This window comes from Apium graveolens, chromosome 10 (genome assembly GCF_009905375.1).
Source record: "Apium graveolens cultivar Ventura chromosome 10, ASM990537v1, whole genome shotgun sequence".
In the NCBI taxonomy this organism is placed as follows: domain Eukaryota; kingdom Viridiplantae; phylum Streptophyta; class Magnoliopsida; order Apiales; family Apiaceae; genus Apium; species Apium graveolens.
In genome coordinates, this window is record NC_133656.1 from 174,013,992 (window position 1) to 174,086,080 (window position 72,089).

The 72,089-nt window shown below is 33.5% G+C and overlaps 5 protein-coding genes and 1 long non-coding RNA gene across 14 annotated transcripts in view; 3 read left to right on the top strand and 3 right to left on the bottom strand.

The window, feature by feature from the left end:
• The window catches only part of LOC141689954 (uncharacterized), a 6,545-nt gene extending 1,381 nt beyond the window's left edge, over positions 1 to 5,164 (top strand). The window contains exons 2-10 of one of the 8 annotated variants that reach the window (XM_074494498.1): positions 428 to 765; positions 1,361 to 1,678; positions 1,784 to 1,927; positions 2,600 to 2,739; positions 2,888 to 2,957; positions 3,040 to 3,133; positions 3,199 to 4,052; positions 4,296 to 4,354; positions 4,870 to 5,164. In XM_074494498.1, the coding sequence (XP_074350599.1) occupies positions 435 to 765; positions 1,361 to 1,678; positions 1,784 to 1,927; positions 2,600 to 2,739; positions 2,888 to 2,923 (969 nt within the window). In that variant the 5' untranslated portion in view covers positions 428 to 434 and the 3' untranslated portion in view covers positions 2,924 to 2,957; positions 3,040 to 3,133; positions 3,199 to 4,052; positions 4,296 to 4,354; positions 4,870 to 5,164. Of the gene's footprint in view, positions 1 to 427; positions 766 to 1,360; positions 1,679 to 1,783; positions 1,928 to 2,599; positions 2,958 to 3,039; positions 3,134 to 3,198; positions 4,053 to 4,295; positions 4,355 to 4,869 lie in introns of all 8 variants that reach the window. The other 7 variants (XM_074494501.1, XM_074494502.1, XM_074494499.1 and 4 more) reach the window with 7 other exon arrangements.
• Positions 5,165 to 7,035: 1,871 nt separating this feature from the next.
• On the top strand, positions 7,036 to 10,419 carry LOC141689002 (uncharacterized). Of its 2 annotated transcripts, none has more exons than XR_012562214.1 (4): positions 7,036 to 7,199; positions 9,501 to 9,728; positions 9,807 to 9,993; positions 10,093 to 10,419. It is a non-coding gene; the product is annotated as an uncharacterized LOC141689002 (long non-coding RNA). The 2 variants fall into 2 exon arrangements; XR_012562215.1 differs by lacking the exon at positions 7,036 to 7,199 and adding an exon at positions 7,218 to 8,167.
• A 16,585-nt stretch (positions 10,420 to 27,004) lies between these two features.
• LOC141692435 (trihelix transcription factor ENAP2) lies at positions 27,005 to 32,850 on the top strand. Its single transcript, XM_074497276.1, has 2 exons — positions 27,005 to 27,937; positions 32,562 to 32,850. Exons 1-2 carry the CDS (start codon positions 27,178 to 27,180, stop codon positions 32,573 to 32,575), a joined length of 774 nt encoding a protein of 257 aa, XP_074353377.1. The 5' UTR covers positions 27,005 to 27,177; the 3' UTR covers positions 32,576 to 32,850.
• Positions 32,851 to 33,127: 277 nt separating this feature from the next.
• Positions 33,128 to 34,047, bottom strand: LOC141692436 (LOB domain-containing protein 21-like). Its single transcript, XM_074497277.1, has one exon. The coding sequence runs from the start codon at positions 33,867 to 33,869 to the stop codon at positions 33,363 to 33,365; it is 507 nt and encodes a 168-aa protein (XP_074353378.1). The 5' UTR covers positions 33,870 to 34,047; the 3' UTR covers positions 33,128 to 33,362.
• A 12,959-nt stretch (positions 34,048 to 47,006) lies between these two features.
• LOC141691322 (uncharacterized) lies at positions 47,007 to 47,543 on the bottom strand. Its single transcript, XM_074496055.1, has one exon. The coding sequence runs from the start codon at positions 47,541 to 47,543 to the stop codon at positions 47,007 to 47,009; it is 537 nt and encodes a 178-aa protein (XP_074352156.1).
• A 2,742-nt stretch (positions 47,544 to 50,285) lies between these two features.
• LOC141692877 (uncharacterized) lies at positions 50,286 to 52,549 on the bottom strand. Its single transcript, XM_074497827.1, has 5 exons — positions 52,114 to 52,549; positions 51,774 to 51,850; positions 51,599 to 51,635; positions 51,304 to 51,415; positions 50,286 to 51,196 (listed from the first exon to the last, which is right to left on the bottom strand). The coding sequence occupies exons 1-5, from the start codon at positions 52,400 to 52,402 to the stop codon at positions 50,617 to 50,619; spliced, it is 1,095 nt and encodes a 364-aa protein (XP_074353928.1). The 5' UTR covers positions 52,403 to 52,549; the 3' UTR covers positions 50,286 to 50,616.
• Between the last annotated feature and the right edge of the window lie 19,540 nt (positions 52,550 to 72,089).

Here is a 72,089-nt window from a genome sequence, read left to right on the forward strand (position 1 = left end):
TTATTCCACAATCATATTAATATAGCCTCCATGCATATCCCTTACATACCTTTTTATAGAAGCTTTGTATCAAGCCAAATTCAGCATTTTTTGTTGCATCTCTTTAAAAATAACTTTTAAAAAAATTTGTTTCACTGTAAAAAAGACAAAATAGTAAGTTTTTTGAGTGAAAAAGTTTAAAGAGATCATAAATTAAGTATATACAGAAAAAATATTTTAAAAAAGGAAATAAACAGGGATAACTACTGTCCAAATTTAAATTTAGGGGCGTCAAACCTTTTTTTTATAGAAGATCAGATTTGATTAACATGTTGTTGTGGTATTTTTTATTGACAAAACATAATTTTGTTTTATTGCACCCTGATTTTGGCACAACTTATTTTGCTTGTATATTTTTTTTAACCTTTTCTGGTTCAAATTTTTGTAGGAGGGATATGGATCGCTCATGGATTAATGTACCAAATAAGTTGTCACCGGAATATGCAGATGGTATTGATGAATTTATAAAGGTCGCAAGCAAGCAAAAAAACTCCACAGGGATGGTGCTATGTCCTTGTTGTCGATGTGTGAATAAGCTATTACAAAATCTCAAAGTGATTAGGTTACACTTGCTTACACATGGCTTTCTTAGTACTTATAAGATATGGTATTGTCATGGTGAACAGGTAGATGATGTAGAAGATGAAGTAACCTTAAATAGTCAATATGAGGATATAAAAGATGATCATGATGTTTTGGATGTAGGTCTTGAGGATGTCATCAATAGTAAGTATTTTAACATTGGTCCAAGTATTGATTTTCTTAGTGATTCTTCGGTTAATGTGGGTGACAACTATGATGCTTTATTTGAATCTCTTCACAAGCCTTTGTATGATAATTGTAAAGATTTTTCAGTCCTAAATGCAGTGGTTAGGTTAATGAGTATCAAGGTGGTTAATAAATTAACTAGAAAAAGCATTTGAGGATATTTTAAGGTGTTTTAAAGAGATGTTGCTTGAAGGAAATAAAATTCCGGAGAATTATTACCAAACAAGGAAGCTTCTTTGTGAAGTAGGTTTGGGATATGAGCAAATTGATGTATGTAGGTATGATTGTTCTATATTTTATGGTGAGAATACAAATGCTTTATCATGTCCAGTGTGTCAATGTAGTCGTTATATACGAAATAAGATCCCGCATAAACGACTTAGATGGTTTCCTCTAAAAGATCGATTAAAGCGTTTGTTTAGTTCAAAACATACTTCAAAATACTTGTGATGGAATAAAGAAGTATGTAAATCGGAACCTGGTATATTACGTCATCCGGCTGATGGGATGGCATGGAAGCATTTCGATAATACATACCTTGATTTTTCTGCAGATTCTAGGAGTGTGAGAATGGGATTGGCATCAGATGGGTTCAACCCTTTTTCAAACTTAACATCAACTTATAGTTTGTGTCCTGTGATATTAATTCCTTACAATATGCCACCTTGGGCTTCACCAAACGGTACAAATTATCTCACGTCTCTATTAATTCCAGGAACAAAATCACCCGGAAAAGACTATGATGTGTTCTTAAAACCACTAATTGAAGGGCTCAAAGAGTTATGGGATGGAGTGGATGTATATAATTCATATGGTGGGTGTATATTCAAACTTAGGGCAGCGGTACTGTGGATAATCAGTGATTTTCCAGGTTATGCATACTTGTCTGGATGGAGCACTGCTGGAAAATTAGCATGTCCCGTGTGTTTGGAAGATACAAGATCTAGAAGAATAACTGACAAATAATGTTTCACAGGGCATCAATGTTATTTAAATGCAAACCATTCTTGGAGAAAGAGCAGAGAATATGATGGATCCAGTGAGTTACGAGGTACTCCGAGAACTTTTACAGGCGAAGATATTTTAAAACAACTGGAGGAAGTCCCGGTACGTACAAATGGTAAAGCACTAATTAGTTCTTCTAAAAAACGTAAACGTGGAGCCAATGAGTTAAATTGGAGTAAAAGGAGTGTTCTCTTTGACTTACCATATTGGTCAAAACTTTTACTCCGTCATAATCTTAATGTGATACACATAGAAAAAAATGTATGTGATAACATTAAAGGTACCCTTCTAGATATTGAAGGTAAATCTAAAGATAATCTAAAAGCTCGTAAAGATTTACAAGACTTAAATATTCGTGAAGAGCTTTGGTTGAAAAAGACCGCTAATAATAAATTTGAAAAACCCCATGCTAGTTATACTTTTACAAAAGAAGAGGGTAAAAGTTTTTGCCAATTTATTCAGAGTGTCAGAGTACCAGATGGGTATGCTTCAAATATAAGCCGTTATGTTACTGATAGTAATAAGCTCAAGGGAATGAAAACTCATGATTGTCATGTTTTACTTCATAAGATTCTACCAATTGCATTACTACCTTACTTGACGAAGAACATTCGTGGAACTTTGATTGAGTTATGTCAGTTTTTTCAAAACATTTGTGCAAAAACAATTCGAATATCTGATATTGAAGAATTAAAGGATGGAATTGTCATAATTTTATGTAAGTTGGAGAAGATATTTCCCCCGACATTTTTAACTATAATGGTCCATCTTTGTGTACATTTACCAGAACAAGTGTTGCAAGGTGGTCCCGTGCACTCGAGATGGATGTTTGAGACAGAACGACATATGGGATTGTACAAGCGTTATGTTAGAAATATGGCACGACCAGATAGTTCTATTGCTGAAGCTTATATTGTGGACGAAGCTGTAAGTTTTTGGTCTAGATATGTTTCAAACATAGAGACAAGATACACTAGACCAGAATGAAATTGGGATTTACCTTTTCCAAAATATTAAATGGGCATTTTCAAGTCTAATGTCCATCCATTGGGGGTATCTTCTATCCAATTGTTAGGAAATTGGAAAAAGTCTATTCAATGGTATATCTTAAACAATTCTGAAGATGACATCCAAGAATATCTCGAGTAAGTAAAAATATTTTTTAATGTTATTGCATCAACGTATTTTATATAAGTTATTGATATTTGATACATACTTTTTATGTAGTGAACACAGGAACATTTTGCAAGAGAGAGGCCTTCAGAATTCAGATATTGAAATTAAACAAAGAGAGGAATTTCCATTATGGTTCCAGAAGAAGGTTAGAGACGATTTTAATGATTTTTTAATTTAACTTTATAGTTTTTGATATTTATTTTTTTGTAGGTGTCAAAAATGCAAGTGGAAATATCAAGGATTGTTAGTGATGATTTGTACTCTTTATCTCAAGGCCCATTGGAACGATATAATAGTTACCAAAGTTATATCGTCAACGGTGTTAGATTTCGCTGCAGAGCATATGATGATACCCTTCAGACACGATGTTCTGGAGTTTGCACTGAGGGTGATCATGATAGTGATGACGTTGTGTACTATGAAACCTTAACAGAGATTTTGCAGCTGTCATACCAATTCAATCGAAAAGTTTTTTTATTTCGAGGCAAGTGGTATAACTCCAATACAAAAGGTAGATCAATCTATGTGGATAACAATATGACATCCGTGAATACATTAACAGATTGGTATCCTACCGAGCCTTTTATTTTGGCAACTCAAGCTCAACAAGTTTTTTTATCTTCGTGATATGAAGCGTGGTTTAGACTGGAGGTTTGTCCAGAAAGTAAATCATAGGAATGTGTACGACATTCCTGAATTATGTGAAGTGTTAAATTATCAACCAAATAATGATGTGTTCCAAGAAGAAGAATCAATTCAATTGCCACCTTTAAACCAATTGAAGATTTGATTGAAAGTTCATCGTTAGTTCGAAAAGATGTTGCATCTCTAAGTGTTTCAGGTGAACTTGTCGATAAATTATTCGTCAACAATGAAAAATAACTACTTGTGAAGAAGATGATTTAGAGGAAACTGAACCAAGTGAAGGTTATGATGATGGAGATATTTTCTTGAATGATAATGAAATTCTTTGTTCGAGTGACGATGACAGTGACGAAACGTTGGACACAGAGTCAGATGCATGATGATTTTCCCCAGAATTTTGTATATTTCCTTTATTTACCGTAAGTACCTGATCCATGTACATGTTTTCATGGTTTCTTAGAATTCTGTATAATTCCTTTTCCGTTAGTAAATTATAGTTTGTTCATTAATCTCGTGGACTCGTGCGAAATGTTTGGTGTGTAATTAATTATATTTTTGCGAATGTGTGAAACTCTGTCTTAGATCATCATTAAAATTGACCAGATGATCACTTGGATGTTCTTAAGCTTCTTTAATTGTTGTACTTGTCGTAAAATGTGCAGACCTGGTGCAGGCTTATTGTTCCAGTCTTCTCCACGATCTATATAACCTTTTATTTACTGTAAGTACCTGTGTTATCTATGTACTTGTTTTCGCAGTTTCTTGGATTTCTTAATGTTGTTTTCATGTTTTACTACTTTTGCTATGATGCACAGGTATGACTAACTTGAAAAAATGCATATAACTGTTGGTTCTTTAGTGGTATGGAAATATAAACAGCCTTGTGGCTTTCTCTGAGTAGGAAAATGCAATTCACTTGTAGTGTCACCTGTCTCTCACAGTTCTAAAAAAATGTGACCTGTATGGCTGTATTGCTACTAGCCTACTAAGGTGTGCAAATAGCCAAATAATATGTAAAAGCTATAATTGACTTACTTATGTAGCTGAGATTCCTTGTGCACTTGTGAAAAATCTAAACTAAGCTGTTCTTCTAAGAATCCTATAGTAAATTCTAACATCTTTGTTGCTTATTTTTTTTTAATTTTTTTAATCTGTGGGACTCCAGGAATGCTCTGCAAAATATTTGGTGCCTGATCAAATATAATATGTTAATAGGTGAAATTTTGTCATTGTCAGGTGTTTGAGTACTTTGCATCATTTAAAGCCCCAGGAGAAGTTTTTATGAACATGCAACCTGTCCAGTTCCAAAGCAAGTGTTTTCAAGAGAGATCAAATGTTGGCATCACCATGATTTTTGTCTTTAAATTTATATATTATATTTCGTGCTATCATGGAGCTTTTTCCCAGAGAAGAAGTGGCACCGACAAATTATGCAGATTACTCCAGTGATAAATTATTTTCTTGGATAAATATAGAAGAATTTTTCTGATATGCAATGTTTGTTTATAAATTTATTTGTTAGTTTGTTGCATTTATTAGAAAATCCCTTTTGAGCAACCATTCATTTATTAAAAAATTCATTATGTAGCAAAACTTTAAAATTTAATGACCTAATTAGTTTTTGTAGTTATTTTCCCATTAAAATTATGTATAGATATGCACGGAACCGAAATATATTTAACACTTTTAAAAACATTTAAAATAATTTAAACACAAGTATATTATTTATTTTGATAATCTTGTATACTTAATAATATTTTTTAGATAATTCATATGAAAGTCACTTTTTTTTAGACTTATTCTCTGCTCTACACTTCTATATAACTGTGACAATTCATGTCACTTGATCCGATTAAATCTATTTTTAAAATGGATTAAATATATATTCTAATAAAATAGTTTTTTTTTTATAATTTTCTTAATTCTACAACATATGTATTAGCAGTAAGAATTTAGTACATGATACATAATATGAGATTGAGAGAGTAAATAACACATTTTTAATCATACATAAAATATTTTTTTGTAAGAGTTTAAAATCAAAATTTTATTTTTAAAATAATAAATAAGAAAATCCAAACCGACACTTATATTAAAATTCTGATAACAGCTCTCATATTTTAATTTACATTTGAGTTCATACATTTTCTTCCTTATTTAATTTGAAATGACAAGATGTTCTGTTTCAAGTCATTGTCGATTTAGATAATTTTTCAATTTTCATTGTTCATAGTTATTTTTTTTTTCAATCAAGTTTCTAGGAATTTTCATTTTGTTAATTTTTGGATTAGATTAAAGTGATTTTTTGGATCATTTTAAGAATATTAATTCTGATGTAAATTTGAATTATTATTTTTAATACCAAACACATACATATATATATATGTGTGTGTGTGAGGGGGGCTTGACAGATTAAGGCTTCTGTTTAGGATTACGGTTAAAAATTACTGTGCTGTTAGAAAAAGTACTGTTGAAAAAAGTATGGTTGTAAAAATCAGATAACTGTTTGGTAATTTTTTTGATATGTATATGTTTTGATGCAACAAATTAAAAATAATAATGTTTCTGGTAAGATTTGATGGTAAAATCAGCATGTTTCCGCAAAAGCTGAAAAACATTTTTTTCTAAAAGCATGGGGGACTTACTTTCACTAACAGCAGCTTAACATTTAGGCCAAAAACACTTTCCGAAAAGTAGCTTTTGAATTTTACCAAATAGTTTTTAACTGCTTTTCAGCTGTTGTTGCTAAACCAAACACACCCTAAGACTTTCTTATTAGCAACTTTTGATTTTTCTTAAAATATGGTTAGTGAAATGTTAGAATAATAAAATATAATAAAAATTGAAATGAAAATAATAAATTTCATTTTAATGATATAGAGTTAAGATTAGTGATAAGTGACCTTATCTTTTTTGTGTGTTTTAAAAATCATAATTTTATATTATAAATTAGTTTAAAAATATTTTTCATTGACCTATTTTTTAGAAAAATCATTAATTAAACAAAAGATGTAGTTCTAGTCAAAATATAGTCATATTCGGACTTAAAGAGCATTTGTGATTATGTGTATATCACAAGTTGAGACAAAGAAAAAAACGAGTTGAATTTGAAATTTTTAATATATTTGATATTAATAAAATTATATTATTTTTTCGACTAATTTATGTAAAATTAACTCTTTAGTAAATCATTAATTATTTTGAAAAAATAATAATACATAATAATTTATAAGATAAATAAGCCTAATTATTTTAAAAAAGATCTAGCTAAATTTGATAGCTAAAATATTATTATATATTTCATAAAGGCAAAATTTAAGTATTGCGATATTCATGTTTCATGTAATGTGAAATTTTTGGTTCTGGCGTTTTACATTCCCCCCATTTTTTATTAATTTTAAATATTTTATCTACCTAGATGCATAAGATTAGGTATAATTGTGAAAATTTATCCCTCATTCCATCCAAAATTGGGTAATCTATCATCCACCTCTCTATCATCCACCTCTCAAACAACCGCCTCCCAAGTTTAGCCAACGCTAAGGGTGCTGCTTATTCTCTAATCGGTAATCAATCTTCGGTTTCTTTACTTATTTTTCTCTCATCGCTAATCAATCTCTCAATTTCTTTATTTCTGTGTGATTAAACAAATAAGTTATATACGCATGGATCATCAATATGTATTAGTGTATGTATTTGGGTATATAGATGATAGGTATGACTATATGTGTATTATAATCTAATATATTTAGTATACGGTTACTGTGTGCAATGGGCTATTTGATTTGATATTAATATGCATCTAACTACTAAACAGGGATTTGACATTATGTTCTATAAAATTAAAACTACCCTTGGTTTTAAGACCAAAAACTGGTCATGACATGGATGAATTTTTTTATAAAATGAACTCAGAAGTTATTACTTCCTCTTGAATATTAATGATGTAGCTAGTACTAAAAAATGGCTTTGTTCGTAAACTATATTTCTTTTAAGTAATCTTAAAATTTTGTAATCAATTGGACATGACTGCATATCATGTCGCCTGGACGCCGCACCACTCGGTCTATTGACGTAATCAAAAAGAGATACCAACAAAAGATACAAATGTCCGTACAAGTGAATCAAAAAGGGACACTCTTACTGATGCTAAGACTATAGAACCTAGTGCAACAACTCCGTTAACAGGTGAAAATGACAACAAAATAAGAGCAGGTAGTTTGTAATTTACTTTGTGTCCCTTTATTATTTTGGTATATTGCATTGTGATTTTTTTGTTGAGATAGATGTAGAACGAAAAGTTAACCCACGTAAAGCAACTCGTGGAATGGGGACTTCAAAAATTGCTAAGGCAGCCGCAACAGGAAAGCTATCAGTTGTTTTTGATGTAAATTGTCGTCAACCAAAATATAATAATGCAGAGAAATTTAATAATGAGATTAGATTTATTGTTCGTAATCATGGTACATTTTCTTATAAAGATTGGAGACTCGTTCCTGAGGAGGTCAGAGCACCACTACGTAATTATCTTTTGGTTATTTTTCTTACATTGTTATGTATTTATGTTAATATATATCCTATCTCAAGTTTCTATAAATTTGATAAGATGTTTTTATATAATTTAAAGTACTGGCATATGATACTAATCAATGATTTTAAAACTACAATAGTTTGTGTTTCATTAACATATAATGTTAGTCGATGTTATTTTTTATTTAATATTATTCGATGTAATATAATCTACCAGGATACTCCTAATTACTCTGCCAGATCTTATATGATAAAGTTATCTTCATGTATGCAAGCTTAGTTGACTATAGATAAGAAATATATAACATAATAAATTAAGTAATCATTACCAGCAGTGTTTAAATAGCACCTAATTTGCACACACAGTACTTTTATATATATAGGATTATCAGGTTTAACATTGTGAAGATACAAAACTCTTTGGCCCAAAGTTAAAAGCTGCATAATTATGTGATAAAAAAATTCATAAACACTGATTAACAATGTGTAATATCTTCTGCTTATATTCTTTAATTATAAATAATGAACTCATATAAGTAACTAAAGTAAAAAATACCATTACTACAGTGACTCCTATCACCTAGCAACACATGTTCCTGTGATTGAACTTCTTGTCAAAAGACTTTCACTGCCGCTGTAATGTAAAAATGGAAATCAAGAGAATTTAATAATAATAAGAGATAATTAATATATATAATAACTATGATTTTAAATATGAAAATAGCATAACAAAATAAAATTACTGGTAGATATAAAATGAGATTTTAAATGAAGTTTTAGTGAAAAGATAAAGATATAATATAATTGTGCATGTACATGCAATTATAGCTAATTTTGTTCTATCTGGTGCCAATATTCATCTGGGCATTTTAATATGAAAGTACTTGTAGTGAGACCAGAAAACGTAAATATAACTATGCTGGAAAAGAAACAGGTTAATGATTTAGAAATGAGGTTAATGATTTAGAAATGATTTAGAGTTTAATTTATGAGCATGTCTATTATATTTTTAACCAATATAATTGGTAAATGATCAAAATCACCACTACATCTTTATTTTGTCCTTGTATATATAGATTATAATATCATATAAATCACTTGTACATGGAGGAAGCTAAAATGTAAAATGGTATCCCTTATCTAGAAGGATATTAAGAAAATGAGTGTTTATAAAGTGTTTATCATGAAGTTTCATGCAGTATAAGGTATCACTTAGATTATTTGTCAGATCCTATTTTCATTTATTTATTCTTTCGATTTATATCCTGTTTTCATTCATTTATTCTTTTGAGTTCCATATATACCCGTTTATGATATATTTTATTTTATCTACGCAGGAAAATTTTGACATTGACTTGCAGGATAAAACTACTATATTGTGCATTGATGATCAAATGAGAAAAGCATGGAAAACGCACAAGTATAAGTTGCATATGTATTTTAAATGCATTGGAGGTATAAAAAATGTTGAGATGGCGAAGAAAAAATGACACCCAGACCTAAATGAGGACCGACAAGAAGATTGGGAGATCTTATGTGATCGATAGTCCACTGATGATTTTAAGGTAATTTGATTTTTTTGATCACATTTGTTATTTTCTTAATAATTTATTAATTTACTCTATTTTATTTTCTTGGGAAAGAGCTGTTAAAAATACCATCAATCGATCTAAAAGACCATGGGAGTCTAAAAATGGATCAGTGTCAACAACACGCCATCATATTCGATGTGGAATGGAATTAACTTCTTTAACAGGACAAATTGAAACATGGCATCTAAATCATTTTGATAAAAATGGATGGACTGGTCCAGGCCTTCAAGAGCTATATGTGAGTTAATTTATCTTTGTTTTTTACCTGCTACACATTTAGTTACTTTGTTTTGCTCTGCTTTGAGGTACTGACTTAAAATAATGTGTAATTAACCAGGATAAAATGATAGATATTAGAGAAAGTTATTCTCCAGAAGAAATGTCAGATAAAGAAATCATGAAAGCAGTACTTGGTCGTGATTCTGTACATTTACGAGGATGGGGAGATCTGGTGGAAAAACTAACAAAAGAGCATGTGGTACTACTACCGAGTCTAATCAATCGAGTTATCAAGAGTTAGTTCAACATCTTAATGAGGCAAATAATCGTCTTGACGAAGTTGTTAATGTGCTACGCCAAACAACCTTATGGCACAACCAAAGACATCTCCCATAAATGATGATTTGGATGCAAATTTAAATGATTTATATTAAACTTTCTTTAATGATTGTTGGAACTTTAAATTCTATGTAACTTATTAGACATTTTTCGTTTTGTAGGTTATTATGCATTAAATAAAAGAATTATGTAATTATGGATTGTTTCTTTAATTCAAAAAAATTGTTTGAGAGAAATTGTATTTGTATCATGATAAAATAATACGTTACCATTAAAAAATTGACAAATGTCACATTTCTGAAACACGACATGTCACAATTATAAATGAGGTGGTAATGGCTAAGAGCTAACACGTGGCGCATTAACGAGACATGTGGCTCATCAATGAGGTGCCACGTGGCACATCAAGGAAGTGCCACATGGCACGCCATGGAGGCGCCACATGCTATGTCCATGAGGTGCCATGTGGCATGTCAAGGGGGGAGGTGCCATGTGGCATGTCGTGGATGTGCCATGTGGCATATCCATAAGGTGCCACGTGTAATTATACTAGATGACATGGTGGCATGCCACATAAGCGACACATAAGCTGTGGTGACCATGTAAATTAGTGACACATCATCTGATGACTAGCTATTATTGCGGGGTCCACAAATTATATTACCTACCAATATATAAATGTGTAGATAATGAGTCTTTCTCCACCAACTTTTACCTACCAGTCTTGACCAATACTTTATTGGTATGTATTTCTATTTACCTACAAATATCATACTTTTACCTACTTATACAATTGGTATGTAAAAGTCAATTTTCTTGTAGTGCCAATAGTTTTGAAATGAGTTTTGATTGGTAGCTTAAATGAAGGTAGGTTTGAGATTTTCTTTAGGGTGGTTTGACTAGAAGTGATTGGTATTTTAAGTAAGGTTTTTGTAGTTGGTTTGTATAAAAGTTTAGGCTTAGAGGTTAAGGGTAGTTGAGTGTTTGAGCTTACAGGCTTAGTGGTTTGAGTTTATGATATTTGAGTTTGTTGGACATTTTTCTTTGTTCCCTCACCATCTTCCCTCTTCTTCCTTCTCTTTTATCTTCTTCTCATCCCTTTTCTTATCTTCTAATTTGCTGCCAGCTACCTTAGTAGATTGACTTGTATTTGAGCCAGAAGGTTTTTCATCATCTTTCTTCTTCTCATCATCATCCAAGTCATCCTTAGTATTGATTTGTGTTTTGGGCAATTTGGTTTCAGCATTTTTTAAATATCTCCCCAAAATCTTGATCATGTCTTCATCTTCAACAGTCTTGTATTGCTTTGTCTTAAAATCTATTTCCAGAGTCATTATCAGCTTCTTGTTTGCCATGACACATTGCTTTGGGATTTGAAAATGTTTGTAATGTTTGGTGGTTGGACAGATGTATGTCACTCCCTTGCTTGATTATAGGTATGCTTCTGGAATAGCAGCTGCTTGAGCCTTCTTTAATTCATTGAGCAAGTGAGTGTCTTAATGAATCACTCTGTTGACTTTATTGATCAGAATGTCCAATTCAGATGCCCTTCTTGTTATGAGATAATTAAGGGACACCTGCATACACCTATCCACACCAGAGTCATTTATGCTGACAATAATTCTTCTCTCTTGAAAGCCATCCACAGTTACCATGATCACCCTTAAGAAATTTACCGTCTTGTCAAAGGCCTTTTTGTATGTGAAGAAGTTGTTATTTAGAGAAGCCCTGAGAGCCTTTAGCAATTCATCAAATTCTCTGCTTAGACTAGGTCCCTTAGCTGATTTTAGTAGCCTCTCTATCCCAACATCAACTTGCTATTCAGTTTCCTTGGATTTGTCTTTTTGAGCTTAGACAGATGATTTTAGCAACCTAGCCTCTATCTCCCCCTTAGGCTTGTTAGCAGGCAAGATGAGAGTTGTAGGGATTTCAGGCCTAACAGCTTCTGGTAGTGCAGAAAATGGAATATTTAGAGCACCCATGATAGCTCTCAAGGATACCAAATTTTGTATTTGAAGATGCTTATAGGAGTCCACCAAAGTCTTGATGTCAGCCTGTTGACTTTGTACCAGAGCTGTGAGTTGAGAGACTTGAATTGTTAATGAATCATTTGATGACTGTAGAGTGGAGACTTGAGTTTGAAGAGCTTGGATTTGCAAGTTGGTTGATGTTGATATTGGTTGTTGAGATCCTGAAGAGAGAGAAGTACCAAATGTAGCCTGAACTGATTCCTTGATGCCTTCCATCAACATAGCAGATGGTTCATATCTAGCTTGTTGAAGTTGATCCAGTTTGACCCTTGTGTCATTGTTACTGGTGAAATTATTCTGGACAACTTCATGGAGAGCCACAAAGGACTGTTTGAGATTCTTGATGCTTTACTCCATGCTAGTCATATCAAACCTTTCCATTTGATTAGTAAATATTTGGAATTTATTCTTGATCTCTACTTGAGTTGGCACAGGGTCATCAAGCTTGTCTTTCACCAACCTTCTTATCTTGTCTTGATGGCTGTCCAGAGTCTGTTGGAGTGCTTTACTCATAAGATGAAAAGCTTTTAGTTGAGCTTTGTAGACTTCTGTCACAACATCATAGACTTCCTGTGGACTGAGTGCTTTGACATTGCTTCCCAATATTGTGATATATTCTCCTTTAAATCTTTCCAAGAATCCATCTATGCTCAGGCTAAAATCCTTGTCTAACCAAGTATTCACATTGCCATCTTTTTCAACTTCATTGAAAATTTTCTGCTGTTGGTCTTCAACATTTGTTTTGTAAGACAACAAGATTGCTTGATAGTCCTGATTGGACATGTCTGTTGTAAGAAGTTGTTGTGTGATGTTGGCAAGTCTAGATAGTTGATCTACTAGAAGGTCATTCATGGCGATTGGTTGAGCCTGAGCATCCTGTAGCCATGAATACTTGCTTACAATTGCCTATTTGTGTTCTATCTATACCATTAAGTAAATGAATGTCTTGAACTTTATGGTTTAAAGTAAACATTATAAACCTAGGAAATAAAATTTCCTTACCTCTTGCAGTTGAAGGCATTTTGAGCCTTGTGCTTAGTTCCTGTAGAATCAGAAGCCCCACATTTAAGTGTCTGTTGTAATCCATGGAGAATACCATCTTCTGTATCACACTTAAAATGTTATCATACCCTGTCATCCTACATGTGAAAGCTCTCACAATAAAGTCAAACAGGAATGACCATTCCTTCCTCAAATTCTTCTTGTTCAGGATGGCTAATTTGATCCTTTCACTGTAATTGATGAAGTCCATGAATTCAATTAGCTCATCTTGAGTTGGGACCCCCACATTGACACACTCTCAGAAAACTCTATTTGTTGTCCTTGAATGGAGCAATTAACCACCATGGAAATAGCTTGGTTCTCGTGCACCACTGTCCTCACCAAAACTGTGTTCCGGAAATCCCTAAGAACATCTAAGTACAGTACTGGATTTGCAGTTAAAGCACTTGCAAAGTATGTTTAGAAAGAAACTTCACAAAACTCTTGAAATTATCAAGAGCTTGGTTTGCATCTGTAAATGCAAGATAGTTGATTCCTTCCTTTAGGATAAAAGGTCTAACTATGTTTGATGCCATTTGAAGTGTTTGAATTTGAGTGGTTAAGAAAAATTAGAGATAAAAAGCTTGAAATGAGAGAAAACGGGTTGAATTTGGAGAAATTAGGTCACTTGGAGATCTCGAAGGCGTAAAGAGGTGTATGTCGAGATGTACGGGTATTTATAGTAAAAGGTAAATGACTTGTCGAGAAGTAAAAATAAATGTTTAGAATTTGCTTATCGAGAAGTCATATTGAGAGAATGGATACATATCGATATGTCATTTTCCTGACTCTTGTCGAGAACTAGAAACTGACTTATCGAGATATCAAATAAATACCCAGTTTGTCTTGAATGGAATGGATTTTTTCAATTTTTATTTGGATAAATCAAAATAAAATCAGAATGACTTTATCAAAAGTACTTTACCAAAATAATTTATTAAATTAAATTATTTCAGTTCTAAGTTTTTGATAAGTCTAACATTCATACTTGTAGAGAACTTTGTGAATTATCACTTATCGAGATCTCTACAATGACTTATTGAGAAGTTATAATAATGCTTGTCGATAAATCCTTCGAAAAGTCAGAAAAATGACTTATCGAGAACTCACTCGAGAAGTCTCAAAATGACTTGTCGAGAAGTCAGTTAGACTTATCGAGAACCCAGTTCTCTATATACTTTTGTTCAATTTGATTCCACCTTATGGTAATTTCACATATTGAAAATGTAAATTAACATTTAAACGGTTTTCTCAGAACTGAAAAATTCCAAGCTAAAATTTTGAATTTTAAAAAATAAATATACATAGATTTCTGAAATATTTATGACTCATATTCCATTTAATTTCCAATTAAATCAGATTAATTTTGATTTATTAAAAATCAATCTGCTGCACAACATTAACTGAGTTATTGCCTTTAGGATGAAAAATTTAGCATTCCAATTTCACCTACAAGTCTAGTGAAAGTAGCTTCATCTTTAGTAAAAATATCAGCTAATTATTTTTCTGTTGGAACAAAAATGAGCTCAATGGTACCATTTTCAACATGTTCTCTAATAAAATGGTACCTTACATCAATGTGCTTTGTTCTAGAATGATTAACGAGATTAGCCACAATAGATATATCACTAGTATTGTCACACATAATTATAATTTTGTGTAACACTAGGCCATAGTCCGTTAGCTGATTTCTAATCCAGAGCACTTGAGCACATCAATTCCCAGCAGCTATGTATTCAACCTCAGCTGTGGAAGTTGACACAAATTATTTTTTCTTGCTATACCAGGATACACGTCTTTGTCCAACAAATTGACAGCTTCCACTAGTTCTCTTTCTGTCAACCCTGCATCCAGCAAAATCTGCATCTATGTATCCAACAACTTCAAATCCTGTTCCCTTAGGATACCATAATCCCAAGTTTGGATTCCCCTTTAAGTATCTGAAAATTCTCTTCACAAACATCAAATGTGATTCTTTTGGATTGACTTGAAATCTTGCACACAAACATATCACAAACATAATGTATGGGCTGCTAGCAGTCAAATACAGCAAAGATCCAATCATTCCTCTATAACCTGAAATGTCTATACTTTTTACTTTCTTATCTTCATCCAAATTTCTAGTTTTACATAGGTGTTGATGCAGGTGAAAATTCAACCATACCAAACTTCTTCAATAAATATTTATCATACTTGGTTTGGCTGATGAAGATTCCATCACTTTTTTGACTGACTTGAAGTCCAAGAAAGTAACTTAACTCTCACATCATACTCATTTCATATTCAATCTACATGAGTTTTGAGAATCTTTGACATAGCTTCTCATTAGTAGAACCAAAAATGATATCATCCACATAGATCTGAACTAGGATTATATCACCATCATGCTGCTTGTAGAAGAGAGTCTTATCAATGGTTCCTCTAGTGAATCCATGTTTAAGCAAGAATTCTTACAGTGTGTCATACCATGCTCTAGGTGCTTGTTTTAATCCATAGAGAGCCTTTAGAAGTTGGTAGAAAAAATCTGGAAATTCAGGATCTTCAAAGCCAGGTGGCTGTTGCACATAAACTTCTTCTTCTAACTCACCATTTAGGAATGCACTCTTTACATCCATTTAATACACCTTAAAGTTTGAGTGTGCAGAAAATGCAAGAAAGATTCTTATTACTTCAAGTCTTGAAATTGGAGCAAAAGTTTCATCATAATCAATTCCTTCTTCCCGTGAGTAGCCTTTTGCAACCAACCTTGCTTTGTTTCTCGTGACAATCCCATTTCCATCCATTTTGTTCCTGAACACCCACTTTTTTCCAATTACACTTCTGTTCTTTGGTGCAGGAACAACTTCCAAACTTTGGTTCTTTCAAACTGATTTAGCTCCTCTTACATAGTAGATATCCAATCAGGATCAAGTACAACTTCGTCAATTTCTTAGACTCAATAGTGAAAGAAAGCATACATGTAAACATTCATTAGAAGTTGCACTTCTAGTCCTCACTCAAGCATTTGGATCACCAATAGTTGTTTCTCTTGTGTGACTCCTATCCCGTTTCCTGGTGTAAGTTTGTTGACTTGAATTTTCTAAATCTTCTTCATCATTGACATGACTTGCAGAACTTTCTCCTCTTTCTCCCCCTGAGTTTGTGCTATCAAATTTAGGTGGTTGAGATGAACTTCCACTCTCATGATTCACTTATTCAGTTGACTCTTCATCCATTCTGTTGCTTGTATTGACTTCAGCTTCATCTTCAGAATCACTATCAATATTGAGATTTTCAAATTTAAGGGCCTCAGCTTCATTATCATCAAGGCATTCCAAGCATGGACACTTGTCATCATCAAAAGTCACATCTGTGCTTTCCATAATTTTCTTTTTTTCAAGCACATAGACTTTGTAGACAGTTCTCTCCACTGAATATCCCAGAAAAATTGTTTCAAAAACCTTAGAGTCAAATTTTCCCACATATTCAGAGTTTTCTTTTAAGACATAACAATTGCTTCCAAACACATGAAGATGCTTCATAGTAGGCTTCCTTTTAGATAAGATTGAGTAGGGTGATTTTCCAAGATTCTTATTAATGAGATATCTGTTTTGAGTATAGCATGCAATGTTAATAGCTTCTTCCCAAAAATGTTGGCAATTTGGTATCCTGCAGCATTGTTCTAGCAACCTCTACTAGTGTTCTATTATTTCTCTCAGCTACCCCATTTTAATGAGGTGTTCTAGCAGCTGAGAATTCTTGAACAATGCCCTTGTCTTTACAGAATTCAGTTAAAGTTGCATTTTTGAATTCTGTGCCATTGTCACTCCTCAATCTCTTCACACAATTCTGATCTTCAGCCTGCTTCTCAATCTTCTTGATGTGTTCAATTATGATGTATGGAGTTTCGTCCCTAGAATGCATAAATTCTACCCATGTGTACCTTGAGTAGTCATCCACCATCACAAGTGCATATTTCTTCCTTGAAATTGATAAGACATTAACTGGTCCAAATAACTCCATGTGGATAAGTTACAAATGTGCACTTATAGAATTCATAGTTTTACCCTTGTGACTTGACTTCTTCATTTTGCCTTTTTGACAATTCTCACAAACTTCATTTTGAGAAAACTCCAGATTTGACATGTCTCTCACTAACTCCTTTTTCACCAGGGTGTTGATTGCATTGTAATTCAGGTGAGAGAGCTTTTTATGCCATACCTTGCTTTACTCTAGAGATGCCTTGGTATAGAAGCGACATAATCCTTCCTTATTTACTGAGTGTAAATCTGCAACAAACATGCTTCATTTTCTTGCTTCTTTCAAAGCAACTTCACTAGTCTTTTTGCTTATGATTGAGCATTCTCCTTTGTCGAATGAAACATTGAATCCTCTATCTGTGAATTGACTGACACTAAGGAGATTCACTTCTAAATCAGCTACTAGTGCTACATCTTCAATGATAAAATTTCCATAAATTAACTTGCCACATCCCATTGTAAAACCTTTGATGTTGTCTCCAAAAGTCACTAATGGGCCAGCCATCTCCTCAAACTATGATAGCAGTGCCTCATCATCTGTTATATGTCTTGAGCATCCACTGTCTATGATCCATATGAATCTCTTCATTTTGCCCTGCACATAATGAGGATTAAGTGTGTTTAGCTACCCAAGCAGTATTCAGTACTTTCTTCTTGCTGAAAGAATTTGCAGAATTAAAATGTGTTGATTCAGAAGGAACAGTATGAACAAATTATTTTACATTTTCCTTTTTATTTGTAGATTCAAAATTAACATATTTCATATCTACTCTCAATTTATGACAACTTGTCATCACTTTCATGTTGCAAAGTATGCAGTCAAATTTATCACAAAAGGAGTAAGGATCTTTTACATTTGCTTCATTATACTTGCAGGCTCTCACTTTTGGCTTGCTAACCTCCTTTTTACAAAGGTGAGTTAGATGATTTGTTGAGCCACATTTCTATTACTTTCTGGGGGTATCTGCAACAAATGCAAAGTTGTTGCTTTTATTTACTCCTATCTTGCCATTCCTGTTCTTTTTCTTCCTTCATGTATTCTCAGTTTTGACTTTCTTGACAAGTGTCTTAGGGGCTTGGTTAACCATGGGCTTCTTCTTTCTTTCAGTAGCAGGAATGGTTTCTTCAATTTTCATTTCTTTATCTTCATCTGCAAGTTCTTGCTTGATGACCAATTCCTCTTCACTGAAATTGACTTTACATGCCTTGAATAAAGGTGAGTCAATCTTTCTCAGCATAGTCGGGATATTTTCATTTACAGTTGCTTTGCTCTTGTCACCTTTATTCTTCTTGTTGTTGTTCAAGGCATCATAGTCAAGGCCAATGACTATATTAGCATATGGCTTATTCTTCTCATGGTACTGACCAACTAACTGAGAAGCAATCTGGAAGGACTTCAACTTTACTTCACTCTTTTCTATCTTTCCCCTCAACACAACTTCTATTTCACTAGCACACTTCAGCTTGTTCTTTAGATATTCATTTTCCTGCTTGACAGTTTCAAGCTCAACAAGCTGCAATTCCAAATTTTGCTTCTCAATCTCAAGCTTCTCAATCTCAAGCTTCTTATTAGCTTTTGACAGCCTACTAACCTCCTCAGTAGCTTCCACTATGCTAGTATGGATGTGAAACATCTCTATGCTCATCTTTTCAACAATATCTTTATATTGACTTATATTTAAATCAATAGTAGTAAGATGTGGTACCTCTATTTTTGATGAGGATGACTCTCCTTGCTCCAAGGCCATGAGTGCATAATTTCCAACCTCCTCATCTTCATCATTATCAGAATCATCCCAACTCTTTCCTTCTGCAATGTAAGATTTACCCTGTTGTTTCTTCAAGAGAGCTTCATACTTTGCCTCCAACTCAAGATAGTCTTTATCTTTCTTCACCTTTTTAGGCTTCCTGCATTCAGTAACAAAATGGCCCAATTCATCACAATTTAAGCACCTTATTTTTGATCTGTCAACAGATCCAGTCTTGTTGCCACTTTTGTCACCAGGAGTGTACTGTCCCTTTCCTTTCCAGTTGTTGTCCTTGTTAAATGTCTGTCCTTTACTCTTGGAGAACTTTGGCTTTTTCACTCTAATGTTAGAGAATTTTCTAGCTAGATAAGTCATGGATTAATCTAACTCATCCAGTTCATCCAATGTATAGAACTCATCTTCTTAAAGCTCTTTTGCTCAATGCTTGAGACAGCGGGAGTCTGGATTTCTAGTTCATCATCAGATGTCTTGCTATCATTAACAACTAGTGCACTTGTTTCATCAACAATGTGCCCTTAACCAGTTCTTCAGGATTTTCTTTGAATCATTTCCAATTCATATGTTTTCAAAATCCCATATACAACCTCCAGTGTTAACCTGCTCAAGTCTCTCCCTTCTCTTAAGGCTGATATTTTATGTTCAAGATTATCAGGAAGGGTGAGCAAAAACTTCAAGTTAACCTCCTCAACTTCATAGTACTTGTCATGAAGCTGCAAGTCATTAATCGGCTTATTGAATCTTTCAAACACATCAGTAACACTGTCCTTTGATTTTGCCATAAAACCCTCATACTGATACACCTATATTCTCCTATGATTTGAATTAACTTCCTCTGTACCTTCACACAGTATCTCAATCTTCTCTTAGATTTGCTTGGTTGTGTCATATTTGACAATATTGTTGTACATAATATTGTCAAGTGACTCTATCAGAATTAATTGCAGGCCACTGTCTAGACATACTTTTTCTTTCTTAAATTCTGTGTATTTTGAAGGATCTTTAGGACCATTATGAGCTGGGATGACCATGTCTCCATCTGTAGATTCTTCAATCCTTTCCATAGGAGTAAAAGGTTCATTTTTTAGAATCTGGATGTACAATGGATTGGCCATCCTTAGAAACAACATCATCTTTTTCTTCCATAATGTGTAGTTAATTTTATCAAAGGATGGTATCTTTATACTGCTTATCTTTTATGTTCATTCTTCCAAGATCTTGATCTGTTCACTTTCAGATTTTGCTCTGATACCACTGGTTAGATATTGAATACAACACTGGGGTGGGGGGGGTGAATGTGTTTTAGATATTTTTAGCCTTTTTCAAACTTTTATGGATGTGTGAACAAAGCATATAAGAAATGCAGTTATATTAAGTTAGTAGAAATAAAACAACCAACACAATATTTTAAAACTCACTTAATTTTGTATTAAAATCAATTTGTGTCTAGCTACAAATTCTGGGTTCTTTGTAAGTAAAGAACTCAGCTTTTATCTTGAGAGAGTACTAAAAAATTTAGATTTGTTTTTTTTACACTTTAAAACAAAGGACCAGTGTTCAATTTATTGATTAGTAAACACAGATTTACACAACATGCAATAAGATGTACTAAACCCTACTTAAAGTTATCTCTAAAACTTTTCATTTATGGCTTAGTGAATCCTTGCACATCTTGTAGGTCTTTGACCTTCCTTTGTCAGTTAATCTTGGCCTTTGATCTTGCACTCTTCAAACTGCTTTTGTAGACTTTTCAATCTAAGTGATTAGATCATTTGTTAATTGATAATCTTGAATCTTTAACTTGTCTGCATTCTGTACTTGAGGTTCATATCGAGATCTCCAGTTTGTTGTATAGAGAATTGTCATCTCGATAAGTATAATGGCTTATCGAGATCTCTTAGTTCTCTATAACTGTCTTTGACTTGTCGAGTTCTCTGAGTTCTCTATAAGTGAACTTGGCTTGTCGAGGTCTCCAAAACTCTGCATGTAGAAATGATTTGTCGATATCTCTGAGATCTCTATATGCATTTTAACTTGTCGATATCTCTGAGTTCTCTAATGAGAAATTGACTTGTCGATATCTCCAATCCTCATATCTTCATTTTTACTTGACGATATATCTGAATTCTCTATAAACGGAAATGGCTTGTCGATATCTCAGAGTTCTCTATATACATTTTTACTTGTAGATATCTCTGAGATCTCTAATGATAATTTGATTTGTCAATATCTCCAATCTTCACATTTTCATTTGACTTGTCGATATCTCTGAGACTTCTCTATAAGCCATTTTGGACTTCTCGATAGGTCATTCTGAAGTTCTCGAATGACTTCTCTATATGACTTGATTTGCGACTTGTAGATATCTTGACTTAGAACATTTTTCCTAAAATAGATTTATTCAACTTCAAGTTTCTTCACCTTTTCTCTGAGGCATGATCTTGTTGATCTTATTCCAGAGTTTATTCTTAGGCTAGAGACTGTTCACTAGAAAAATACTACAATCTGATCTTTAATATTTTTACCTTCTCAAGTAATACAATATAAAATATAGATTTAGACTATCATATAACTAAATCTTAGGGTTGTCAATGTGTAATATCCGGGATATATCGTGTAATTATTTTTGCTAATAGATAATTATAATGTATGTTCAGTACTATTTTGTGAATTATTTGTTAAGTGTTATATGTGTCTGGATGTTTAAAAAAATAATATTAATTGATTATTTTAATTTTTATATGTCTAAAATAAAATATAGATAATTGTCATATCTTCCTAATTATTTTTATGTTGATTTATGATTTTGTAGGAAATATATGGATTTTATAAAATCTTTTTCCAAGTATTTAAAAACTATTTTATACAATCGGGAACCAACTGACGTCATCTGTTTTTACGTTTTTATAACCCGTAACTCTTCTGAGAACTCCTTCCTAACCTAATTGCAATATTCCGAGCATTTTCCATGTTTCGACTTTTTCGATCCGGCGTACGGTTTGTCCTGTGCGGGTCCCGACGCAACATTTTCGATACATTATTCGTTTCGGTAAATCAATAAAACTCGTATTTTCGATAAACGGGATCTTTTTATTAAACTAACACAATTATCACCTCTTAATACGTGTAACCAGGCGTTGAGACCAAGACCGCAATACAAATTGTACTGGTTTGGATAATTATCCCAAAAACCGGTACCGTTTGGATCAGTTTTTATAAATAAATGTACCATTTTATATCCGGAATGATCCAACGGGATACTAATTTTCCGTAATTATAAATAGCCTTTACCGTATTTTATTTCGTACCAAAAATCATTTGCAGACAGTAATTACATAATTTTCCAGAGAAAAATTATATATTCATAAACCTTTCTGAAAATCAAACCAACAATCGGAGGTGTTACTGGAATCCGTTTGGAAAGCTCGAGTACTCAAAACGAAGGTCTTGAGGTGTACTATCGGAATATGTGTTCCATATCACTGTAGAATCAAAGGTTTATTTTCGGGAAATTTATTTTTTTTCGAATTATTTTGATTAAAAATAGAGAGAATTGCAGAATGCACCTTTAACTTTGGCCAAAATTCAAAGTTGTATACCTATTTTAAACAATTGCAGATTGCATCTCGTTACTTCCAAACCCGTTTCAAGTTGCACCCCTTTTATAATTTTCCGTTAAATATGATTGTTAACGTTAAGTGTTTGAAGGGTAAAGTTGGTATATTAGTATTTGAATGGTAATTGCAGCTTGCAACCCCTAACTTTCAGTTCGTATGCAAAATGCACCCCTTTGACAATTACAACTAAAATAATAAGGGTAAATAGGAATTTCAATATAAAATTTAAATAAATTTTTTAGTTATAATTCGAAAAAGGCTAAAAATATTTAAAATAATGAATTATTCCCCTACACTAAAAAAATAATAACGTCACATTATTTAAAAAAATTGATGCAACTAATTTAATATTAAAATTTAATATACATGTAATTTAAATTAATTTTAGTGGATTATAAATTTTTGGAATTAACAGCATGTAATAAAAATTAATTTGAAACTACGACTCAAAAGCTGAAAAATATAAAATATATGTAAAATTCAATTTTTAACACAATTTAGAACTAATAAATATTTGTTAATTAATTTCAAGCTGAAATTCCTATTTTGCCTCTACCCAATAAAGGAAATTAGGCAAAAGGGGTGCTTTTTGTACCGAGTTTCAAAGAAAAGGGATGAAAACTGCAATTTCTAAAAATAGGTGTATAATATTGATTTTGGACCAAAACTAAGGGATGCAAAATACAATTCTCTAAAAGATGTAAGTATGTTTTAGTTATGAAAGTACTAAATTATCCCCGTTGACTAAAGTTAACGGTCATATTTGACGAAAAATTACAAAACAGGGGCAATGCGAAACGAGTTTTAAAGTAATGGGATGCAATCTGCAATTATTCAAAACAGGTATACAACTTTAAATTTCGGCCAAAGTTAAGGGGTGCATTCTGCAATTCTCTCTTAAAAATATGAATTTTTGTTCGGATGATTTGATACTTGCATGTTGTAGAGCTTGTTTTCCTGATGATTTTCATATGTCATATGACTGATTTGGAGTTCAATAACATGTTCAAAATTGAGTTTAATCTTCGAATTTTAAAATTAGGGTTTATAACCCGTATGAATATTTTTAATTGAATTTGGGGGTTTCTTATTTCGGGATATATAGATGTTGTGGTATAGTGGGTTGTGTTCCTTGTGAAATTTGCAATCTATTAGTACAAGTTTTGCAAATCGACGAGGTCTGTAGCGAAGGGAGTTGTATTTTAAAGTTTTCGTCGAAGTCGCCGGAAACCGGCGAGTTTCTTGAACATTTTACGGCCAACTCCGAGATGATTAGAAAGAATTGATGGCATGGTTGTGTTCCTTGTGAAGTGTAGATGTGATCTGGAGGTTGTGAAGGTGTGACGGTGCCGGAGACGAGTTCTCCGGCGAACCCGTCGTTTTCCGGCGGGGTGAACTGCAAAATTGCAGTTTAGCCCCTGTATTTTTGTAGGTGATGAAGTTTAGTCCCCCAGGTTTCCATAATTTGCATATTTTGGATTCCTGTTTTAAAATTATTTAAAATCATATTTTCTATTTATTTTAATTATAAAAATCCGTTTTTAATTTCTGAAAATTCCAAAAATTATTATTTTAATTCCAAAAATTATTTTTAATTCAAAAATAAATATGAATTATTTAGTTAATTAATTTCAGTTAATATTTAATTGATTAATTGGTCAATTAATTCGAAAATTAATTGATTAATTGATTTAATTAATTATTAATTGATTTTAATTAATTATTTAATTAGATTTAATTATTTAAAAATGATTTAAAAATTCCGAAAAATAGTTTCGAGCTTTAAAATATTATTTTAAATTGTTTTCAAGGCTCGATAATTATTATAAAATTGTTTTGAAGCCAGATTTGGCCAACTGAACCCTGTTTATTACTCTGAAATTGATCCAACGACCCATTTTAATTCCGAAAAATATTTTAAAAATCATTTTAAATACCCGAAAGCCTGTATATGACCCGAGACTTCTTTATAAATGATATATCATTGATTGTTTGACATGTTATGTGCTATATGCGACTTGTTGGTTAACTGTCGGTCTATATGTTCGGTGTTTACTTGTTTATAGCGTAACTTTCAATCCGTTAATCGGATTTGGTGAAAAGAAGGGTAGATAGAAGTATGTTTCGAATAGAATCGTATAAGTTGAGTATTGATAGATGCTTATGATATGTGAGCAGAAGAGGCAAGGCGTAGGGAAGGAAAACAGAAAGTCGAGGAGTAGACGGTTGTGATTGGAAGTTAGTGCAGTATAGCAAGCTAGTATCAGGCAAGTGTTCTGAACTTTCTCGAGATATATTGTAGTTGATTGATAGTCCTGTTTTATATTGCAAGTGCTTTGAAGCACTGAACCCAAAACCCTGATTCCAGTTATTGATCTTGAGCCGTAAACCTTATTCTTTCTAAACCATTGATTGTTGTACACCCAAATACGAACCACAAATATACGATACTACTCCACAAATACATACAAACTAAATACCAAACACTGAATCGAATTACTTACATACTCAAACCATTGTACCTTATGCTTTGAAAGACCAATTCCTGGTAACCCTGAAATATTGATTCCTTTGTTATCCAATTCTTTCATTACCTAACAGTCAAGCTTTGAAATTGCCATACTGATCCCTTGTAAAGATTGAAACCATTTCCTTATGGAACATCCAATGTTGTTTATGATTCTGTTTATTACTTTACATTGTTTATTCTGTTATTATGTTAGAATTGAATTGTTTTTATAAAATTGTGGACCAGATTCGTGGTCAGACCATATTAATGGTCAAGTTAGGCCAATGTGTGCCTTGGATCCAGTAGTTTAAGCAGTGTTGTGTGCTTTGCTCGGAGTTAGTGTGTGACTGATCAGCAGCCTAACCTTGGTTTTTAAAATGAAAATATAATATCCAATTCTAAATTATAATTCATTGTTCACTTGATATCATAACCCTTTTCACTTGATGATCATTATTCTCAGTCTTGTCATTGAGACTTGCTGAGCTAGTTAGCTCATTCGTGCGATTTTGTTTATGTTCTTTTCCAGTTAAGAAGGAACCAGTTGGTAGCGAGGATCCCCAGTCCAGCGCGAGAGCTAGGGGTTCAGGTTGATCGAGTTAAGCTAGTAGGCATCTTTTGGAATAATTTAAGCTTGTAAAAGTTTGTAATAATGTTTAATACTCAGTTCTGAGTTTGAATAGTTGGGATTTGGATGGTTTGTAATATAAGTGTGTGTTTGGCTTGTGTGTATACTTTAACCTGTTGCGGTCCGTGATAGTTGGTAAGTAGGGTCACTGCGTATTATTATTATTATCTTTATTATTGTTATAAGCAGGTTATAAATAAGGTGTGTGTGTGTGGACCCCAAACTTCTGACCCGGTTTTGGAGGGCGCCACACAATGTGACTTATTCTTGTTATAGTACATGCAAGTCTTGCACAATAGTCTTGCAGATCGTGGTATACCTATTGGCAGGTTGTGCCCAATGTGCAGAGAAAACTATGAAACCATAATGCACATGGTACTTCAATGTAAAGAAAGCATGATTTTATGACACCTATCTCCCAAGATGTGGACTTAAACTTGTTTATGATGCATGCATCATTTAAAGTTGAAACAGATTGTCTCAACCTAGTTGATCTTTTAATGTAAAAAATTATCACAAAAACGATCAAACAAGTGGTAGTTTGTGACATTTTGAATGTTATTAAATTGTTTAATTTATGTCATTTCAATTATACTAGTAGAAATTTTGATAGGATATCACATACAATAGTTACGACCTCCATTTTTTCACTGAAATTTGTCTATGGATGAAACAATTCCCCATACTGTATTTTTACTTGTATGTTATCTTCTTAATTGAATGCAAACCTATTATTTTTTTAAAAAGTTAACAAAAATCACCTAAGCTGAATCAAATAAAAATAAAATTAGATTTTTTTAGGAAAATACGAGATATCTGAATTAGCTAGCAAAATAATTCGTAAATATTTAGATGTAACATGTATATTTTTTAATTTTTCATAATTTATAATCTCGAACGTACATATAAGCGCACAAATTAAAACACTTCAATTGTCCGGTCTTCGTAAAATATTTTGGGAAAAAATTCGGGTTAGATTTTTAATATAAAACTCGAAATGTTAGAAAAGGGGAGATAAGAACAGTAAAACAGTAAAATGGGTAAGGAAGGGTAAAAAAAGGTAAAATTGTCGACTACCGAGAAATTAACTCAGTCCGTCAAACTTACCTGACCGTTACCCCCTTCCGGTCAACCAAATGCACGGCCAGTTTTTCACCCCTCTCTCTTCCTCTCTTCTCTCTTATTCTCTTTCTTATCCTACACCCCGGCGCACTTTAGCAACTCCGCCACGTCAGATCTCTTCCCCTTTTCTCCATGGATAAACAAATCATAGTCGCTCCCACGCGCGGCGGCCGCGACGATTGTTGGAGCGAAGCTGCTACCGAAACTCTCATCGAAGCTTGGGGTGAGCGTTACGTGCATCTCAATCGCGGTAATCTCCGTCAAAAAGACTGGAGACAAGTCGCTGACGCCGTTAATGTTCATCGGACCGGAATTAAACCGCCGCGAACCGATATTCAGTGTAAGAACCGGATTGATACTTTGAAGAAGAAGTATAAAGTTGAGAAATTGAAGACGGCGCCGTCGAAATGGCCGTTTTTTTATAGGTTAGATGAGTTGATTGGACCGAGTTCGGTTAGTGTTGGTGTAAAAAAGTCGAAAAGGAGCTCGGTGTTGGCGAAGGCGAAAGCTAAAGAGATGGCAGGGTTTTCAATTAATACGAGGATGAGGATGGATGATTCGAGTGGTTCGGATGAGAGTGAGGAGTTTGGTGGAGGTAGAGAGGAGGTTGAGGAGGATGAGGATGTGGCGTTTAGTGGCGGTAGGAAGACGAGAATGGATTTTGTGGATTTTACAGAGGAGAGTGCGTATAAGGAGCTGGCGAGAGCAATTCTTAGGTTTGGGGAGATTTACGAGAGGATTGAGAGCTCTAAGCAGCAACAGATGATGGAATTGGAGAAGCAGCGGATGGAGTTTACTAAGGATTTGGAGGTGCAGAGGATGAATATGTTTATGGATACGCAGCTTGAGCTTGAGAAGATGAGGAGGAGTCAAATTGACGGGTCTAATCGAGGTAAAATCTTGACACTTTTAGTAAATTATTTGCTGTTTTGCATTTATAGCAATTGATTAATGTGGTAATATAGTACAATTATGCTCTTTTTGTGTGTGTGAGATAGTACCGAGATTGGCTTTTTAGTACTAGTTTGCTTGATGATTAACTTGGTGTTTGTTATATGTTCATATCTCTCAAGTCTTAAAACATATAGAAGTAAAGATTATGACCTTCCTTTTATGGTAATGTTATAGCATGAATATTCCTTTGCGAATCTATTTTTGTGGTTTACTTGAAAGCAGATTTTATTCTGTTGTTGCTTGTCAATAATCTGCAACAAAGTATGCGCTTCTTTTTTTTTTATGAATGTTTTAGTAGGAACTAGGATGGTAGACTTAGAAGCATGTACACATCTTGGAATCGGGTATATGGCGTGGTTATCAGTTTCATATTGAAAACTTAGGTTCTTGTCACCTGTTGTATAACAGAAGGGTACATATTCCGTTTTTTCTTCGAAGAGAAAAACACTAGGTATATGTTGATATGTGATGTTTCATATCAAAGATTTTGGTTCCTGTTATAGAAGAGAAGGGACATTCTTTTCTTGCACTTATATTAATTTGCTTCCTCATACTAAGAGTAATTGCATCGGTCTACTTTTAAAAATGGTTTAGGCTAACTCAACTATTTTAGAATTTGCACTTTTTAGTTTACGATTTCTCGTCTAAATTTACCTCTCATTCTTTGTATTTAAGTTCAAAACCTCAGGTGATCATATATACTTTTTGTCCAATTACGAATTGTTACTTTCATAATTTCATTTTCATATACATATATGTTTTCTTCTATCCATTTTTTTTGGATATAGTAAATAACACCTCAAATCAAACTCTTTGCCTATTTTAAAGAGTAGTATTCAAAAATTTATATATATCTCATATATACTACCATATGATTTTTTTGTTTTAATTTTCTAGTAAGAGAATTTGTTGTAATCTCTATAAAGTTTCTTTATAGAAACCTTTGACGTTTGAATTTGAAAGCATACACAATATATATACCAAAGGATGTTTTTAAAAGCATGCCATCCTAATGAAGATCTATGCATTGCAAACCCCACAAGCTCTTAAAATTATCTCGTAGGTGTTTGTAGTTAGAGTTAAGCTGGAGTTCCTGCAAGGAAATAATCTCATAGGTGTGTGTAGTCGGAGTAAAGCTAGAGTTCTTGCAAGGAAGGGGAAAGACTGTAATACTAAAAAATTTCACTTAAGACAGAGTAAATACACAATTACATCTATTAATGAAGCCTTAAACCTTTAACATGTCACCAATCCAAGCATAATTTTGTAACAAATTGACATTGTCGAAGGTGACTACCTGATGAGAATATCCCCTAAACAGTGTACTCAGCTGTACTACAAACCACATGGCTAAGCACATTTATATCTTAAAGTGAGCTGACTATGATGGAATTCAGATTATTATGACATGGGCGATGCTGTTGGGAACAAGATTCTTTTGGATGAAAAAATTTGTTAAAACTTGTTTATTGTTCACATGTTAATACAATTTTTGTCTGGTTATTTAGATGCAGATCAGACCTTGTAAGTATCATCCTCGCTCTTTTCTCAGTCTTAAAATTTACCATCAGTTCCCACCTAAAAAGTAGGGATTGCCTATGGGGTGCCAAACTATGTTCGGGATACTTCCTTAGTGCGACTGAGTTTGCCACTAGATGCATCTCCGTAATTTATTGTAAGGATTAGGGGGTGTGGGAAGAATCGGTAATATGAAGTGAAGTAAAAAAGAATTAAATGAGTGGGACTTACCATCTGAACCCTAATTTTCATTTCAAGCTCATTGAAAAATAGAGAGGGAGATGAATTCTCGCCGTTCAACCTCGTTGCCGGTGTCTGCTCGTTTCTCTTCTCCGCTAAGCATCTGTTCTCCTGTTCTCCAGTTTTCCGGTGTGTGTGTGTATGCAACGATGTGACGATACATGTATATCTGTTGTTAGTAGATAATACATGTATTTGTTTATATGTGTGTGTGGGCGGGCGTGCGTGCGTGTGTGGTGTGTGTGCGTGTGTGAGATTTAATTGTACTGACTCGCCTTTCGTATTCAATTAAAACAAGAATTTAAATTTATTTTTTTCCTAATTTAGCCTGTTTGTGTGCGTGTGTGAGATTTAATTGTACTGAGTCGCCTTTCGTATTCAATTAAAACAAAAATTTAAATTTATTTTTTTCCTAATTTAGCCTGTTTGTGTACTTCTAATAGTTTGTAGTTAATTAGATAATTATCAGTGCTTTATTATGTATTTATTTTAGGCAGATTATGGATATTAATTATCAAGTTTATGTTTCTAACCATTGTATATACTATATATTTTTATAATATTTATAATTTCCGTAAACCCCCCCAACCGAATCCCCATGGTTTTGGATTTGTTGAATCCCCGTTCTCCTGCAGCCATATCCCTGCTTCATAGTTTCCTATTGCATCAGTCTTAAATCCCTTGAAGGAAGTAGAGGACTAGCCGCCTAGGTTGTGATATGTCCTTGGTTCTTCTCCTGCCTCTTTTTATATATATCCTGTTTCCGAATGTTGTATAATGACTTGTTAACACTAGATAATGTTATAATAAAAATTTAGGCTCGAACAATTGGATAATTTGGATCAATTATTGCAACTTAGATCAATATGGAAACATTTAGATGGACTATGGTCTTTTTAATTATTTCAAAAGTTGAATTTGTTGGTTACGAGGTAGTCAAGAGGCCAAACGTGCTTTAAATTTAACAATGGCATATATACCCTTGGTCAAGAGGCATCAAAAAGTTGATTCTTAAAATTTGAAATCAAAAAAAAAAATTCAGTATCGTAATCCTTTCAGAATAAGTTGGTAATGAAAATAAGCAACAAGAGTAAACATTGCTCTAGAAATTAGCATTTAAAATCTCAATTGACTAGCAATATTTATATTGTGACATATAAGTCAAGGGGAGAAGTTGTACATGGTGTGCATTTGTTCTGAATAAAAAGTGTCGAGAGATACTCAGTGGGAGGCCTTTTCAGTGTGCGAGTAAGCGTTGTTTGTGAAACAGAGAATGCAAATAGGCATACCTGATAAAAATTGTTAAAGTACTTTTATCTTCTTCAGAATCTCACAGGTCTAGGCTGTTAGCTACAGTTTTACTTTTTAGCTAAGTTTGTTGTTTTTGATGAAGTCCGTTTGTCTCTTTCAGACCGAGCTAGAACTTTATATAAATTCATAGAAATGCAGTATTACTATCACAGATTCCCTTGTTTAATCAAGTAACCCAACTTAAAGAAGGCTTTTGATTGATATTATTTTAGTGCCACTTCCCATCATGTCTGCCTTAATAAATACTGTGATAACTTATAGGCATATGATTGTCAATCAAATTGGTTTGTTGACCATATGATTTGGACTTGTTGGTGGTTTCCCGCACTACTACACACCCTCTTTCAAGATTATTATTATTTTTACGCTATTTAGATTGTCCAGGTCCAGGAGCCGTATTAAGCTGAGCTGTGAATCATGATAGTTGAGTTCAGATGAGTTAAATATCTTGGGATTATAGGACTTAGGTTGATAGTTTTTTTATAAAATATTCTTTTCTGAGGCTCTTTCTAATGATGTATTGCTATGCCAAGGTGTTATTGAGTAGATTTTAAGTTTTATACATCAATCCCGTCATCCAGCTTTCAAGTTCCAATAATGCAAATTACTGTATTGGGAGAATGATTTGGTCGTGTCCAGTTTGCATCTGGCGAGTCCTGTCTTTGTAGTATATATAGAAGTAAGGTGAATTTTATATCTGGAAGCTATATGTCTATTAAATTCGGAGTTCCGTTGATATGTTGTTACTCTCTGTTTGACATATTAAAAACTCCTAGTTGTGAAATTTTGGCATATTAACAAATCATTCGTGTTCTGTAATTTCTTTAAAGGTAGTAGTTCTTGATTGAACTGATGGGATGACAATGAAGTATGATTTTAATGTGACAACACTGTCCCATTTTGTATGAGTGATCTCCTTATTTGGAAGCTAGGAAAGACTCTTTAAATCTCTACTAGCAAGGTTCTTTAGGTATAAAAGGAGGTTGTGATGAGTTTTTTAAGATCAACATGTGACACATTTATACTGTTTATTTGGTAGGATACGCCTAAATGTTCGTAACTGTAGTATTCATATCCGATCACTAGTATTTCCTGGTTAGCTGTTTCTCTCCATATAGAGAGAGAGCTGGATTTGTTTAATGGCAGTACAAAAAACCTTTAACTAAATTATTTGTAATTTTGGTATCTGAAGTACTACTAGAATGCAAGTTTGACATGTTTTCGAGATTTTAATAAACGTATTCAAAAAGATTTTTTTACTAGGAGCTGTTTTACCACATGTCTAACAAAGAGTAATTACCAGATGCATAAGCATCCCCCAAGTTGAAATGTTTTATGATTATCATTGGTTATACATGACTTCGTTGGTGATTTTTGAATTAGTTAGTACCTGCTTTGTACACCTACATGTTTATTACATAAAAAAACCTTTTAGTGAACATTTGTCTCAATTTGATGCAAGTATATAATGTTGCTGATCTCTCTCTCCTCAGGAAAGAAATTATAGACTATATCAAGTACGTGGAGGCAGGGAACGGAGTGAAATGGATGCTTTGCTAAACACCCCTTGTAGCGACCTTCTCTTGACATTGCTATGCACTTCTGTCATGATGTAGTAGTTTGTGGAATGAAAGACTGATATTACAGATTTGTAATTTGTGGTGTTGTACATGATAAGTTAATTTGCTCTCAAAATGTTGTACTCTATGTTCTGATTGTAACATGAAACCTTTATTTTGTTAGGTTTGAGTATTTAGTCTTCTTTGTGATTATTATCTATCATTACAAATTGCAGATAATATTGATTCCACTACATTGTTCTACACTGATGTTGTCAAGAGACTTTGCCACCAAAATGATAGGATTACATCTCATTTCAAATGAGATTGCACGGCATAGTTTGAATTTTGAAGGAATATTTTTTAGTTTTTATCTTAACATTCGGTTTATTTCAGGATTGACTTGGTATTTGATTAAGAACTTGTACAACATGTGATGTTTTATAAACTGTAGTAGACACGTCCCGATTTCTATTTTTAATGTAGCGTGAGAGGAATCGTAGTTGCTAATCCATAATATAATCAACTTATTCTCGAATACACGAGCTGTTGCCTTGGAAATCATAAACAGGACTTGCATATTTATGTTTGAACTGCTATAATGCAATCTTATAAAGAGATATTTAGAGATCAACGAGAGAGAGATCGTAACAGAAAGATAGCTTCATTAACCCATTGCTGAAGTCACTGTGACCCGGGTCTTCAATATATATATAGTGATCGATCACGTAGAGATCATAACAGATACGGAGGTTCACTAAACCCACTGATGATGCCTGCAGTTTGATCCGTGCCGAAGACTTGCTGGTCGAAGAATCCATCATATATGGGATTGAAAGGAAGCACGTCTAGCTGATCATCAAAGGGCAACAAAGAAGTGGAGGCCTTGACGACAGCACAGCGCGCGAGACGAGCTTTTGCAACAGCAAGATCATGTTGAAGCTGAGCCATCTTCCCTTGCAACGACGCAATCTCCCCAATGCATCCGTAAACCGGGTCCTTAAGCCTGGCTTCCGCCTCGAAAACAAGCGTGTTGACAGCATCCTCCCTCTGCTCCTTGACAACCTCATTCAAAATCTTGCTCACATTGCTAGCTCCAAACACTTTATGAACCTTAACGAACTTCTTAGGCTCGTCGGAAGGGAAGTAGGGCGCGAACAAACAATTGGGAACACATCTCCTCTTCAACAGCTTACAAGCAGAACAAGAAGAGGTGGAACGAGGCTCTTGACTCCTCATCATCACTTTTTCTTTATGTCAAGACTCTCCTATCCTCCGGGCCACCACCTTTATATCCCTCTTTACACCACATACTTAACCTTAAATAAAAAACAACAATCAAATCCTAATAACGCAATTAACATGCATGTTTCTACTAACACAAACAACACAATGTCACAAAAATCGAAGTGCATATAAAGGGAACATAACATGTCTTTTTTGCCAAGAGATTACAAGAGACATGATAATGCATTGAAGAAAGCAGATGTGACAATTATGGCTTAGGTGTGCCAAGACATGATGGTTCATCAACAAAGTAGATTGATAAGAGATTTTATATGTTATTTTTTTGAAGTTGCTATATATGAAAAGATAAAACATTCAACAAGGAAACCTAGGTCTGTAAAATGGTGTAGACCGGAAGGGTATGTTGGGGAATCTAGTTAACATAGAGAATAAAAGATTTAAACAAACAAGGAAACAAGTATTGGCCAAGAGGGTATGAAAGGGAATCTGGTTAAGATATAATGGGGCCAAAATTGAAGAAACCAACAGTAACACCAACAACATTGTATCTCACCTCATTATATATATAAATCTATTATGGAGATATGCTAGCTAGTAGTGTCTTGTCTCAACCCTCATATCATATATGTGTGTATATATATTTTGTATTATTTTTGCTCATCATTCTGATTTTAAGTTGGACGGGGTTGTTTTGGCAATAGTCTTATGTATGTTTACGAGAATTGAAATCTAAATCATGTCATTCCCAATTCATGAGTTCCCTATCATTCCCTACCACTTTTGAAATCTCTCATTTCCATACCCTTTATTACTATTTTCTATTACTATTTTGGACATTTATTCAAACACTACAAAACTCTATACAAATCTCTTTAAAAATATGAAAAAATATTAAAATTATTGGCTACAAAAACTTTTTTATAATTTGTCGTGGACTGCCAAATTTATAATACGGCGGCAAATTTAATAATTGGGTTTTAAGTAAAATATATCATGATTTTGTTATTTAATGATCGAGTTGGCGAATTTATTCATGTAACGTAGCTTCCACTGAATTTATTGCAAATTTTTGAGTATTTCACTGAGTTCATATGGTGCTCGATTATTAAAATATTGAATTCAAACTCTGTGTGTGCTCATTTAAGAACGGGACCTCAACATTATTACTAAAAACATCTCCTTGTAAACAAGCAGAACACTCATCGGAACTCTTATCCAACCAGATTCTAATCCATTTCCTTATAACTAATTATGCTGCACTGCAAATCAACTCATCGTACAAACTTTATAAATCTTACTTATCATAAGTTATAACTATACAAATCACAAGCGCCATGACATAACTGAAATGGGTACAGGATTTATCTTTTGTCCGAGAACCTGTGGCGGATCAAGAAGAACCTCATCCTAGGGCGCCATATATTTAACTCATTATTTTACGAGTCAGCGATTCAAATTTAATTTTTAGGTCAATTTGGCCGACTTTTCAAATTATTTTGATATTTAAGTGCTAAAAATTAGTATTTCAATCATTTGATCTCCAATAATATAACTCTAAATAAAACTAAATATGATTCAAATTACGAAAAATTTACTATTATTAATATAGGGAACCTAACTTTTTTTAATTGGGGAACTTTATAATTTATACCTTAAAATTTTAGCTAAAAATCGCTAATTTTTGGTCAGTGGGGAACATGTACTTGTTGGCCCCTACATGAGTACGCTCTTGTCGAGAACTATCACAATTACGGTAGTACAAATTAATTATCATTATATTAGAAATATATAATGAGGCAATGTTTTGTATAGATCACTTAAATTTTAATTTTTTTTGCAGTGCATAATACAAGTGATCTAAAGTTTAAATTTAAACGATCTACGTAAAATACAACTCTATATATGGATATTTTTGTCATTTTGAATTTATAATCAACCATTTTAAAGAGCATAAACTTTGTAAAATAAGAGAGTTCGTATCTGAAGACCAGCCCTGCATATTGACACTTATTTAAGGAGGAGAATAAAACTCTTTTAAGCTCTCCAACTAACTGAAGCTACAGACGTATTTATATAATGATGAACAACTGCACAGTTATATATAACTGGTAAATCCATAAACATGTATATGCCGCGAGCTGCTTTGCGTATTAATCTTTGCATCTCTCTGGTTTAGGGTTGGCCTAATTTTTAAGATATTTTTGCAAGTACAGTTATAAGAAAATGCAAGTACAAGAGTGAATTAAACTGAGAATTTTTATGGCCATGCAATGTTAATCTCCTACAGACTACAGTTGTTTTTGGGTAAAAAGCTAAAAACGCAACATGCAAGTTGCAACCCCCCACTTTTTCATCATCTTCCTCCACTTTGGAAATCATTGCACTCAGTTGATTCCCCTTCATTCCGAGATATATATTCCTTAGTTTGGTCAAATTAATCGTTGTCTCAATAACAATCACGAGTCGTTAAAAAAGGAAAAGAAGAAGAAGATCCTAGCTAGCTAGATAAACACTTGTGGATAGTAAACCCTCTCTGAATTCTGAAATGATAATCTCTGAGACTTGTACAGCTTATACCTACTTGGAACTGAGACATTTTATTAATTTAATCTCTTTACAAAGAATTACTCATGAGAAAGTTCTACTGTGTGTAGACATTTTATAAATTGAGTTCTGAATATAGACTTGTGATATATATCAGGGCCGCTTGATCAATCGAATGGAAATGGATATGCCTTAATGTAGGGGTGTACGCGGTTCATATCAGATCGGTTTTGGGGTAAAAGTCGAACTAAATCCCGAAGAACGGTTTTAGAAAATTGTCATCCGCAACTGCATTTGCGGTTGCGGTTAACCGCAATGCGGCTGCGGTTAACCGCGTCAATTACGGTTCCGAATTTGCGGTTATTGCGGATTGGTTTGCGATTCAACCATTTATTTTAAAATAATTAATAATTTGCAAAAAAATAAATTCGGAATATTAATAAATTGAAGTTTAAGTTACGTGATAAATTTACATTAAAAAATAAAATATAAACTAATGTTCAGTGTGAAGCAAGGATATTAAAAATATAAAAAAATGTGGAGGCGAGAGAAAAGGAAAAAGAAATGGATAAAAAAAATTACATGTTGATTACCTTTTTCATTTATTTGATTATATATGTTGTGAATCTTATGAACAAAGTCTTAAAATTAACCTAAGATTAGTTAATAAATGTTTATACTTATTAATTTGTATGATATCAACTATATTTTGGAAATATATTTTATTATAAATATATGTTGAGAACTACGGTTGCGGTTGAGATTTTGCGATTTTTAAGAATTTAAAACCACATCCAAACCGCGAATGAGCGGTTTTTAAAATTTAAATCAACAATCAACCTGCATTTCACGATTATCCGCAAAATACGGTTCGGTTGCGAGCGGTTAAACGGTTGGATGCGGTTGAGCGGTTCGTATGTACACCCCTGCCTTAATGACATGATCTGATGACCCCTCTAGTACTCATGTACTGGGTGTACAACTATCAATTTATTACAAATTAATTTCCATCAGTACCATCCCCCATTTCTTTAAAATTACTGTAAGTTTTAAAACCTTACCTAAGTCAATATACGTTCATGTTCACGTAAAAGCTGTAGACATCACCAATATGTTCGTGTGCTCTAAAAATGTTAGGAAAAATCGATTTTGTTTGCCTTGTGTTAATTTGACACAATGAGGGTTTAGTTTATACGCTTTTTGAAAATATTACTTTAATTTTTTAAACTATAAATAATAAATATATATTTACTTGAAAGTTGATATATATTGTTTTGAAAATTTAACACAAAATTTTGTCCACTCAAAATTCGAAGGAAACGGAGCTATTTCTCGCAACTTAGCTGTCATAAAAACCCTGATTTGTTGTAGTGTTAGGTCAAATCACGGGCAAATCAAATCAAGTTAACAGTTGACGCTGCAATATTCAGAGATCAAATATCGTTTGGTATGGGGATGGTCGCAAGAGATGACAGGGGAGAGCTTCTTGAAGCTAAATCTAGGTTATAGAATGGAGTTGTATCACCGGAGTTGGCTGAAGCTATGACAATGAAAAAAGCATTAAGTTGAATCAAAGTAAGGACTTGAAGACAGGTCATCATCGAGGCTGATTGTCTAACAGTTGTTCAAGTTATTCGTAGTAAACTTTTGATGCAGTCGCCTTTTGGTGTAGTGATAGCAGAGTGTAAGAGCATTATTGTAATATCCCATATTTTCAGATATTATTTTTATAATTATTTGGAATTATTTATGTGAATTTTAGTGAATTATATGATAATTGGAATTGATGTTTGGGTGTTTATATGTGATATTATTTGAGTATTTGAATTTTTATATGTCCAAAATAAAATATAGATAATTAAAGTATTTTTCTGGTAATTTTTGGAGTGTTATATAATTTTATAATGATTTATGAATTATTAATTATTTTCTGAATAATTACAAAATTATTTTATAAAGCCGGGAATCGTTCAAACTCAACCGTTTTTGCGTTTTTACAACCCGAAACTCTTCCGAAAACTCCTTCCGAACCTAATCTGGTAATTCCGGACATTTTCCGTGTTTTGACTTTTTCGATCCGGATTACGGTTTGACCCGTGCGCGGCCCGACGCAAGATTTTCGGTACGATAACCATTTCGATAAATCAACAAAACCCGTATTCTCGAGAGACGGGATATTTTTACATTATTTTCGTATATGGTGTTTTATAAAAAGCCCGATTTTGATGATTATCCAAGTCTGGTATTAAATTGTATCGCTTTTTATAGTTACTTAGCGGCTAAGTAATCTATTTTTGGATCGTTTTGTAGTTACTTAGCGGCTAAGCAACTAATTTATTGATCCAAAATGATCCAGAACGAACCAATATTCCGTAAATATAAATAGCTAACTTCTTATTTCATTTATTTCGTTTATTCAGTTGCAACCAGTAAAAATACAGTAAATACAGAGAAAAATCCTAGAAACCGATACGTTCTTGAAAATCAACCGTACGAACGAAGGCGTTATCGAACTCCGATTCGGGCGTGCAGCATATCAAAACGAAGCTCTCGAAATCTTCTTTCTGAATCAATCATCAGTTTTTGCCCAGAAATCAAGGTATTTTTCTTATTTAATTATTTTAATTCAAATTATTTAGTGAATAATATATGAATTTTTGCAGACATGATTATCTGAGTGTTTTGATGATTCCATGTTGTAGAGCATGTTTTTCTGGTCAATTTCATATATTATACTTCAAAAATAGAGTTCAATATCATCTAGTAATTAAGATTTGATTTTCTGAAAATTCTTTGAAAAGTGTTCTTGGTGTTCTTGAGGATCAAACGATCATTTGAGGGTGATGCAGATTTCAGAATTCGAAGTATGAGGAACCAAAATGCTCAGGTTTTCATACTCTTTCTGTTTATGCCATCAAATCATTCAAACGATTAGTAATTTGTAAATTCGTAATTTAGGGTTTATCCCCCGAATTAGGGGTTTCTTATTGAGTGATTGTTGGATTGTTTTGATGGTATCAATAGCTTCAGTAGGTTTCTTAGAGTCGATTTATGTATAAAAGTTTATTGTTTGATTGCGGAATTACGTAAATCGAGTTGGCCGAAATCTGGAGCTTGCTGACGGCGATAATGGCGGTTTCCGCCGGAGCTGTCGATCTTGGGATCGTTTATGAAGATGGTTCTTGTGTTTGTGTTGTTGATACGACTGTGAATCATTTTGTATTGAAAAGAATCGCGAAATCGGGACAAAGGAGGGTGAACGGCGTTCGCCGGAACCAAGAGGACTCGCCGGAATCTACAAATTTCCGGCTTGTTCTTGGGTTTCTTGGCAACTCGGTTCGACCCGTTTTAAACCCAATTTCCGACCTGGTTTCAATTCATTTTTCCCCAAATCAATTTCCATAAGTCTGTTTCTGTAATTTTCTGTTTTATTAGTAATTCAAAAATCCTATTTTTAATTTATAAAAATTTATTTTTATTTTAAAAATCATTATTTTAATTCTGAAAATTTATTTTTAATTTAAAAATAAATCCAAATTAATTAATTAATTAATTTTAGTTGATAATTAATTATTTAATTAGTCAATTAATTTAAATATTAATTAATTAATTAATTTAATTAGTTATTAATTAAATTTAATTGATTATTTAATTTGATTTAATTATTTATTTTGATTTAAAAATTCCAAAAAAATAGTTTCGAGTTTTAAAATATTATTTTAAAATTATTTTCCAGGCTCGATAATTCTTATAAAATTATTTTCAGGTGTTCGAGCCCGATTATTTAATTATTGAATGATTCAGAGACCCGTTTTAATTCCAAAAAATGTTCAAAAATTCATATTAAATCAACCGTTCGTCCGTTTAATACGAAACGAACGCGTACAGACTCAGAAAAATATTCTGATTTCATTAAAAATACTTTCGAGACCTAAATTCTTTTGTTTCGAAAGGTCGCTTGTTTTACGAATCATTCTGAGTCGATTTTTGATCGATAAATCATATTTTGACCCGATTTCCGTTTTAAACGTATCGAGTCGAACCTTTTGATGAACTGAGTCATATGTGATACGTGGCTTATATGATTATGTGTTTATATGTTATGTGAAATACATGTGTACATGAGTCAAGAGTCCTGTGTTTGTCTGTTATATTTATGTGTGGGCTATCGTATGGGTAGACGATAGCTTTTGACGCGCAGTTCATCGAGTTATTATCGTTTAGACGATTAAAGTGTGATCTTTTAATTATAGATACGAGTCTTTCAAGACGATCAGGACCAGATGGAATGGATAAAGACTAAAGTTAAGTAGTGTGGAATATTGGGTTGCAGCACTGCATGAGCAGCAGATCAGAGATTTAGCGCAGTAAAAGACGGTGATGTATTGAGATGCCAGACTGAGATAATTACGTTTATACGAGTGTGACTAACTACTAAATCTCAAAGGAAAGTACCCCTGACTTCAATTATCATTCAAGTGACGTTTATTTCGAATCATATTATGCAAGTATCCCTATCATCACTTATTGTTCAAGTGATATTTATTTTAAATCTTCTTATGCAAGTATTGTTTTCCCTATTATCAGTTCGGAATAGATAAATATTTTACATATCGCTGAATTAAATAATTCTGTTTATGCAAGTACTCATCTGCTATTCTATGTTCAGAATAGCTAAGTGATTTTTCTTATCTAATTATCGGATTTATAAATGTTTTGGACTTCGAGAAAAATGATTTAGTTGCGAGTTTCCTGCCCAAGTGAATGGGCGAATAAAATTATTTCGGGTGTCGATTATTATGACCCCATTTCAATAAAAGGTTTTAAGATTGGATCATAATTGCGTAAGTGACCGGGACGGACGGTCCAGCGGAGGGCTATTTTTAAGTGTCATATGGAATATTATGACACAATATTTGCCACAGGCAGGTATATTGCCTTTTTGTTTGAGTACTCGTGTTTTTGGGCTCACGTTTCTACGAATCATGACCCAGTGCTATCACACGGGCTGATCAGCATGTGATAGTACGTCCGTCGGAGAATGATCCCAATCTAAATTATCATATTGTTTTTAATATTCATAAAATAAATGATTTATCAACTGTTTCTGTTTTGGATAATGGTAAAATGCAGTTTTGATTCAGATTCTGATTTATGCTGATACTTATGTTGTTGTTAAATATCAAAGGTGGTATTAGTATAGATGATTGATGTTGACTACAGTATGGAATGTTGTGAGCATCGAAGTTCGTATTGATATCTAATTTGATATGACAGCAAAATAAGTATTAATTTCAAGAGTTCTGTTTTGAGTAAAGTTTATGATTCAATCCATAGTCATTGCTTCTTGTTATTGTTGTTTACGATATTTCCGTAAACATTATTTTACGAGTTTTATTCTCGTCAAGATTCAAAGTATTGCTGAAGTATTTCGCTTAAAAATATCAAAATGGTTTTGAATACAATTAAGGAATCAATTATGGGGTTCCTCTACTAAAATTTTATGATTCAACAATTATGATTTTAAATATTCCGCTCTAATGCAGATGTCGGTTTTATATCAAAACGACCCTATAATCGCTATGATGATCTTGCTGAGCATTTCTCCGCTCGTACTTGCCTGTTTTCAAATTTAACCTCCAGTGAGGATTAGCTTGTTGTTTAGCCGCGTAATTCGAGGAAGCAAAGAAGAAGCTTTTGGAAGATGGTTGGTCCAGGGTTTGCGGACTGGTGTAAGTTTTATTGTATAAAGTTGTTTATATTAAATTATATTATAGTTGTATATTTTAATTGGGCCTAGTATACTTCTTTTCGAAGTTATACTAGGGGGTTTAGCTTTGAGATTGAGAATTGTTGAAAAGAGTTTCAAAAGAAAGTGAAAAATTTATTTGTGGAATTTGGATATCTTGTTTCTAGAACTGTAACCTTAAAAGATCTTGGATTAGTTTGGGGTCATAAATGATAAATATCTTCCGCTGATATTTGTTTATTAATTAAACATGTTAATTTGGATTGAAGTTTTATAGTGACGACCAAATCCTCCGACCCAGGATTTGGGGGCGTTACAATTATGCTCGAGTTAAACGATACCTCGTTAGTTTTCAATAAACGATCTGCAAACATGATTGCTCACTTCTTAGCTAAGAAGTCATGCTCACATTCAAATGGAGTGATTGATTGGAGGAATGTTCCCGTCGAGTTGATGAATATATATTTTGTTGAATGATATGTCTTAATAAAATCTCCTTGTTCGTAAAAATAATAATTAAAAGTGTGTACCTATAAGGTACTGAATATAGGGAATTGATAAATAAACTCCAAATATTACTATTTAAAATCCAATTATCTTGTAAATCACATAACTACTCATGGCAAAAACAATTTCATTGATTTTCACTATTAAAAACGTGGGCAGATATGTAATAAAAATGTCTAAAATTTAAAAATGGAGTTTAAATAATAAAATAGGAGTTTATTTAACAATTTCCTAAAAATAATGTCAATGTTTAATATGTTATGAATATCAACAAAAAATGATAGCACGTACTAAAATTGTGCAATGAAGAAAGACGGAAGTACCGTTCGGTTAAATAAAAACTTGTTGTAAAATACTAACTATAAAAGTATTATATCGAACATCTGTAAAACTAAATAGAGCAGAAAGGGAGATAAAGAGAACTGTGTAGGGAGAAAGAAGAAACTGTATTGGTGTATCTTCATCAGTAACAAGTGAGGCTATTTTTAGCCAATACAAGCAACATGTTTATTAAATGCAATGTGAAATTTCTACTCCTATGAATCTAGCCCTACTATTTAACTTTTGACTACATGGCAATCAACTTATAACACTCCCCTTTGATTGTCATGATAGTGTGGATCATAAATTTCCTCGTTAAAACCTTGTCAAAGAAAAATCCAGTAGGGTAAAAACCTTGGCGAAGGAAAAAGAGTAAAATCTCCCCTTGGAGAAATTAATCATTCTCTGAAGTTTTGTTGTAACAAATTTTTGAGTCGACGTATTCCAATGTTATGTCGTAACTTCCCAAATATTGAATTCGGTAATGATTTCGTGAATAAATCCGCAAGGTTGTCACATGATCGAATTTGTTGTATATCAATTTCTCCATTCTTTTGAAGCTCGTGAGTGTAAAAGAATTTTGGTGAAATGTGCTTCGTCCTGTCTCCTTTGATATATCCTTCCTTAAGTTGATCAATGCATACAATGTTGTCCTCAAACATAATAATAGGACTTCTTGTGATGTCCGGTAATCCACATGATTCTTGAATATTCTTGATGATAGACCGCAACCAAACACATTCTCTACTGGCTTCATGAATTGCAATGAGTTCTGAGTAATTTGTTGAGGTTGCCACTGTAGTTTGCTTCGTGGATTTCCAGGAAATTGTTGCACCGCAATATGTAAATACATATCCAGTTTGTGATTTGCCAAAATGAGGATAGGACAAATATCCAGTGTCTGCATATACGATCAACTGAGATGTTGAGTTTTTTGGGAAGAATAACCCAAAATCAATCGTTCCACGAAGATAACGAAATATATGTTTGATCCCATTCTAATGTATGTCCATTGGAGCGGAGCTAAATCTAGCCAATAAATTCACATCAAATGCAATATGTGGCCTTGTATTATTTGCAAGATACATAAGTGCACCAATTGCACCTAGATATGGGATTTCAGGACGAAGAACCTCTTCATCATCTTCTCGTGGTCGAAATGGATCTTTATCATGCTCTAAAGATCTAACCACCATCGGAGTAGTCAATGGATGAGATTGATCCATGTAAAATCTTTTCAAAACCTTTTCTGTATATGTGGATTGGTGGAGGTAAATTCCTGTTGACAAGTGCTCGACTTGTATCCCAAGACAATATTTTGTCCTTCCAAGATCTTTCATTTCAAACTCTGTCTTTAGGTATATGAAAACATCATTAATCTCCATAGCCGTTCCTACAAGATTTAAATCATCCACATATACAACAATAATCACAAAACCAGATTGTGATTTTTTGATAAAAACACATGGAGAAATTTGGTTACTAATATACCCATTCTTTTGTAAATAACGACTTAGTATGTTATACCACATACGACCAGATTGTTTCAATCCATACAATGATCGTTGAAGTTTAATAGAGTATATATGATGAGGTTTCTTGAACTCATCCATTTTTAACCCTTCTGGGATTTTCATAAAAAAATCACTATCAAGTGAACCATACAGGTATGCAGTAACGAGGTCCATAAGACGTGTTTCCAATTTTTCTTTAGATGTCATACCTAATATAAAACGAAAAGTAATTCCATCCATCACTGGCGAGTATGTCTCTTGATAATCAATGCCAGGCCTTTGAGAAAATCCATGTGCTACAAGTCGAGCTTTATATCTCATAATTTCATTCTTTTCATTTCATTTTCTTATGAATACCCATTTATTCCCAATAGGGTTCACACCAATTGGTGTTTGGACAACAGGTCCAAATACTTCTATTTTACGCAATGAATTTAATTATGTTTGGATTGCGTCTTTCCATTTTGGCCAATCTTTTCTCCGATGACATTCATCCACACTTTGTGGTTCAGGATCAGAATTTATGTCTACATCCAATGCTGCGGAATACACAAATACATCATTGATTATGACTTTACTTCGATCCCATAATTTCATATCATGCATATAATTTATTGAAATTTCATGATTGTTTAATCCCGTATCTTCAGGAACTGGAATCTCTTCAGGAGATAATACCACTTCAGGGGTATTTGCTTCTTCTGGAGCATGTGCCACTTCAGGGGCAATTTTCTTTATTTTTCTTTATCGTGGTGCAACATCTTTTGCACCGACCGGTCTACCACGCTTCAGGCGTGGCTTTGAATCTCTAACCAATTCTTTTGTATCTGATTTTTGAATTGGTATATCTATTCTAGCTGGAGTATTTACTGCAGGTATATGAGATTTAGTTATATTTTTAGAATCGTTAAATGCGTCAGGCATTTGGTTTGCGATATTTTGCATATGAATAATTCTTTGAACTTCAAGTTCGCATTGATCGGTACGTGGATCTAGAAAATATAATCCTGATGCATTCCATGTTATGTCAGGATTAACCTTATTTGAATGTTTATCTCCCCGTAAGGGAGGAAACATAGACTCGTCAAAATGACAATCTGCATATCTTGCGGTAAATAAGTTTCCGGTTAGAGGCTCCAGATATCTAATTATAGATGTGGAATCAAAACCAACGTAGATGCCTACTCTTCTTTGAGCTCCCATCTTCGATCTTTGTGGTGGAGCAATCGGTACATATACAGCACTTCCGAAAATTTTGAAGTGATAATATTAGGAACTTGACTAAGTACCAGTTGTAGCGGAGAATGTTGGTTGTAGGAAGTTAGTCTCTGATCCTAATAATATTAGCAGCATAAAGTATTGCATGACCCCAAATAGATGTAGGTAATTTTGCTTTCAACAATAGCGGTCTTGCAATAAGTTGGAGTCTTTTGATAAAAGACTCGGCTAACCCATTTTGTGTATGTACATGAGGAACTGGGTGTTCAACTGAAATTCCTATAGACACGCAATAGTCGACAAAAGTTGCATATGTGAATTCGCCGATAATATCTAAACGAATTGACTTAATGCAATGATCTGGGAATTGAGCTCTTAATTTGATTATCTGGGCAAGTAATTTTGCAAATGCATCATTACGAGTTGAGAGAAGACAAACATGAGACCATCTAGTTGAGGCATCGATTAATACCATGAAGTACCTAAATGGGCCAGATGATGGGTGTATAGGTCCACATATATCGCATTGGATCCTTTCTAAAAAAGTTGGGCTTTCAAGCTGAACTTTAGTAGGGGATGGTCGAGTAATCAGTTTTCCTAAAGAACATGATGAACATGGAAGGTCATTGTTAGAAAGAACTTTAAAATCTTTAAGAGGATGACCAGTAGAATTCTTTATAATACGACGCATCATAGAGACGCCAGGATGACCTAATCTTTCATACCAAAGTGTAAAAGATTTTGGATCTATGAGTTTGGAAGCAATGACATTGTGTGACTCAATAGTTCTAATTTTCATAATATATAATCATGAGGAAAGTGAGTGAAACTATTCTAAGATTTTCTTGTTGCTAGGATTAGCGGAAGTAATAAGAAGATATTCTCTATTAGCCTCAGAGGTAGTTTCGATGTGAAAATTATTGAGTCGGATATCTTTAAAACTAAGAAGATTTCTAGTATACTTACTAGAATATAATGCATTTGGAATGTGTATCTGGGTACCATTAGGTAGGATGAAACTAGCTTTTCCAAAACCTTCGATTATATTAGATACGCCGGAAATTGTTCCGACTTGAGCTTCGGTTTTGGTTATTTGGGTAAAATATTTTCGGTTCTGTAGAATCGTATGAGTTGTACCAAAATCAGCAATGCATATATCTTCAGAATCCATTCTGTATATAATTAAGAAACATAATTTATTTGATAAGAACATAACACACTACATAGTTCAAATAAAATAAAGCACACAATACACACTACTATAATAATTATATGAAACTAATCTTCAGCCTCCCATATGGGAGTTTCGTTAGGTTCATTCGGACCATTAATGCTTATTCCTCCAGTTGTGTTTCTCGGGAATTCATTTATGTTATTGTTAGCGAAATTTGTTTCTACCATTTTCTCTTTTGATTTTTGAGAAGATTGGTATAGCTTAACAAGATGATTTGGGGTATGAAAATTACATGTCCAGTGCCCATCCATGCCGCACCTATAGCAAATATTTTCAGTTTTTCCTCCTCGTGGTGCCTTTCTTTTACTCTGTGATTCAGATTGCCACTTCCGGTGACCAGAGTTGTTATATGGATGAAAATGCCCATGGCTCCGACCTCGTCCACGGTACTGACCTTGGCCCTGTCCACCTCTATACCCTTTTCCACGTACATTATGCTGGAATGACATGTTATTTACTTCTAGTAATGGGGCAGATCTTGTTGGACGTGATTGATGATTCTTAATCACCAATTCATGATTCTGTTCAGCAACGAGGAGAGTTGATAGAAGATCCCCGAACTTAGTAAATTTGCGCTCCATCTACATCTTTGCTAAGTTGATATTGTTGGGGTGAAAAGTTGATAGTGTTTTATCAATTTTTCTTTTTTCCGTAACTTTCTCACCACACATAATAAGCCTAGAACTTATTTTGAACAAAGCAGAGCTATATGTTCGGACACTCTTAAAATCCTGAAGTCTTAAATTAGCCCCATTATTTTTTGCTGCAGGTAGATAAACTAGTTTCGGGTGATCGAACCTATCCTTTAGATTTTCCCATAAAATAAAGGGATCCTTGACTTCTAAGTACTCGGATTTTAAATCTTCATGCATGTGGTGTCGGAGAAAAATTATAGAGGTAAAGTTTTCTTCAATGGTGGATTTATTTTCTGCCTTTATTGTATCGCTTAATTTCTTTGAACCCAAGTGCAACTTTACATCTTGTACCTATGATAAATAATTATCGCCGGAAATGTCCAAGGCAACGAACGACAAGCTTGTAATATTTGTCATACTAAATCTGAATTAACACGAAAATAATTAAATTTTAATTCATCAATGTTAATATTACATAAAATCCTACTTAATCGGGTGCGTTAACAAATACGCAATAATCAATGTATATATCATTATTATCATTGATATTATAAACATATCTATATATAAAATGACAAATGTATTTTCACCCGCCATACGGACGTCTGCTTATGCACGTTATCTCCGACCAATAATAAATTAAAGTGGACAATGCTGCATAAGTTAGTTAGGGGCAAAAAGTTATTATTCGATAAGTATGCAATTTAAAAATTAATGTTCCCACTATACTTCGGTATTACCCAAAATTAAATGGTACCGTAAAATAATTTTAATAGGCGGTCCTCTGGCTATATATATTTAAAAAATTTAATAGAGGGTGTAACCACATCTACTTCGGTCATATATATTTAAATTATATGTAGAGGGTGTAACTACGTCTACTTCAATCATATAGATTTAAATTTAATGTAGAGGGTGTAACCACGTCTACTCATATATATGTATAATTAAATTAAAATTATACCTTCTCAGTTTTGGCAGGACGTCGTGCTGATAACGTGTTGTAAAATACTAACTATAACAGTATTATATCGAACCTCTGTAAAACTAAATAGAGCAAAAAGGGAGATAAAAAGAGCTGTGTAGGGAGAAAGAAGAAGCTGTATTGGTGTATCTTCATCGGTTACAAGTGAGGCTATTTATAGCCAATACAATCAACATGTTTATTAAATGCAATGTGAAATTTCTACTCCTATGAATATAACTTTACTATTTAATTTTTGACTACATGACAATCAAACTTATAACAAAACTGAAATTGTTATAGACTTATAGGCCAGCCCGCAATTGATTGGATGTTTTAAAGGAGCATAAATTGGATCAAGCCTTTATGGTGTTTTGGGAAACAACTGCGGTCCAGTTATTTTTTTTTAAATCTTTATAAAAGTTATTTCTATTTTTGCATGATGGTAATCCTCCTCGATCGTCCCCCTCGTTTATGGTAAAACGTGGAAGGAGAAAAGTTTTATCAAAATTTGGATTCCCCTCGTTCCCTCATGAAGATGTTTACAAAATCCGAATACCCAAACCCGATTCGATCCGATCCAGAAAAAAATTCGAAAAGCTCGATCCGGAAAAAAACCTGGTCCGGTTCGGCCCAGCCCGCGGGCCTTAAATTGACATCCCTTTTCTCGAAAATCTGGCCCAGCTCGAAAACCAAAAAGCCCGGATAAAAGTTCGGATTTAAAAAAGCCCGGATAAAAGCTCGGTTCGGCCCGAATAAAAGATCGGGCTTTTTGAAAAGCCCGATTAAAAAACCAAATTTTTTATATAAAATTTGAAAATATAATACTTTTTATGATTTTTAAAATATTATATTATAATATTAGAAACAATTAAGGTATATATGATTATTTATATATTATATTAAAAAATAATTATTTATTTCGGTGTCTAAACTACTCTATCGGATATATCAAGATATTATTTTCTCCGGTATTTAAACTACTCATAATTCGAGTTATAAAATATTAAAATATTTTTTTAATATATAAATAAAAAGCCCGGATAAAGCCCGGTCCGGCCCGGTCCGCGGACCTCAAACGGGCCTGGTCCGTTTTTTAAAAAGCCCGGCCCGATACGTTTTTAAAAAAATTCTGGCTTTTTAAAGTCCGGATAAAACCCGACCCGATAGGCTTTTTGTGCAACTCTATTCCCTTCCCTCGTGGCTGCATCTCCGATTTCAAGTGCAATGTAAATATTATACTTCGTTCGTCCCAAAGTAGTCTTTTTTTAGATATTTTTTTCTCATGTTCACTTTAAATTTTCGATACAAATATATTGATATTATTTTAAAATTACTTTTCTTGAAAATTGTATAACAATTAATGAGGGCTGATTTAGAAATGTGCATACAAAAATCAGATATCATATAAAAAATGGAGGGAATATAAAATTTGAAACTAGGGAATTGAGTAGATTTGGCCAAGGCATAAATAATATTTTGTGAAATCTGTGTATTAGAATTGTAAATTTTGTTAATAATTTGTTATATTCAACAATACATAATTTAAAAATATGAATACTCATCTAAAACATATAACCGGTATATAGAATTGTAAATGATCCAAACTCGGACGAATTCGGACCAGCTTTTAATAAAATCTTAAAAAATCGAACAATGTTTGATCACTTTATTGAAAAAATTTATTGTCCGAATTCGATAATATTCAAACTGAGCACAAATTGTTCGCGAACATAGCATAATAAACCAGTCGAACGTCTAAAAAGTATGGTTCGATTTGTTAAGATTATTGGACAAAAAATATTGTTCGAGCTTAATGAACAATTTGGTTCCAGACACCGTACACCGGTAAACAGAACAAAGTTCAGCTAGCTAGCTAGGTATAAACTAATGTTAACGCACAGAGAGCCAAAAGACAATGATAAGATTAAGAACAAGAGTCCAATGCATAACTTTAATTATTATATGCCGGCACATGACAATCCTGATCAGATGCCATATTTTTAAGGGACCAAGTACCACCAAATCTCACTTAGTAATTTGTCCTCATGCATTTCACAAAGTCAGATCTAGACTACTTGCCACTGTTCTTGCATGCTTTCTACCACCATTGTCTCTTTCTTCTAATCTACTAGTGCTACAATTTGAAGCTGATGATGAAAACAAAGATAGGCACAAACTACCAGAATTAAACTTATTGTTAGCCTCATTGTCGACTTCTTCGTGTTTTTCATCAGGTTGTCGAATTTCAGGAGTCACGATTTTTAATGATAAGTTCAAATCAAGTTCTGAATCTGAATTTGCAGCCTTCCTTTTCAACGTCTGCAGTGTAATCACTTCATCATATGGCCTCTGTGTGTCATTAATAAACTGATCCATTGAGCTTCTTCTGATATGGCTTTGCCACGGTTCTTGATTTGTATTTATTCTAGTATGATTTTGATCAGCACTAAAGGAAAGATTAGTCCGGTAAACATCAAACCCTGATGTATGGCTTCTGCTGCTACTTCCCAGTAAGTTATTTCTAGCAGCCATTGAATGGAGAAGGCCTTGTTTGAAACCATTTGATCCGAATCCTCCCATAAAAGGCGTGTAAGTTGGATTGGTATGGCGACTCCAAGAATCATTCAAATATCTAGAAAATTAATAGTAAAAATGAGTGTATAATATATAACAACAAATTTGTCCGTAAACAGTTAATGGCAGATATACTTGTAGTGAAAGTAGACAATTCATGTATACCTTGAGTTGGAATTAGGGCTATGATTAGAACCTTGAAGCATTGGGAGCTGGCTAAAGTTATAAATATGATGATCGTAATCTCTATTACCCAGAAGCCCTTGCTCTGATAGAACTGCAGGCGGAAGATTACAAATATATATTTAAGTCATTGGTTTTAATTGAAATCAAGGTAGCTAGCTAGAAAATTAATTAAGCGGAATCAAAATGTGTAAAAGAGTAACCCTAATTTTACATGCAGCAACTATATATACATGTATGTGCCTAATCATATATAGAATTTAATGTAAAAAATTACCTTCATTCGGGTCATCAATTTTCTTGCTCCGGTGCATCTGAGAAACGGAGACCAAAGCTAAATTTAAAATATGACATTGATCCAAATCTTACATAATTATATCAAAACTTGTATATGGTAAAGCTAATAACATATGGTACGGATCAAGCAATTTTCAGCTTCCGCGCTTTCTAACCTGAAGATGACTCTTGACGTGAGAGATACTAAGGCCTTTGATATTCATCATTTGAAGTACCAACTTCGGTGTAGCTCCTGCACAACGTACGATTATCCATCAGACAAGTATATATAACAGTTTTCCAAACAAGTTTTAATTTCGATATTATAACTTACATATATAGGTCTATGTAAAATATTGTAATGATTGATTTCAGTACTTGAGGGGAAATTAATGAATCCATACTTAATCGATCAAATTAAGAAGTAAAAATGTACTCAATTAATCATGTACGTATAGTAAGATAACAGTAATTATATATAATTCGGGTGTGACAGACAAAATGTTGAGTACTCACGTTCTTGTCCTCCCAATTTATCAACGGCATGAATGAAGCAACGGTGAAGATCAGGTGTCCAGCGAAGCCTGGGGTTCTTGGAACGATTGTACTGCCTCACTGATGATGATCCTGACGCCCCCTTCTTCTCGCTCTCTTCCACCGTGCTGTTGCTTGAGCTTATTCCTCCATTAATTCTTCGCCCACAAACGTACTCGTGCTCTTCCAATCCTCCTCCTCCTTCTTCCTTGTCGATATTATCATAGCTAATTGTCTTAGAATCTTCAGAAACATCAGGAGTTTCTTTCATTGGTTTCTCAACTATATATGAACCAAATCAATTAATTCTAGCAGTCAATTAAGTGTATTATTGATTTTTCTAGCTAGTTTGTTTCTTTGTTTAAGAGGGTAGGTTTTAAAAAAATGTCATGTAAGAAATTGCCAAGAAGAAAGACAGATGTTGATAGTAGGATTGAAATATATAAACTAAGCTCATCGCCTAGTCCCTACCTATTTATAGAAATGTAGAATCAATACAAGTATAATTGTGTATACGTATACACATCTCTCTCATTTCAGTAAATATTCTGTGCATATACGAATTGGGAGGTATTATATATTTGTAGTTTCTCGGTCTAGATCATTTAAATGTTAAACTCATATACCTCTTGTATCGTCCTGCACTGTAATATCATGTCAGAAATATAAAATTTCTCCGTTCTATTTTAAAACAATAAGTCTAATGATTAAGTTTGCCCTAATATTTATAATAAAAATATCAATAAATGAATAATTCATCCGAATAAAGGAATTCTATTTATTTACAGTATATTTTTGATTTTGATAAATTAATATTTATAAATATTAATCTTAATTAATAAATTAAATATTTTAATTTTTGAAGAATATTAATTTGTAGAGATTTTAAGCAATAGAATAATATCTATACTTCCAGCCGTATTAAACATGAGAAGTTATTATATCTATATTGACCCTATAATAAGCTGATGATATGAAACAATAAGATTTTGAAACATTCCTCGTTCGTGTGGACTTGGCATGCATTAAATGAAAGATATGTGTATGTCATGTAAAACCATAAATTTATAGAGGCCTGGCTGTTTTTCAACTTCCTAAGACTTTTAATCACGGGCATCATCACAAATATTCACAGACCTTCCAACGCATACAAGAAGAAAAAGTAGTCGAGCTCATCTATTCCTGTGAATTTCTGCATGGAAAGGCATTCTCTTTTCCCTAACCTCAAGTTAATCATATAATATGTATGTATCTTTCCATACTTGACAAACATATATATTAACTTTCCTTTTCTCATTTTTATATTTGTGTGAAAGAAAATTTGCTTAATTTTTGTGTCCATACTGCATTTAGTAAGGTAAGGCTGACTTCATCATTTCATACTTCATTTTATACATGTACTTATTTTTTTTATCACATTGAGAACAACTTGCAATTCAGAATTTCAAGCATCTAGGATTTATAGATACATGTATGATGTACCGTAATTCTTAAAATTACCGAAATTTATCGATTAATTATCCGAATAACCGTTGTATAGTGCTTTGTTAATTCGATTTTTAGTAAAATCTGATCAATCACTACTTAAATTTTTAAACTAATATATCAAGTATAATACATTAAATAAATTTTTATTATAATACTTTTTACATATATGTGAACACTATGCCGATTATTCATTTTGATTAATTACTGATTATCCGATTAGTTATTATAAATCATCTTCACCTATGAATCATGTATTTTAGAACATGATATGCGACATTTAACAAAATGGAACATATACGGATGAAATTATATGTTCAATAACTTAGATAGACAACTATACATATTGTCATATAGTTGTAGTTATAAGAAGAAATGATAATATAAGGGGATGAGAGGGAGGAGTAAAGAATGTGCATATATATGATGAAAGTGGTGTATATATATATATGAGTGAGCTAGCTACCTAAAAAATGGTGGGCTGGTATTTGTCATCTGTGAATATTATTAAAAGCTACAGTTGGTTCATTTACCAACCTGTAAAGTCAACTCTCCATGGTACTTCTGTTTTTTCGTCCCCTTTTTTCTATTATTAATTTCTCTTTTTATTGTGGTTAGAATTTAATATTGAAATGAGTAATATTTTAAAAGAATTGTGAAGCTATAAAAACGGATCAATCTACCTTCATCCCTGGGAATATGTAGCATTGTCAGTCTGTCTGTCTTTTTCTTCCATCATTCAACTCTATCATGCATGCAATGGATTCATTATATTAACAATTAACTTATAAATATACACACTGGAATTTAAAAAATTCAGTCCTACTCAGTGACTAGCTAGGAAAATCAAAGATAACACAACTGAAGATTCTTGAGATCGCAGAGTTGCAACTGCTACACATAAAATTTTGTTATAATATGCATATATGGAATATCATAATTCCCACTACTATTAGTGTCAAATCATGCATAATTCCAAATTCTTAATTGGATTAGAGCTGTATTTTCATTAGAATATTATTGCCAAATTTGTAGTAAGATTAGAAGACTGAAATCTATTATATGAATACCTGGATCTTCAAACCTTGGTTCAAAGACCAAATAATCTTAAGTTCAGACCAAGGTCAAACCCCCTTTTAACTATGGTAATTACTAGCTTTGTTTCAAATTAATTATTCATTTTAATTTTTACGCGTATCTTAAAATGTATTGATAATATATTTTTGTTTAATATTTCTTAATATTTTTTTCAAATTATTTCTTTCAATTTTTAATTTACAAAGAAAATAAAAAATAATATTGAAGTTATGAAGTTAATACACCTAGAATTATGTAACAAAGTTAAATTGAAAACTGGGACAATGAGGGTTATTATATACCTAGAAATATAGTAATTATTATACACATTTCTTCTTTTAATTATCGTAGGAATATCAAATATGCAACCACATTTTAAAATAAAAATTATGATTGCTTCAAAACATAAATTTCGGTTGGGGATAAAAAGATGGAGAATAGAAATTTTGATATAAATTAACAGCCTTATAATATGAATGGTTGAGAAACAATATTGGTAGGGTGTTTATGTTTTCAGGGTGTGATCCGTAGGAAGTCTTTGTGAGTTCTTTTTTTAGTTGTCTTGCTGTGTTCTTTTTCTTTGGTTTTCTTTTTTATCCTTTATGACTAGCCAACTGTCCTCTAGTCTAGCAGGGGAATGACTGTTATAGGCTATTTCGACACGTGGAAGGCAGGGAGAAGGAAAGAATATGACATGGTACTTTGGTGAGTGACATGTGTAAAGTTCAGAGGATAAAGTTGAGTTGTGGAGCCTAACAGCCTACAAATATGGAGTTTTCGGTAATAATCTTTTATCATTTGGGGTTTGCAGATATTTTAACTTACAGATTCCGAAGGTGCATTATACCTACGGGGGACGTAGGCCCTTCGTCGTGTAACAGGTTTCCTGGACTCATGGCGATATGGAGCGGAGGAAGCTATGTTTCTATTTAAGATTCTTACGGCTAAGGTCGTAGGGAGATTATAAATCTGATGCCATCAAATATAATCTCTATTACTTAGTACTGATGGTCAAATATTTCTTTACGGTCTACTGGCATGACCAACGACCCCATGCTCCTACGGCCAAGGCTTAAGGCCTTTTTTCCCTGCAGAAATCATCCTTACGTATGGCCTATGGCTTCGAAATCTCTCCTTTGCTACAACATCCACGTCTCCTATTTATTACTTGCTTCACCTCCGGTCACTCCCAAATTTCTTGAAATTAAAACATATTTCCTCGTAGCTTGTCCTTGTCACCTATCTCCTATCCTACACAAAACTCTATTGAATACATAACAACGAAAACAAAAGCAAAAGCGAATAAATAATAAAAAGAAAATAAACGACAATTACATTAGAAAAAAAATTACGAGATTCGGAGATTCGGAAATTCCTAATACACGGGTCACACTAATTTTGTATTGATCTCACAATTGTGTTGTGTTATAATTTTCGATTACATGAGAATATTTATAAGAGAATAAACCGGGTCTAAATCAAATTGTAGTCAAAATCTGAAAAGTAGACTAATCCATAAACTAACCTGAATCTGAATAGTCTATTTTTCATGAGATTAATTAATAGACTCCGCAAACACAACAATCTCCCACTCGGAGTCTGACCACATATTCACTTCACTCTTGTAAATTTAGTAAAATAAATACTTCAATCAATAACTCTAACTAGTGTATCGCCTTCTCATCAATCAATCTTGAAGGGCAATTCAAGCTAAGCAAAACTTCAACTTTTCATTAGTAACCACCTTAGTCAACATATCTGCAGGATTATTTGAACCAAGGATTTTCTTCAAGGACAAAGTACCATTGTTTATCAACTATTTTGTAAAGTGATATCTCAGCTGAATATGCTTCATCCTAGCATGAAACTCGAGATTCTTTGCAAGATGAATAACACTTTGACTGTCGCTATACAAAGTACTGTCCGCCTATTTCTTGACCAACTCCTCAAGAAAATTCTTCAACCAAATCATCTACTTACTAGCTTCAAAGATAGCCATATATTCTGCTTCCGTGGTTGAAAGAGCAACACTCTTTTGAAGTCGAGACATCCAACTAACAACGGTGCCACCCAAAATGAAAATATAACCCGTTGTACTTTTTCTTGTATCCAAATATCCACCCAAATCCGCATCAGAGAATCCTTCCAAGATAACATATTTCTTACTGAAATATAGTGCAACCTTGGATGTGCCTTTCAAGTAGCGTAACAACCATTTGGCTGTAAATAATGTTCTCTTCCTGGATTAGACATAAATCTACTAATAACTCTCACTACATGAGCAATGCCTGACTTTATACACACCATAGCATACATCAAACTGCCAACTGCAGACGCATAAGGAACTTTAGCCATATGTTTATTATCTTCATTCGTTTTAGGTGATTGCTTCTTCGTGAGATTAAAGTGATGTACTTCTAGTCTTCGTATCCTGGATATTGAATATCTGCAACAAATTCTCAACATACTTCTCTTGAGATAATTTCAAAGTACCTTCAGCTCTATCCCGATGCTCATACCAAGTATCTGTTTTGCTGCATATATGTTCTTATCTCAAACTCCTCGGACATCTGCCTCTTTAGCCTGTTGATTTCTCTCATGTTTGATCATGTTATTAACATATCATCAACATACAACAATAATATGATATAAGATGAATCAAACTGTTTAAAGTAACAACAATGATCTATATCACTCCCCGTGTACCCATTCTTCATCATAAAGCTGTCAAATTTCAAGTACCATTGTCTTGGTACTTGTTTCAAACCATACAAGTTTTTTATAAGCTTGCAAATAAGTTTTTCTTTCTCAGCTACTTGAAATCCCTCTGGCTGAACCATGTAGAATTCTTCCTCAAGATCAATATTTAAGAACGTGATCATATTATCTAGTTGCTTCAGAGGTAACTCCTCTACAACCACAATACTTAGTATAATTTCAACTGTAGTCATCTTAACAATGGGAGAAAATATATCAGTATAGTTAATACCCTTTTTTGTCGATAACCCTTGACTACTAACCTCGCCTTGTATCTCTTGCTGCCATCATGTTCTTCTTTGATCCTGAACACTTACTTATTATGTGTTAGGTATGAAGTGCAACACAGAGAGGGGGGTGAATGTGTTTTCTTGATTTTCTTAATTTTACTATCTTAAAAATCAGACTGTGTTTAGGCTTTGGAACTTAAACATCTAGATATAAGTTTGTAGTTATAAATAACTTAATGTAAAAGACACAAGCAATTATCAAAACTCACTTGATTTATATTTAAATAAAATTTGTTGTGCTACAAATCTGCGTTCTTGAATAATAAGAACTCATATACTTCTCTTGAGAGAATACAAGATTTCTAGTTTTGTTTTTGTTACCTATAAACAAAGGACTCGTGACAGGTTTTATAGATTAACATGCACAGGTTGCAAAGATTACACTAAAATGGACTAACTCATTTTCTAAAGTCTATTTGTCTGTTTCTATTTTAAGTGCAGCATATCTGCATGTAATCTTCCAGGTCAGTGACCCTCCTTTGTCTAGTTCATCTTGACTCTTGATCTTGCACTCTTCAAGCTGTATTTGTAGTCGTTCATATTGTATAGAGATGTACTTATCGAGATGTACAAAGGCTTATCGAGATTTCCACTTCTCTAACATGTATAAGTGACTTGTCGACGTCTTCACTTCTCTACGTGTATTTGACTTGTCGATATCTCCACTTCTCTACATGAGAAAATAACTTGTCGATATCTTCATTTCTCTTAATATGTAAAACGACTTCTCGACATCTCCACTTCTCTACATTTGTAAAATTATTTATCGACATCTCTATTTCTCTACATGCCTTGGACTTCTCTATAAGAAAATCTACTTCTCTAAAAGTATGATGACTTTTTTACAGGCATAATTGTCTTCTCGATATGAATCCATTGCATTTCTTATTCTATGACTTGTCGATATATAACTTAGAAATTTTTTCCATAAATAACTTTATTCAAACCCAAGCTTCTACACTTCTCTCTAGAGACATGATCAGGCTCGATCTTCTTCCAGGTTTTACTCTTTAGCTTGATGGTTGTTCACGGAAAAATCTCCCAGTCCAATCTCCTTAGCATTTTAATAGACTTAAGAAATACAATTACAAAATACAAAGATTATCATACAACTAAATTTTAGGCTTTTCAAAGTGACGTAGTCTTGTTATGTATAGGCATGTCTTGCACAACAATCTCCCTCAATTTTTGAGAAGATTACTTGTCACAAATTCATACCTGATAATAAGACTTACCACAAGCTAAAATTAAAAGAAACTAACAGATTGACAAAGTACAAATTTTATATATGAGAGTCATCTTGCAATTACATTGAGAATTGAATTTACAGAATTAGCTAAACTTTTAAAATCCTGGTTGCTCTCTAATCAAATCCTTGAGTTTGACAAGGCACTCAAGTTCCTCAATTATCTCAGTCCCCCTAGAGTTCCACAAGTTTTAGCCATTCATTTACTGAGTAACTATCAATGTATTTTATTCTGTACCTTGAGAATCTGTGAGTCTTGATGTTTAAAAATAAACCATTGGGAGAAACTCTACTTAACCCTTTAACTTTCAGTTCATTTGAACTTTTCTCAAACATCTCTATCTCCTTAGCCTTCTTGATTGCATTAGCTTCCTCTCAGCCTTCTCCCTTGCATGTCTTTCACCTCTTTCTTTCAACCTGCTAGCCAGTTCAACCCTTCTCATTTTTGTAAAAGTATTTTTCCCAGTCATCAAACTAATTACTCTTTCAAGCTCTACTGTTGAGTAATTTTCAATTACTTCTTTGTTGAGTAAGTTGAATGTGCCATCTTTAAAATAAATTTTCATCTCTCCCAGAGTTCTTACATAGACTTTGACTATTTCTTCATCTAGTTGATTGTTGTAGGCATCATCTGATATTTCTTCTTAAATTGGTAGAAAATTATCTTGATTAAAGCAGTTCCAAAGATCTCCCATTTCAACTTCTATTTTTTTTATTTTCTCCTAGTCTACTAGAAATGAGTTATGGTTGGTGGTTTGAATGATGGAGGTTTGATTAGTTTCTTCAAGGAGGTTTGATTGGCTATGATAGGTATTTCAAGTAAAGAGTTGGCTGTAGGTTTGTAAAGACATTTAGGCTTGGAGGTTTGGATGTTTTGAGTTTTTATTTGGATAGGGATTTGGATTGAGGTTTGTGGAGTTTTGGATGCTTGGCTTATAGGTGCTTTCTTTGTGTCTTTACCATCTCTTCCACTCTTCTTCTTCTCTACATCCTTACCCCATCCTTTCTTCTCATCCTTCTTACCCTTTGCTTCCTTATGTATCCCACTGCTTTTTCTAAATTGACTTGGATTTGAGCCAAAAGATATGTGTTCATCTTTCTTTTGCTCATCATCATCCAAGTCATCATTTTTTTCATTTATAGCAGTTTTTGGTAGCTGACATCAGCATTACTCAAGTATCTTGCAAAGATTTTGATCATCTGAAGGTCGTCATTAGTCTTCATCTTCTTGGTCTTCAAATCAGTCTCAACAATCATCATGGTCTTCTTATTCTTCATCACCCAGTGCTTTGGGATTGGAAAGTGTCTGCACTTCTTGGTGGTTGGACAGATGTATGTCACTCCCTTGCTAGGTTTAAGATATGCCTCGGTAAAAGATCCTTTTTTGGCCTTCTTTGAGTTCCCTAAGCAATTGAGTGTCCTCATGGATCATCACTTTGATTTATTTATAAAGATGTCTAGTTCTGATGCTCTCCTAGATTGGAAAAATGCTAGTGAGACTTGCATACATCTGTCAACTCCAGAATTATTGATATTGATCATCACTCTTTTTTTTCTTACATTTTTGTGACAACTACCACTACTCTTAAGAAGTTCACATTAATATTGACGGCTTTCTTGTATGTGTGATGGTTTAGATTCACCGAGACTTTTCAGCCTTGTAGAAAGTCACAAAAATCCTTGTTATAGCAAGGGCCTTCAACTTCCATCATGAGTCTCTCCTCCATTCCAACATCTTTATTTTGACTTGTGGGTTTTAGCTTGGAATCCATCTCCCCCTTAGGCTTGGTAACATGCATTTGAAATTCCTGGAGGACCTGTGTCCTAACAAACTGTGGTGTTTCTTGAAGAGGAACTTTGAGTGCAACCATGATAGCTCCCAATGACACTCTTGTCTGTATCTGATAGTAATTTTGAGAGTATATCAATGTCTTGATGTCACTCTGTTGGCTTTGGACAAGAGCTGTTAACTGAGATACTTGAGATGTCAAGGATGCATTTGAGGCTTGAAGCTCATTAACTTGATTTTGTAGAGATTGAAGTTGAGCAGATGAAGAAGTATATGATGAGGGAATTGAGCTTGTAGATACTCCACCACTAAAATGTTAGTGTGTGTGCCCTAGAGACAACACTATTATGTTTATATTATGAAACATTTGGATTATTAATTATGATTATATAGATTATTCTTTAGTAATTTATTATATCTTTATTTTCAGTGATAAGATGTTAGATTAATAAATGTCCTTGGAATATGATATGTAAATCTATATCTCTAAGTACGTGACTTAGAAATGAGATTATGAGAATAGTATTGATATTTCTAAAGGTCCCTAGTCAAGTATTATTGTTAAGGGACGATAATAAATACATTGAGACTAGTGTGTTTGTTGGATGATGATCACATCTCATTGATCATAGGTATGGTGATACTAAAGTCAAAACACATGCACATGTATTAAATACATGGTGCTGGATTGACCCGTTGTGAGATACTACTTATTTATTGTGTCATAAGTTAATCTCACAGTGATAATGATGTATTGGTCCTTTGACCTGAAATCATTATATTTCTATACGAGAATTAATATACTTTGATACTATTGAAAGTTATCCTTGATTGGGTAATAATAAAAGTAGACATTGGGTACATTATGAATCGTATGAGAAATATGAATGATCTAGATGGGATTTAGCCCTCCTTTATTAAAGGAGTGATATTATTGGCCTCTTGATTGTGTAAGACTATAAAATGCATGGTTGTGCTCAAATACTGATTTATTTAATAGTTTACTCATTGATCAAGGAAAGAAGGATTGGACGTTAACAGAGGATGACACAATGCATACCTCGAGTTTGATCTATAATATAAGGCTAAAGGGATTATATTACATTGTACATTATTCACGAAAGGTTTAATTGATCATCGATTTAATTATTATTACTTGGGTAACAATGATGTATTATTAGATGCCGCTCATTGTTTATGATTTTAAATTAGATTTAAAATTGTTGCCAACGTAATAATAACCTAAAAGGTCGCACACAGAATGATTGGAGGATTATTTAATTTAAATTCGGATTTAAATTAAATGTAAGTAATTCGAATTATTTGTTATTAATTAAGTGTGACTTAATTAATTAAATAAATAGGAAATTCGAATTTAATATTAAATCTGAAATTAAGTTATTGGATGATTAAGTGAGACTTAATAATACAATAATTAGAATTTTGAATTTAATAATAATAATAATAACTCTAAAATTCAGTTTAGGGTTGGAGGCCTATTAACTCTTGCATATATAATATCTATTTCTAATAGAATTAGGGTTACACGTTTTATTTGATAAAACATAAACCCTAGCAGCTTGAAGAGAGATAGATAGAGCAAGAAGGCGGCCTCAAGAACGTGCTAGTACACACCCATCCTCTGGGCGATCATTCGTGTGGATACCTTCAAGGCGTAGATCGTTCCAGCGATGGGCTACGTGGTGATCATTCAAGACCTCCATCTTTCCATTGACGTAAAGCTTTTTAAGGTAAAACATCTATTCTCCGTAATTATCCGTTCATTATACATAGATCCTGCGGTAGGGATTCGAAAAAATTTATTTTTCCGTTGCATTTTTATGCTCGAATCCCTAACATAAAAGACTCTTGGACCATCTTTTTGACCTCTTCCATCATTAAGGCAGATGGTTCATACTTGGCCTTGTGAAGTTGATCCAGTTTGGCCTTAGTGTCATTATGTTGAGTGATTTGATTCCGGATAACCGTATGAAGGGCCAAAAAGGACTCTCTTAGTTTCTTGACACTGATCTCCACATGTGTGAGATCCAGTTTAGTTAGCTTAACAGTAAATATCCCAAACTTGGTCTTGATTTCCTTTGAATAGGCAGATGCTCATCTTTTTTAGCATTCAACATTTGCTTGACTTGTTCTTGATGTCTGTCCAGTATTTTCTCTAAGGCTTTACCAATAAAGTTTAATTCCTTGATTTGAGCTTTGTGAATCTCTGTGACAGTATTATAAACTTGTTGAGGTATAAGATATCTAGCATTGCTGTCAAGTATGGTGATGTAGTCTTCTATGAACCTAGAGAGAGCTTCTTTCATGTCAATTGTAAAGGATTTAGACAACCGAGCATCCACATTTCCATCTATTTTAGCTACATCCACAATCTTTTCTTGTTGATCTTCAACTTCCTCTCAGTAATTTAGAATAATTGTTTGATAGTCCTGATTTGACATGTCAGATGTAAGAAGTTGTTGAGCTATATTTGTAAACCCTTCCAAATGGTCTACAAACATTTCATCTACAGTCTTTGGTTTAGATTGTGTAGCTTGAATCCAAATGGTAAGAAGATGTATTTGTTTTGTGGAAGTGAAAGGTTGTTCAAGGTTTAGTTGTATTGTGTTGGTGGAGGTGGATGGTGCACCTTTGACAGATTGACTCATAGCAGGAACTGTGGTTGTGATAGTTTGTTGATCACTTTGTGAGTAATCCTTCATTGGAATTGGAGGGGAGTTGTCCAAGTTACTGTCATGTACCATGGCATCAAACTCTTGTTCTTCTTACAAAGAACTAACACTAGAATGTGCTATTGTACTTGCCTCCCCAGTAAGTGGATCATTGGTAATTGGACTCCTAGCTTCAGTTGTGAGTGCAATTTCAACTAGGATTTTGAGGGAAGTTGTTTCTTCAAGAGAAACCTACAATAGAATTGGAGAGGATTTGAGTAGCTCCCCCTCAAGAGTACTACCCTTAAACCTTGCAGTCTGTGAGGACTATTGTGCATATGAAGGTGCTTTAGTAACTATAGCCACAGGGTCTTCAGTAAGATCTGATAAAACCCCTGTGTTTGTGATGGTATCAGAAAGTTCTACCTCAGCATGCAGCCTCTCACATCTAAATATGGGTTCTGAGTGGTGATCACAGTTTCAAGAACTATGTCACTTAATTTTGGAAAGACTTGAGAAGTAGAAACAAGTCTTTCAATAAATGAAGAAGAAATTTGGGATATAATATTAGTGATTTCCGTATTGAGTGTTGGAAACTCCCCCTGAGTAAAAGAGGGAGTTTCAATTGATGTGCTCTCACTCATGTGTGTCCACTTGACTTCTATCACCCTCTTGAGAGTGCTCAAGAGGGGGTGTAGACTCATTGCAAGGTGTATTTGGGAGAATACTTTGTTCATTAGTGACACCTTATTGAGAAAATACCACTAGAGTCTGTTTTAGTCCCTTGTGTGCAACTGCATCTTGTTGAAAAGATACAGAGGTGGTTAATTGAGTGGTCAACTCTATCTTTTTCTTCTTCTTTGGTTTCTTGACCAAGGGTGACACATCCTCACTTGGTTCCTCTCCACTCTCATTTATTGCATTCAGTCTAATCTGCTTCCTCTTCTTTTTACTAACTCCGTCATTTGGGAGGATGAAGCAGTTGGTTTGCTAGCATCTAGAGGTTTTGAAGAAAGAGTCCCAATGTGAGTGTTCCTGTATTTCACTGCTACAGGACCAGGAGCCATAGCTACACTAAAGATTGCACTGCTCCTCATGTCGGGAATGGGGTAAGGGCAAGTCCTAAACTTTTCCAACATAAAGTTAGTGAGGTTTAGGCCTACCTTTACCTTATTTGTTGTATTCAGCCTTCCAAATAGAACTTTGGAGACTAATTTACAAATGTCTATTTGACTAACATATATCCCTTCAGTTAAGTGAATGTCATTGACTTTATAATTTAAAATGGACATTATGAATATGGGGAAAATTATTACTTTACTTCTACTTACCAAAGGCATTGTTAGCCTTGTGCTCAATTCTCCAAGAATGAGACTTCCAATATCCAGGTGTTTGTCATTGGCCATTGAATACACCAGCTTCTGGACCACACTTAATATATTTTCATAGCCTGTCTTTCTGCAAGTTAAGGCTCTGATTATTGTGTCAAATATAAAGGACCACTCCATTCTCAGGTTCTTCTTGTTAAGCCTGACCAAGTCAACCTTCTCACTATAGTTGATGAAGCCCATGGAATCATCCAGTTCTTGAGAGCTAGGAGCTTCAACAATGTTGTCACTAGAAATGCCTAATGCTTTGTTGATGTTAGTTGTATTAAACTCAATAGTGACACCCTTAATTGTGCAAGTTACCATCATGGAAACTGTTTGATTATCATCTATGTTTGTGTGAAGAACTGCATTATTCCAGAATTCATTGAGAACATCTAGATATAATACATGATTTGTTGTTAGGGCTCCTGCAAGATAAGAATCAACCACAAATTTCACAAAGCACTTAAAGTTCTCAGGTGCCTGTGTTGGGTCAACAAAAGCAAGATAGTTTATTCCATCATTGGGGATTTCAGCCTTCACGGTGTTGGTGTTTGATGCCTTTATATGAGTTTAAGTTGGTAAGTGTTTTAGAAGGAGAGAAAGCTCGAGAAGTTGAAAATGGTAAAAAATTACAGTAATTAAGTTAATTGAGATCTCAAGAGCTAAAGAGGGATTATGTCAAGATGTATGGATATTTATAGTGTAGAGTTGTGACTTATCGATAAGAGAATAATGAACAATTGAAAAGTTATGTAGAGAAATCACATGGCTTATAGAAATCTCATGTCAAAATGTCATTTTCTTGACTCTTATCGAGTACTAAATGGTGACATATCGATAAGTTATAGAAATACCCAGTTTGTCCTTTTGGACTGATTTATTCCAATTTATATTGCAAACACAACATAAAACTAGAATTAATTTTATATCAAAAGTATTTTATTGAAAGAATTTATTACATTAAATAATTCCAGTTCTGAGTTGTCAAGAAGTCTGAAATTGAATTATAGAGAACTTCATATCAATAAGTATATCGAGATTTTTACATTGCTTATTGAGAAGGCATGAAAAAGACTTATCGAGAAGTCATAAAAGACTTATCGAGAAATCTATCGAGAAGTCATGAAAAAGACTTATCGAGAAGTCATTTAGACTTGTCGAGAACTCAGTTCTCTACATACTTTTGTTTCAAATTGATTCTATCTTATATCAGTTTCACATATCAACAATGTGAAATAATATTGGGACAGTTTTTCTTAGAATTAGAAAATTTTCAAGTTAGATTTATTTTTGTGAAATAAATATACAAAAAATTCTGAAATATTTATAAATCATATTCCAGTTAATTCCTAATTAAATTAAATTTATTTTGATTCATTGAGAATTAATCTACTTCAACATGTTGGTTGAGTTCTTGCCTTAAGATGAAGAATTTAACATACCAATTTCACTTACAAGCCTGGTGAAAGTTGCTTCATCCAAAGGTTTAGTGAAAATGTCGGTTAACTATTTTTCTGTTGGAACAAATATTAGCTCAATGGTGCCATTTGTAATATGTTCTCTAATAAAATGGTACCTTACATCAATGTGCTTAGTTCTAGAATGATTAACTGGATTAGCAACAATGAATATTGCACTAGTATTGTCACCCATGATAGAAATCTTTTTTAACACTAGACCATAATCCATTAGTTGATTTCTAATCCAAAGTACTTGAGCACAACAACTTCCAGCAGTTATGTATTCAGCATCAACTATGGAAGTTGACACAGATTTATTATTCTTACAATACCATGATATAAGTCTTTGACCAAGGAATTGACAGCTTCCACTTGTACTCTTTCTGTCTACCCTGTATCCAGCAAAATCTGCATATGTGTATCCAACAGCTTCACCAAATATCTATTCTGAGTATAACATGTTGTGTTAACAGCTTCATCCCAAAAACTGGTTAGTAGCTTGGCATCTTGCATCATTGTCCTTGCAACTTCAACTAGAGTTTTGTTCTTTCTTTCAATCACACTATTTTGTTGAGGTGTTCTTAGAGCATAGAACTCTTGAGTGATGCCTTTGTCTTTACAGTGTCATTTAATATGGAATTTCTGAATTTAGTAACATTGTCACTCCACAATCTTCTCACATAATTTTGATCTTTATCATGTATTTCAATCTTCTTTATGTGTTCAATGATAATGTGTGGAGTTTTATCTTTTAAATGCATAAATTCCACCCAATTGTATCTTGGGTAGTCATCCACCATTACCAGTGCATATCTCTTCTTAGAAATGGACATGACATTTATAGGACCAAATAAATCCATATGGATAAATTATAGTGGAGCGTTGATGGAATTCACAGCTTTGCTTTTGTGACTTGATCTCTTCATTTTATCTTTCCGACAAGCTTCACAAACTTCATTTTGAACAAACTCCAAGGCTGACATGTCTCTCACCAATTCTCTTTTCACAAGAGTATTGATTATTTTGTAGTTAAAGTGAGAGAGCTTCTTGTGCCAAAGCTTACTTTGTTCACTTGATTCCTTGGTGTAGAAGCAACATATCTTGTCCTTGTTTGTTGAGTTCATGTCTGCAACAAACATGCTTCATTTTCTTACTGCTTTGGGAGTAACTTCACCAGTCTTCTTTTTTGTGATTGAGCTATCTTTTATGTCAAAAATTACCTTGAAACCCTTATCTGTAAGTTGACTGACAATTAAAAGATTTACTTCATGACCTGCAACCAGTGTTGCATCCTGGATAATAACATTTTCACAAATTAAACAACCATATCCCGTTGTGAATCCCTTATTGTTGTCTCTAAAGGTCACCAAAGGGTCAGCCATCTCCTCAAACTGTGATAGCAGGGCTTTATCACATGTCATGTACCTGGAGCATTCACTGTCAATGATCCACATGACTTTATTCTTCTTACCCTGCACACAATGAGGTTTAAGTGTTTTTAGCTACCCAAGCAGTGTTGGGGACATTCTTCTTCTTGGCCGAGTTAATAGGAGTAGAACTTGAACAATTAAAAGAGATAGATTTCTTAGTTTGATTAATATTTTCTTCTTTGATCACATATCTAACATTAACTTCTTTTAGATCATTTCTTAACTTATGACAGTTAGTCATAACTTTCATATTGCATGAAATACAATCAAACTTGGCATAGAAAGAGTAGGGGTCATCAGCTTGAGCTTAATTGTACTTGCATGCCCCATACTGTGGCTCACTAACAATCTTTTTACAAAGATGAGTTAGGTGATTTGTTGCGCCACATATTTGACACCGCTTTCTGGGGGCATCTGCAACATAGGCACAATTTTTTTGACTCCTATATTTCCATTTTTTCTTCTTTTTCTTTACCGTGCTTTCATTTTGGCTTCAGTTACTGGTGTTTTGATGACTAGACTAGTCTCAGGCTTTCTCTCACTTACAGTGTTTGTTAGGTCACACAACACTGTAAAAGGGTTGAATACAGTGTAGAATACAATCAAATCGATTTAAAGCATAAGTAATAGAAAACAGATGTATTCGATATAACAAACTCTGTTACAATGGAACTGTTCTCTCTCAGTGATGAACAAATATCACGAGAGCTACTAGGTTACAATATATGATCTTCTCGATGATCGTAACTCTTATAGAGTAAACCTATGTCTGTGTTTATATAGACACACAGTTACAAGATAACTTCTAGTTGATATCGAATATAATTCTGTCTCCTAAAATATATCAACCAGATATCCTATATAATTCTTCTAGTCCTTGAACTCTTTCCATGCATATCTTATTCCGTATTAGTTTCGATCTTCTTTCCTGTAAATCAGCTTCCTTCCTTGATTATTAGTCCTCCAGTACTTAAGTTCTGATATCCATCTTCTGATATTATCTTCTGATAATCTAAGTCCTGATATCCTTAAGTTCTGACTTCCAGTAAGTCCTGATTCCAGTAAGAACTGATATTCAACTTGTAAATTATGCAAGAATATACAAGTTAATAGATTTGATGATGTCAAAAACATTTAAGTTCAAATGCAATAAGAGTTTGATAAGACTATTAATAACAACTTACAAAACATCCAGCTTTACCAACATCACTGAATCAATCTGAATCCATAATGATTCTTAACAAAATCATTTATCAGATTATCTTCAGCTTTCTTCAGAACTTCAGCTAACTGTGTTTTAACCTGCATCAGTTCTTCTTCATTATTATCACCAATTTGATAAATGGCTGTTCTGAGAGCTTGAATGGATGTTCTTTCAAGTCTATCACCAAGTCTGATAACCTTAGGATGTGAAGAGTTTTCATTATAACATAAGCATCTTCATTTCAGAATAACTTCCACCTTAGCAGAATTCTTCAGCATAGGAATTTTTCTTCCATCACCTTCAATAATCATTGGACTGTAATGAGAAGTCTTTGTACCAGAGATTCTGAATAGATCTCTTATAGCCTTCAAAATGTATTCTGACCATCTTCTTGTAACATCAGATTTTACTTCTAGAAGATAATGAATATGTTAAAGTTCTCTGATAGACTTCTTTAATATGTCAGTATCAGCTAATCTATAAGTCCTTCCATCATTGAGAAATAAAATTAATTTCTCTTTTAGATTCTCCTTTATCATGAGCATCTATCACAACTAGAGCGGACAATACCTTGTCAAGGTGCCTTTGTTCGATTTGTTCATATGGTTTGTCTGTCAATATGAAAGGATCTCCTAGAGTAACCTCTACTCCTGTTTGAATCTTCTCTTTGTCAGAACCTATTCCAGCTCTATCTCTAGGTTGCTTGGCTTTCAACCCAAATGTAGCAAGTTGATTAATCATGAGATTGGATTTTGGTTCAACTGGAGTAGCTTTCTTCCATAACAGCTTCTTCTTATCAGCAATTGTCAATTTATTCAAATCAACTTGAGCATTGTCAGCAGTTGATGTCTTGATAGCTTGATCAGAATTTGATGTTTCTTCTGTACCTTTCTATCCTTTATTCAGAATAACAACTTGAGCAGTGTCAGAGGTTGTTTTAGAATCTTCACTTATCTTTCTTCTTTTCAGAATTTGAACAGTTTCATCTTCAACAAGATTATCATAAGTTACTTGAACCATTTTACACACTGGTTTCATCATATCTTGAGAAGTTTTCAAGTCCAGTGACTTGGTTGGTTCATCAATTTTTCCTTTCCCTTTGTCTTTGGGATTACTCTCAGTCTGTGATCTAGTTCTGAACTTTGAAGTTTCAGAATTTGACTTTTCCTTGATCACAATGCCTTTTTCCTTTGGCCTTGGAGGATTCTTTGTATCAGAAACTTTAGACTTAGGATTTGTCTTCTCATCATCAAATATAGCTTCTTCCTCCTTGAGAGTTTCTAAATCCATTCCTGGATTGTGTTTCAGAAACAATCTTCTTGCTATCTCCTCATCAAGTGTCTGGATTTTAGAATCTTTGTAATAAACAGTAGTCTACTTCCCTTTTAACTTTAGAGTTGGCAAGAACTTCTAAGAGTCTTCAGATCCTGACTGAATCAGAATATCAGAACTTGACATCAGACTTTGCTTATCACCACTTGACTTCAGTCTTTGAGCATTCACAGCATCAGAACTTGACTTGTTCTGAATAGAAGATTTTCCTTGAACTTTTCTTTGACCTCTACTCTTTTCAGAGTTTCCCTGATCATCACATTTATCATCCTTTTTCTTCAGTTCTTGAGTAGGTGAGCATTTGGACTTAACTACCTTCTCCCCCTTTTTGGCATCATCAGGAAGTAAGAGAGAAAGAAGAAGTTTAACTGAAGATTGGATTTCATCCAATTGAGCTTTCTGAGAAGCTTGATTAACCAGAACCTCAGCAATTTGGGCATGTTGCTTCTCTTGAGTTTGCTCAATGGCTGCAACTTTTTCAGAAATAGGTATGATATACCTCTGTTTGTCAAGCTTGAGCACATGATCGAGCTTATCAGCTTATTCTCTGAGTGTATTAACCTTTTCATGAGTAGCAGTATGTAGACCATGAAGATGTTTTGTAGACAGAGCTGTGATCTTGAGTTGTGTCTTGAAATCAGCATTTGTGAGCAACTCATCAGCTTTTGCAATATGCTCTGTCAGAATTTTAGAACATGGAATAAAATCTGATTCATTCCACTTCTTGGTCCACTCAACACCTCTGTGAATATCCTCCCAAGGAATAGGTGCTTCATGCTCTACAATTTTTTTCACCAATTCTTCCTTGCCCAGAGTAGGTACTGGAGTCTCAGCAGAAACACTGTCATCAGAACTTGAGGAAGACTCATGTTGTTCTGATAGCTCAATAGTGTGTGAAGCAACCGGAGATTCAGGAATTACATCATCTAAATTCTGATCAGCAGAATTTATCTCCAGAACTGGTATTTTTTATGTAGATGGAGCTTCCAGATAAAGAACTTCAGGTATATTCAAATTATGAATATCTATTTTAGAATTATCAGTATGTTCTTTAGCATCATCTGTAGCTTTAATAGGAGAGACAGGAGGGGTAATAACTGTGTCATTAGCAGTGTCTTTGACTTGAGCTGGAAGGGCTTCAATGATAATTGGTTCTTGTGAGATCAGAGATTCCTGATCTCCTTCCTCAGCTTCTTCAGTATCTTCTGATATAGCCTTAGCCAAATACCTCCTTGCCTTCATTTTCTTCAATCTCCTTGCCAATGAAGGAGTTGCTTCAGCAGCATCAGAATTTACAGATTTCCTTTTCAAAGTATCACAACTTTGAGCTGTTTTCTCTTTCTGAGAAGTAACATTCTCAGCTTCAACTATCACAGGTTCAGATGCATGAACTCGTGCTTCAATTGTTTCCTCTTCACTTTCAGACTCATCTCTGATAATCATCTTCCTTATCTTTTGTGAAGGTTGAGGAACAAACTTTGTTCTCTTAGAAGGTTTGGAAGTTGAAGGTCTGGTTGTTTGTGCTGATGGTTGAGAAGTCTGAGGTGTTTGTGTAGAGGTGGTAGGTTCTGATGGTTGGACATCAGGATATAGTGCAGTGTATTTAACTGGATCATAGATTATTAAGGCTTGTTTGATAGATAAAGGAACTCGGAGGGGTCTTAATACAGCCTTCTTATTATCAGTAGATAATAAGTCATTAAAAGCTCTTTTAGCTAGTCTGAATGATGGAATTAATTCACTAGCCGATTGAGGCTTATCATCACAACAAAAACTATATATAAGCTGACAGAATCTAGCAAAATAAACAGTATTTCTGTCTTTTATCATCCTATCCCCAATG

Excerpts from the sequence above, each read along its gene's own strand:
- LOC141692436 (XM_074497277.1), bottom strand. The coding sequence starts at position 33,869 with ATGATGAGGAGTCAAGAGCCTCGTTCCACCTCTTCTTGTTCTGCTTGT.
- LOC141692877 (XM_074497827.1), bottom strand. The coding sequence starts at position 52,402 with ATGAAAGAAACTCCTGATGTTTCTGAAGATTCTAAGACAATTAGCTAT. Across the intron at positions 51,416-51,598 it reads AATTGATGACCCGAATGAAG|TTCTATCAGAGCAAGGGCTT; the intron begins GTAATTTTTTAC and ends TTCCGCCTGCAG. Across the intron at positions 51,197-51,303 it reads AGCCCTAATTCCAACTCAAG|ATATTTGAATGATTCTTGGA; the intron begins GTATACATGAAT and ends TTAATTTTCTAG.
- LOC141692435 (XM_074497276.1), top strand. The coding sequence starts at position 27,178 with ATGGATAAACAAATCATAGTCGCTCCCACGCGCGGCGGCCGCGACGAT.
- LOC141691322 (XM_074496055.1), bottom strand. The coding sequence starts at position 47,543 with ATGGAGCGCAAATTTACTAAGTTCGGGGATCTTCTATCAACTCTCCTC.